Genomic DNA, 59,138 nt, shown 5'->3' with positions numbered 1-59,138 from the left:
CTGAAAGGAGCTCCCCTTGGCCAATTAATTAGAATGGGATATCATACAATGCCTAATTTCCCCTGTGGAACTGTAGTCTCTATTTGGGGAAAGCCCTTCAAACCACTTTTGACATGTCTTGAGAACATGTCTGCACCAACTGCAGAATGAAGAGAATCTACCAAGCCCCTTTGGCTTTTAGCTCAATGCAGTCAATACAGCTTGGAGATAACACAGATCCACCTTTTAACACCATGTTGGTTTTTAGATCCCAAATTCCTAATATATGTTAATGTGATCAAAGCTCCATTTTTCAAATGCAGAATTTCAAATCGCCTAGCTATGATGTTCTGGTTGTCTTCAGTCACCACAAGGGGGAGCTTATGGTATACTGTGTTATTACTGAGTTCAATGTATAACAGTGTGCAGTAAGCTCCTAAAGCACCTAAGGTGGACGGATTATTAGCCCCTTGCTGCAATTGCATGTAACTGTATATTCAGATTGCATGTAACTGTATATTCAGATTGCATGTAACTATATATTCAGATTGCATGTAACTATATATTCAGATTGCATGTAACTGTATATTCAGATTGCATGTAACTGTATATTTAGATTGCATGTAACTATATATTCAGATTGCATGTAACTGTATATTCAGATTGCATGTAACTGTATATTCAGATTGCATGTAACTGTATATTCAGATTGCATGTAACTGTATATTCAGTTTGCTTCTAACTTGCTGCAATCAGATGCACAGCTACGTCCAAATTAACCAGGGCTGTGACTCTGAAGTCTCCGATCTCACAGGGGCAGAGACAGGGGAGAAGCCAGCAAGGGACCAATCAGAGTGGTCGCCGTAAAGGGACAGACTAGCCAATCAGAGCGTAGGCAGTGTAAAAATGCTGGTTTCAGGCTTTGATCTCCACTCTGAAATCGGGTATGGCCTCCCTTCTGCCTCCGATGCACCTTATGCCCCCTGCAGCCTGGTTTCCCTCTGTGCCGCATTGTATGCTGCTGGCAGCGGCTCAAGTACGGAGACATCTCCATCAGCAGCTAGTATCAGCTGTAACATACAGCTGACACTCTGCTGCAATATCCAAGATCAGTGCTGGCTCCAATCACTACTGTTTAACCCCTTACATGCCGAGGTCGGTAACGACTAACAAAGGGAGGGAGCTTCCTCTCTCTTCAATCGGGCCACAGCACTGTGGTGGAAATGTCCCGATAGTTACCATAATAACCGGATGCCTGCAATCCAGCAGAAGTGCTCGTGCTTGCAAACTACAGGAAAAACCACCAGCCTATGTGCACTCCCACTGTCCCTGTCACCAGAAAGAACAGCACTCTCTGGTGTAGTGTGCAAGCACGGCCACCACTGCTGGATTGCAAGGTGGTCATAACCATTGAAACGAGCAGTGTATAATGTGATAGAAATATATATCCAGCCAGCGAAGGAAGCAATATGGACGATCACAATACATTAGTAAGTGCCTTGTATTAACTTGCTCTACATAATAACATAATAAATGCCACTTGCTGAAGTGAGACTGTCTGCACCATTACATGTTTATAGAGCATAAAAAACAAAGCATATTTGCCATTTATTTTGTGGGGAAAAATGATCCAGTGAAAAATGATGACATTTATTTACATAGCATAGCTAGGGCGGCCAGACGGGTGGCTTTAGTCCGGCGAGTCCAGTTTCCCGGCCCTGTCCTCAGTCTGGAGATGTCCTCCTTTTAGCTACAAACTAACTGACTGGGTACTTCTCTCCAGGCCCGGATGCAGATCCCCTCTGTTTTTTTTTTTATTTCTTGCCGGGCACCATTCCTCAGAGAGGGGCATGGCTTAGCAGAAATGTGGGCATGACTTACGGGTTGTGGTGTGGTCTCCAGTGTCCTACTTTTTAGGGTTTAGCAAGTGGCCACCCTAAGCATGTCACAAGTTCATAGTGTATAGTAATGTGCTTGTCCATCTTCTAAAAAGTGTGTGGGTGTTAGTGGGGCGTGGCCCGGTGTTATTATAAATGACATTAGACACTTGCATAAATTATGGTGCCAATCTATGCCAGCTCCCAGCTGATCTGCATATCTGGTGTACAGGCTGTTAGAAAATAATACCTGCACCTGCTAATACATTTGGTGCATCTTTCTGCAGTGCACCTATTTTTAAGACTGACATTTCATTAATAAATGCCACCCATTAAAGTGACACTTTAGTACAAGGTAATATGTATTCTTTAGTATAGTATCACCCAAGGCCTCCTCTCTTTAATGCAACCTCCATTCGGGTCCCCCTTTGGTCAGGAGATAAGCACACTAACTTGCCCATTCACTGTGTAGACCAGAAGTTTCCTTTTCTATGCAGGTTTATGAAATATCCTTGCTGCAACAAGTCGCACACGATTTGTATTGTTATTATATTTTTTTTACTTTTGCGTCGCATGTCGTATCTCGACCCTATTGATAATAATTGGATGCAACGTCACAATGTGTAACCCCAGGCCTATGGTCTTCTGTACCAAGCATAGAGTGCATGATGCAATGTCGTTGGGTGCATTGTCTGTGCCATAGACAGACATCTACTGTATATGTGGGAGTATCTAATCAAGAAAATGATGTATCTTATGTGTGATAAACTCTTTGCAAATGCGGAAATAAAAAAAATACCACTTTAAGAGTGGACATGTGCGCACCATTCTTGTATACTGCACAACTTACCGTGGCGAAGCCTTCTAAAACATTCATTGACAGGCCTGAATACAAATTATACACATTGCCTTGGTCATGCACCTTCTGGTTTCACTCACACGAAAGTGCATGGTAATAATAAAAAACAGAAACAACTGAAATGTTCCAGAAACTTGAGAAATTCGGTAACTGCGTCCACACTGTAAGAAACCTTCAAGACGTTCTCCAGAAGTATGAGATGGATGAAATTTTGTGTCGTATGACACACGAAGATAAAAAATAAGACCGCTGTGCAATTATGAAGATTTAGAGAGGACCTTTCATCTGTTTAGCCCTAGTCTAATTAGGGTCTTACCTTATAGGGCGGCCCCCACTGATGTCATCGCACTTTTTATTTTTTTCAAATGAGAATGAGCTCCTCCCTGGCTATGAGCGGTGCGCTCTGATTGGATGCACTCACAGCCAGGGAGAAGAGAACCACTCCAGTCTCCGCCTAGTATAACCAAGTCGGCTAATTAGCTAATATAAGGCGCCGAAATCAACGGGGGACAATCAACGGGGGAAAAAAAAAAAAAAGTCTGATGAAATCAGTGGGGGCAACCCTATAAGGTAAGGCCCAAATTAGACTAGGGTTTTAGAGATGAAAGGTTCTCTTTAAGGTGTTTTACAGGGTTGATCCAGAAGAAGGCAAAACAACCCTCTAATATAGTTGGCAAAATTCCTTTCTAACTCCCAAAATGGCAATCTGAATATATTTTTGGTTCTCAGCAGTCTAAGGCCTCTTTCACAAGACCATTTTTTTTTCCGTTTACGGGCTGTTTTTTGCGTTTCGTATACGGTCCGTATATTAAACCATTCATTTCAATGGTTCCGCAAAAAAAAAAGGAATGTACTCCGTATGCATTCCGTTTTCGTATTTCTGTTCCATTGACAGATAGAACATGTCCTATTATTGCCTGCAAATCACGTTCCGTGGCTCCATTAAAGTCAATGGCTCCGCAAAAAAAAACGAACACATACGGAAATGCATCCATATGTCTTCCGTATCCGTTCCGTTTTTGCGGAACCATCTACTGAAAATTTTATGCCCAGCCCAATTTTTTCTATGTTATTACTGTATACTGTATATGCCATACGGGAAAAAACGGAATGGAGAAACGAAACGGAAACACAATGGAAACAAAAAACGAAACAATGGATACATGAAAAACGGACCACAAAACACTGAAAAAAGCCATACGGTCGTGTGAAAGAGGCCCAACACAGATACCCATATTGTTATGTCTTCTAATAAAACATCCAGACCCCTTGATTCTATGGACTAACTCACAGCATCCTGTGGCATCGAGTTCCATGGTCTCACTGTACTTATAGCAAATAAGCCCCAACTAGGCCTATGGTGAAACTCTCTTTTATCTAGACCATAGGTAGTCATAGCATACAAATTCCATGCATACCTCACAAAAGTCCTGGATCCAGCGGAACAGTCCTGGATTTCGGCGGCAGTTCCGGTAGGGCTTAGGAATGTTCCCCTTTCAACTGTCTCTGCGTCCCAAGGACACAAAGACAGTTATGTGCAATGGTGAAGCAGGGAGCCTTTCCGCTATCCCCCATAAGGCCCCGATACAGTATAATCACATTTTCAAAGCTGACCCATAACAACCCATAACACATGTTGAGACACAACAATATAATTTATTTACAAATGGTCACATGGACCAATAATTGTCTCCTAGTTTCCATGTGGTAATTCCATACTGGTATAAAACATAACAGTTATTTCCTTTATTAAAATATTCTATTGACTATTAACGTTTAAAATTCTCAGCTGTGTCTGTGAGCTTATTATTCTGATCCCTGGTATTGCACTGTTGTGTCACATGGGGCTAACTAACTAACGATACTGCCCGATACCCCTGAGGACGCCAAGTGTTTGGTGAAACATGTCGGGGGCAGAATGTGTTAGTGGGAATTTTAGACAGTGTGTGCCTGTGAGAAGTGATACGACGGAGAGGGCATAGAACAGGGAGGTTCAACAAGAGGGAAGGCATCACCCAACTCTAGTGCACTGTGAGTATATAACGGTAGCAGACGTATACAGCAGGGGAGCCCGTGAGGCAGGAAACAATGTGCGCCTCTTAGATAGCCCCATGTGGCACAACAGTGCAATACCAGCGATTAGAAATGTTACTCCAGTTTTTGTATGCTATCTCCAAAGTGGAGTAAGATTGCTCCTTTTTTGCAGTTTTTTGTTCATGATAATGCAAACGGATACGTTTTGACTTACCTTCAAAGTCAATGGGAGGCGGATCCGTTTTCAATTGCACAATATTGTGTCAGTGAAAAACGGATCCGTCCCCATTGACTTACATTGTAAATCAGGACCAATCTGTTTGGCTCCGCATCGTCAGGCGGACATCAAAACGCTGCAAGCAGGTGTCCGGTGTCCGCCTCCAGAGCGGAATGGTGACTGAACGGAGGCAAACTGATGCATTCTGAGCGGATCCTTATCCATTCAGGATGCATTGGGTCTGAACTGATCCGTTTTGGGCCGCTTGTGGGAGCCCTGAAACGGATCTCACAAGCGGACCCAGAGACACCAGTGTGAAAGTACCCTTTGGAGGGGGGGGCCTGGTTCAGTAATTAAGACTCCAGACTACAGCAATAAAATAAAAAAATCAGAGCTTAGACCAGTCGCCTCCACTAAGTTATGCTCCTAAGTTCTTTGTCTCCAGGCGCTGCTGTACAGAAGCTGGCAGCACCAAGAAGAGGAACCTAGAAATGAGGAACCTGGAAATGAGGAAGATGCATTATCTTTTGAATGAAAAACAGTTTGGATTGCCTGCGTTACTCTCACCCCTCAAAATCCACCCTCGGAAAGGAGGTTATACAGCTCCATACTATACCGTAAAGACTCCTAATAGGTTCTTGAGCCCTTGGTGTCACTTCAGGGGTGGTGTCACTTCAGCAAATTACATTTATCATGTAGAGAAAGTTAATACAACTTACTAATGTACTGTGATTGTCCATATTGCCTCCTTTGCTGGCTAGATACATTATACACTGTTCGTTTCCATGGTTACGACCACCCTGCAATCCATCAGCGGTGACCGTGCTTGCACACTAGAGAACAAAAAAACAGCCTATGTGAGCTCCCACGGTCTTGGCCACCAGAGAGGCCAGCACTTTCTCCTATAGTGTGTAGGCATGTCCACCGCTGATGGATTGCAGGGTGGTCGTAACCAGGCCTGTATTATATCAGTCAGCTCTGGGTGGGACTCACAGCCTCCTCCCTCCTCCCATTGCATGTGTGGTTTCACACTGGAGGCAACTGGGAGCTGTTTGCTGTGAGTCGGACCTTACACTTCTGTAATTTTCCCACTGGCCCCTGGTACTGCCCATATGGCACAGGTAGGTTAGCGTTAGGTCCCGTGCCACCTGAGATACCTTGACGTGGTGCGCGGGCTCCGGTATGTCCTTCATATAAAGATATATTGGCTAAAGTCTCATTTTAACATCAGTGTGAGGGTTTAGTCATATTTTGTTAATTGCATCCACCACAATAGTGCACCTATTCTTCTAAATGTTTATTTAATATAGTCAATTACATCCACACATTTTGCTATCTGGTGTAGGATGTCTATGTGGCACTTGTGGTCCACTGCGGGCATCCTCCATTGTACGCATTTCTTGCTGGGGATCGCCATTAGCAACGGACCACATGTGCAGGATTTGCTCCCCTAGTTAGAAATGCACAACTGCATATGGGGTTCAGTATTTCCTGCTTTTTGAGACCACGTTATATTATGTAATTTATAACGACCACAGTTTAGCAACACTTTGATGGTTGTACAATGCAGTTCCATACGGATGGGTTCAGGGGATGGCCACTTGCATGACAGCAATAATTGGGTATGAACAATCAGTTTTTATTAATGATACAGGGTAATAATACACATATCTACATAATAATTGCTACATGTAAAGAAGCATTAATAGGTAAAATAGACTAATTACTAATTACTATGCCTGGAATGCAAGCATGTGATAAAACCCGGCATGTTTGTTTGTTCTACAGAAGGCTCCTCTGTTTTTCAGGATGTTGCAGGCAGGCGGCAGCTGCAGGCAATTCCCTGCAGAGAATATTTTGCAAACTGGTCATTCAGCAAAAAAATTAAACGCCCTCTTGTTACACATGAGAACGGCACACAAACCTCTGCAAACTGATAACAGCCTAGAGTGGCCTCCATTAGGAGATCACATCTGATGCCAGGGTGATTCTTAGAAGGTGAGAACTTAGCAGGGGGCACATGAATTCACTAGGACAAACCTACTTTACAGAGGACCTGTCATCAGTTTGTACTTTCTAAAATCAATACCTCAGGCTGTAGCTCATGATTAGGAGATGTCACCTCTGTATTTTATTTGATGATTCACTCCTCCATTGCGGCGATGCGCGCCCGTTCTCTTTTAGCGCCCTGTATTCCTGAAAAGTAAAAAAAGTGAAAAAAATGTTTTTTATGATAAAAAAGAAAAGTAGACATATTAAGTATTGCCACGTCCGTATCGACCGGCTCTATAAAAAATATCACAACACCAAGCGATCAAAAAGGCGTATGCCCCCCAAAATAGTACCAATCTAACGTCACCTCATCCCGCAAAAAATGAGTCCCTACCAAAGAAAATTGCCTAAAAAATAAAAAAAACTTTGGCTCAGACTATGGAGACACTAAAACATGATTTGTTTTTGTTTCAAAAATGCTTTTATTCTGTTAAATGTGAAAAAAAATGAAAAAGTAGACATTAGGTATTGCCACGTCCGTCACGTGCTCTATAAAAATACCACATGACCTAACCACTCAGGTGAACACCATAAAAAAATAAAACTAAAAACGGTGTCAAAAAAGCTATTTTTTGTCACCTTACATCACAAAAAGTGTAATAGCAAGCAATCAAAAAATCATACGCACCCCAAAATAGTGCCAATCAAACCGTCATCTCATCCCACAAAAATGATACCCTACCTAAGACAATTGTCCAAAAAATAATAAAAACTATGGCTCTCAGACTATGGAGACACTAAAACATTATTTTTTTTGTTTCAAAAATTATATTATTGTGTAAAACTTAAATAAATAAAATAAATCATGCATATTAGGTATTGCCACGTTTGCAACGACCGGATCTATAAAAATATCACATGACCTAACCCCTCAGATGAACACCGTAAAAAAAAAAAAAAAAAAAAAAGGGGGTAAAAAAAAGCAATTTGTTTGTCACCTTACATCACAAAAAGTGTAATACTAAGCGATCAAAAAGTCATACGCACCCCAAAATAGTACTAATCAAACTGTCATCTCATCCCTCAAAAAATGAGACCCTGCTTAAGACAGTCGCCCAGTTAATAAAAGAAACTAGGGCTCTCCGAATATGGAGACACTGACACTTTTTATTTAATTCAAAAATGCTGTGATTGTGTAAAACATAAATAAATAAGAAAAGTATACATATTAGGTATCGCTACGTCCGTAAGAATCTGCTGTATAAAAATATCACATGAACTAACCCCTCAGGTGAACACCATAAAAAAAAGCCACCTTACATTACAAAAAGTGTAATACCAAGCGATCACAAAAAGGCATACACACCCTAAGATAGTACCAATCAAACCGTCATCCCATCCCGCAAAAAATTAGACCCTACCTAAGACAATCGCATAAAAAAAAAAAAAAAAATAGGGTTCTCAGAATATGAAGGCGCTAAGGCCCCTTTCACATGGGTGAGTATTCCACACGGATGCGATGCGTGAGTTGAACGCATTGCACTCGCACTGAATCATGACCCATTCATTTCTATGGGGCTGTTCACATGAGCGGTGATTTTCACGCATCACTTATGCATTGCGTGAAAATCGCAGCATGCTCTATTTTGTGCATTTTTCACGTAACGCAGGCCCCATAGAAATGAATGGGGTTGCTTGAAAATCGCAAGCATCCGTAAGCAAGTGCGGATGCCGTGCGATTTTCATGCACGGTTGCTAGGAGATGATCGGGATGGAGACCCGATCATTAATATTTTCCCTTATAACATGGTTATAAGGGAAAATAATAGCATTCTGAATACAGAATGCATAGTACAATAGCGCTGGAGGGGTTAAAAAATAATAATAATTTAACTCACCTTAATCCACTTGATCGCGCAGCCGGCATCTCCTTCTGTCTTCATCTTAGCTGTGTGGAGGAACAGGACCTGGGGTGATGTCACTCCGGTCATCACATGATCCATCACCGTGGTAAAAGATCATGTGATGGATCATGTGATTTTTCCAACAGTAGCCATAAAGTGGCCACCCCTTTAAATAAATTAAAAAAGTATACATATTAGATATGGCCGCGTCCATAAGAACGTGCTATCTAAAAATATCACATGACCTAACCCCTCAGGTGAACACCGTAAAAAAAAATAAAAAAAAGTGGCCAAAAATTTTTGGGGTCACCTTACATTACAAAAAGTGTAGTACCAAGTGATCAAAAAGTAATGCGCACCCTAAAATAGTACCAATCAAACCGTCATCTCATAACATAACAGACCCTACGTAAGACATTTGCCCAAAAGAATTAAAAAAAAACTATGGCTTTCAGAATATCACTGCGCATACGCCGAATACAGCCGCGCACGGCGCATGCGCGTGAAGTCGTCCGTTTGATCGCATTCCGAAGCAGATGGGCGGGCTGGAGGGAGGCGCTGAGCGGCAGCATCTTGAGAAGGTAGACCGTTCCTCTAGGTGCTAATGACGCCCCCATAGCACCTAGAGGGTCATTAACATATCAATATAAGTTCTTTTTTTAGGTAAACGGCTGCCCCAAAAGCTATTATAGCAGGATAGTTTGGCAGAGCAGACGCTAGCGGAGCGCTAGTGTCTGACACCTAATTATGTGAAAACGAAGTGGTAGAAACCCTTTAAGACTACCACTAATATTATTTAGAGTCCATTTACACGTCCGTAATTTGGGTCCGCATCTGTTCCGCAATTTGCGGAACAGGTGCGGACCCATTCACTTTCAATGGGGCTGGAACGGATGCAGATCCGCATTTCCGGGCTTCGCATCCGCATTTCCGGGCTCCGCATCCGCATTTCTGGGATCCGTATTTTCGGGATCCGCAATTCTGTTCCCGAAAAAAAATAGAACATATCCTATTCTTGTCCACAATTGCGGACCAGAAAAGGCATTTTCTATTATAGTGTCAGCGATGTGCGGTCCGCAAATTGCAGATCGCACATTGCCGGTGTCTCTGTTTTGCGGATCCGCAAAACACTTAAGGACGTGTGAATGGACCCTAAACCTTTCCTGGTTTTGGTCAATTAGGATTACCATAATAAATATTATTTGCTAAATGGACAGTTAGAGTGAAATAACACACGATAAGATAAGATTAGGTTGTGCCAACCGGACAATACTTTGCCAGAATTAAATTATAATCCACCAAAAAGCGGCACGGGACCACTCAACAGGAGACCCACATATAGACACGTCGTCTAGTAAGGACAATAGCTTCGCTGGCACTGGGTGAACCATTTATTCACACAATATGGCCATAAACGAGTAATCATTTATAATAATCATTATATCTATGGTACCAAAAGAGAATCATCAATACAAAACCAATGTCAGAGACTATGGGTGAGAAAATGTCACAAACATTCTACCGAAAAGCCATGACAGGTAAACAAAAGCTACTAAAATGACTTCCATGGAAGTTCATACAGTCATATATTAGCACTGTATTACAGTATGATTTGAGCATTGTATGGCGGTATTCAGTGGCGTACATAGAGAAGTAAGGGCCCCATAGCAAGGATCAGATCCCCCACACAGGACAGAAGGGTTTCCGCCTAAGTGCCTTTCAATGACCCTTGGGCCATTTTTTCCACTGCCTCATTTGCTAAAAGTTGCTACTTTAGAGGGCAGAGTCCTGACCAAGTTTTTACCCCCAGTAGAAGAGGAGGTGATCCCAACTGGGCCCCCTCTTGCCCTGGGCCCCATAGCAGTCGCATGGTCTGCCGCTATGGTAGTTACGCCCCTGGAGCTATTGTTGATGTATGATGCTGGAACTCTATGGCAGTGCCATCTGAACATGGTATGGCAGTACGGTATATGCACTATGTATTATGTCTGCACTGTATGGCACTGTCGCCCAGTGTGGTTTATGGATTATTTTACCACTGAATTCTAGCACTGTTTGATCACTGCATACTGGTATTATGTGGCCACTGTCGGGTATTATTTTTAGCACCATATGTCAGCTTTGTTTGGGTATTATATAACATGTCGTAACAAGTATCCATGGGGCGCCATAGCAAAACGTGTAATGGGGCCACACTCCAACATATCCACCTGCAGTAGCAAGTTCTGTCTTACTTATGCAGTTGTAATGCACACAGTCATGTCACAGTGTACATAGTGATGTCACAGAACTGACACTATTTATTTTCATGGTCAATAAGAATAATGATGTCACAATATTAGAATAGTGGGCACTGAGATGTCACACTACATGCATACCCTTCTCTGTGACATTACAGCACAGGGATAATGCACACAGTGATGTCACACTACACGCATAACCTTCTCTGTGACATTACAGCACAGGGATACTGCACACAGCGATGTCACACTACACGCATAACCTTCTCTGTGACATTACAGCACAGGGATACTGCACACAGTGATGTCACACTACACGCATAACCTTCTCTGTGACATTACAGCACAGGGATACTGCACACAGCGATGTCACACTACACGCATAACCTTCTCTGTGACATTACAGCACAGGGATACTGCACACAGCGATGTCACACTACACGCATAACCTTCTCTGTGACATTACAGCACAGGGATACTGCACACAGTGAGATCGTAGTTGTGGGATAATGCACACAGGGTTGTCACTGTACTTAGGTACTGCATACAGTGATGGACACATTGTCACAGTACAGAGATAATGCATGCAGAAATATCACAGTACAGAGATACTGCACACAGTGATATCACAATACAGAGATACAGCTTGCCGTGAAGTCACAGAACTGGTATAATAATCTTTATATAGCGTCACCATATTCCGCAGCACTTTACTCAGTTCATGGGGGTATATGGTCAATAAGCATAACAAAGTCACAGTATAAGGATAGTGCACACAGCGATGTCACACTACATGCATAACCTTCTCTGTGACATTACAGCACAGGAATACTGCACACAGTGATGTCACACTACGTGCATAACCTTCTCTGTGACATTACAGCACAGGAATACTGCACACAGTGATGTCACACTACGTGCATAACCTTCTCTGTGACATTACAGCACAGGGATACTGCACACAGCGATGTCACAATACTTTCATACCCGTCTCTGTGACATTACAGCACAGGGATACTGCACACATTGATGTCACACTACATGCATAACCTTCTCTGTGACATTACAGCACAGGGATACTGCACACAGTGATGTCACAATACATGCATACCCTTCTCTGTGACATTACAGCACAGGGATACTGCACACAGTGATGTCACACTATATGCATACCCTTCTCTGTGACATTACAGCACAGGGATACTGCACACAGTGATGTCACACTACGTGCATAACCTTCTCTGTGACATTACAGCACAGGGATACTGCACACAGTGATGTCACACTACATGCATACCCTTCTCTGTGACATTACAGCACAGGGATACTGCACACAGCGATGTCACACTACATGCATACCCTTCTCTGTGACATTACAGCACAGGGATACTGCACACAGTGATGTCACACTACATGCATAACCTTCTCTGTGACATTACAGCACAGGGATACTGCACACAGCGATGTCACACTACATGCATAACCTTCTCTGTGACATTACAGCACAGGGATACTGCACACAGTGATGTCACACCACATGCATAACCTTCTCTGTGACATTACAGAACAGGGATACTGCACACAGCGATGTCACACTACATGCATACCCTTCTCTGTGACATTACAGCACAGGGATACTGCACACAGTGATGTCACACTACATGCATAACCTTCTCTGTGACATTACAGCACAGGGATACTGCACACAGCGATGTCACACTACATGCATACCCTTCTCTGTGATATTACAGCACAGGGATACTGCACACAGTGATGTCACACTACATGCATACCCTTCTCTGTGACATTACAGAACAGGGATACTGCACATAGCGATGTCACACTACATGCATACCCTTCTCTGTGACATTACAGCACAGGGATACTGCACACAGCGATGTCACACTACATGCATACCCTTCTCTGTGACATTACAGCACAGGGATACTGCACACAGCGATGTCACACTACATGCATAACCTTCTCTGTGACATTACAGCACAGGGATACTGCACACAGCGATGTCACACTACATGCATAACCTTCTCTGTGACATTACAGCACAGGGATACTGCACACAGTGATGTCACACCACATGCATAACCTTCTCTGTGACATTACAGAACAGGGATACTGCACACAGCGATGTCACACTACATGCATAACCTTCTCTGTGACATTACAGCACAGGGATACTGCACACAGCGATGTCACACTACATGCATACCCTTCTCTGTGATATTACAGAACAGGGATACTGCACACAGCGATGTCACACTACATGCATACCCTTCTCTGTGACATTACAGCACAGGGATACTGCACACAGTGATGTCACACTACATGCATAACCTTCTCTGTGACATTACAGCACAGGGATACTGCACACAGCGATGTCACACTACATGCATACCCTTCTCTGTGATATTACAGCACAGGGATACTGCACACAGTGATGTCACACCACATGCATACCCTTCTCTGTGACATTATAGCACAGGGATATTGCAAACTAAGGCCAAACACAGATGAGCCAGTTCAATGTGAGAAACTTGCTGCGTGTGGCAGTGTGAGTTCCCGTTGTGACCTCTGCTCCTCTGCCAGGATTACACAGCATTATAAATCATTGTACTGTCAGATTAGACATCATCATGGTAAGAGGTCTCTCTCTATGTAGAAGGTGACCGCACGATATAAGAAAAAAGCATAGCATGCTGTTACATGAGGCATCTTAATGTCCACATAGAGGGGTAGTCTATGTCACCTTCTGGGTATGCTCACATGGCAGATTCTGCCGCTGTCAGAATCCGCCCCATATACTGCGGCAGAAACGGCTATGGTTTCTGCCAGGGTTGTTGACTTTAGATGCCGCCAATCTGTTTGCCGTTAAACCTCGAGCAGACACTTGCCGCAGCCTCGTATGGTATCTGTCAGCCCACCATGTGAAGAGGGGACGTGGGCCTTCTCGTTGCCGTCATAGTTGGACTATATCGCTGCCTGCCACTGGAAAGAATAGGAGGCAGACAACATGTGGCCTCTGCTGGAATTTCGGAACAGAGTCCACGCCAAAATTCCAGCGGCGTAAACCACAACGTGAATGTTCTCTTTGATGCTCTGTGCTGATTCCAACTGCTAAGGGAGGGCATGCATATTGGTACCCAGGGGCATAGCTATAAGCTCATAGGCCCTGGTGCAAGAGTTCAGCTTGGGCCCCGTCCCTCAGTGCTTGTTGGCAAGGGGCAGGGGAGCACATAGCCTTCCTGCTGCCTGGGGCAAACATTGAAAGGGCACCCCCTCATGCCAAATTCATAATCTAACCCCTTCCCTCCAGCCAGAGGGGTAAATTGACCAGTATGCACTTTCTATAATGCCAGTGTCTTATGTGGCACAAGGGTCTTTGGGCCCCCTCTGGCTCCTGGGCCCAGTAGCGACTGCTACCTCTGCACCCCCTATAGCTACGCCCCTGTTGGTACCCTGAATGGTACAGCGTTACAGTCTTTGATGCCAGAGGAGCATATTATGAAGGTACCAATATTTTGGCGCTATGGTCCTCCATCAAGCAGGAGGATGGCGGTAAATGGAGCCGGCGAGGCTCCTGGAGGAGAGGTTTATTGGCCCTTACAGTAACCCTTCAGGGAGGAGAAGCACTGTATAATCCGGTGTTACTACAGAGGAGACCCCTAAGGGTATGAGGACCAGTAGTAAATAAAGTATGATAGGTGGGGGGGTCCTATTAATGATTTCTCATTAGACCCCAGAGCTACTAGTTACACTTCTGGTATTAAAGCTTGGTCACTGGCATTATGTGGGCACTGTATTGAAGCACTATGCGATGACTATGGCTCTATAGATACACATATAGATGATAGGCATGTGTCGTGGGCGTGGTCTATACACGAGGGGCGTGGCCAGGGTGCCGCCTCCAGTCCCCCCAGCCCCATAGTAGTGTATGGGGGCTGCGCGGTGCACACGGGGCCTGTCAGGCCGCCGCTGGGTGTTCCCTCCCCTCCTCCTCCCTGCACCAACCGCTAAACCCCCTCCCACCACAGCTGAGGAGACACACCGCCGCCCTCCCCCACCTCACACATCAGCAGCTCTGTGCTCCACACACCGGCGGGCGGAGAGCGCAGGACGGGGGACGCTGAGGAGACGAGCCGGGGGATGACAGCAGACGGCCCGAGGACCTGACACAGCCGCCGCCGTGTCCGAGAGGAGCTGTGAGTGCCCATTGTGTGGGGTAGCCTCCGGTCACACTGCTGGGGCTGGCAGCAGGTCCACAGACCGCTGCTGACCATAGATGGAGTGGATTTGGGCAGGAGGTGACCCATAGGGACAGCCACTAATAATAATTGTAAGGGGATTATACCAGGATGGTCAGACCTGTGAAATGTTGGGGGTGGTAGTCTTTACAGAAAATTAAAGGGGTTGTATAAACAAAAGAAAAAAAACAACTTTATATTTTACCTGGTGACATCACATGATGTCACTATACGTGAAACGTCACCGCATCTGACTAGGCGGGCATCACTATGGATGGCGCCAGATTTCTGAATAGACGAGCTAGTGGGACGATTGGGGGGCTGATGTAATAGATTCTGGGGGCTTCAGAGTATGAGGCGGCAGTAATCACTGACACGTTCTTCGTGTTAGTGCTGCCCGCTCTGGTATAGTACCCACCAGCGATGAGGTCGCGCCCTTTATAGCAATGTGCCCATTATGAATGACCCTTCCGGTAATAATTAATCTGACGGCGGCGCCCATGGCTGTCCTGGACGTGTCCTTGCCCTTTATAAACGGCCGCCCAGTCTAAAACTAGTGATATTCCCCAGACGTTCCCTTATCCCCACCCTGGAGGTTACTGCTCTTATATTAACCTTACGTGACTCGGATTCCGTAAAACGAGCTTAAAGGCGCAGTACGCTTGCCTCTTGTCTGGATCTCAGTTTTTTGGGGAGTTGCTATTCATGCCCGTACAATGGGAAGGATTCTTCAGTACGCCGGGATGTCACAGGCAGGAGGACCGCAGCGAGCTCAGACAGACGTTGCATCTATTATTCATGCTGCTGAGTATCCGAGGAAAAGAAGGCGCCGCTTCTCCTTGAATGCACCTATTGAGCTGCATGGAAATCCATGGAAGTCAGTGGAAGGACCAGCAATCGGGTTATTATGTATACAGCCTGCAGGGCGGGGCAGGAGATGGCACAAATCCAGCCTGATGTGAGGTGCTATCAGGGTCGAACTGGCCCACCGGAGCATCCTCCGGTGGTCCCATGCTCTGATATCATGGTGGCCCCTAAAGGTCTAGGACAAAGAAATCTATTTGGGGCCAATTACTTGTTACTAGGGTCTATTTCAGGAATCGGCAACCAAAACTACAACTCTCAGAATCCTACGTTCACAGAAGTGTGCATGCTGGGAGTTGTAGTTTCACAGCAGCTAGAGTGCTAAACGTTGCTGATCCACGGTCTATTTCTTTTATTCAAACCCTGTTAGACTTTATTAGTGATACAGGGGTCGGGCCCAAGGAACCCCAGTCCGACACTGGGAGGAAAATGACTGATCATCCACCTTGGGAGCCGTAGTGATGCTGACCTTTGTGACAGCTGCAAGTCGGGGCTTTTAAAGGGGTCTTCCCGCGAAAAATATTCTACTTTTCTAACCAGCACCTTTTGTAATTGCATGCAATTAAACATCTATCCACTGATATCCATCTGTATAGCGCCACCTGCTGTTTGCTCTTTTTCGAATTTTTCTGTCCTGCGTACTGAGATGGAAGCACGTGACGTGCTCTGTTCCATCCTTCCGCTGCAGCAGAAAGGACACCCCCTCCTGAGCTGCCAGTCTGAAATAAATCCAGCAGAGCAATAATGTTTTTCTATTGCACTCAGGGCTCTGAGCCGTCGGTGACATTGGCGCGGCGATGGTGATGACGTCAGTGGTCAGCTGAGCCCTTCAGAAATGTGCTGCATGTCATTTTAGACAGAGACTGGCAGATGACTGACGTTACCCCCTACAGAAGGGAAATGAGAAGCAGTTTAGATTTGGTGTCTGGCGGCTGCTTATCTCCCTCTCCCCCTGTAATAACATGTATGTGGAATTGGGGAGGGTTGGCATACTCTTGCTCCGTTAACGCTGCCCAAAGACACAGCTATTTTTAGGAAATTGAGCTACATCCAAAAACAACATACTTTATGAAGCAAGGAGCCTAAACGGCATATGGCACCCGTCTGCCTTCCTGGAATGCATACGTTGTACCGTACTGTCTGTGCGTAAGCGTGACCACGAGATATATAGTCTACAGCAATGTCCTCTGGAGGTACAACGTTGGGAGTGATCCAACACCAAGCGTCTCTGGTCCGTCCAGACAGAGCGGGAAAAAAACCACAGTGAAGTCCGTATATTTCACCCGATGCATTGTAAAGGGTGACATCCGCTCTAACAATTCGCACCCTAATTTGACATGCTGCAGATTTAGAGTCCGCACCACGGGTCAGTCTGTGTGGGTTCTGGGATGGATGAGATTTGCCACCACTGAAACGCACTGCTAGATCCAGATGGAAAATGTGACTGCCCCATGTGAGCATAAAATATCTATCCTCAAACAATCCCTAGGTGAAAGCGTTAGGATACTTCTGACCTATCCTCAGGGCAGGGGGTCTGACTCCCAGAACGCCCACGATCAGCTGGTTGTGCCCTTCAGTGTGTACCTGCATGCTGGTGAATGGGACAGTTGTAGTTGCCCTGCACCTCTGCTACAAGGAAGACGGCAGGTAAACACTAAAGATAGTCCTCTTCAAGCGGCTAATCGTCCGGGAGTCGGACACCCACCTATATGATATTGATGACCTATCCTGACACCGCACAACCCCTTTAAGGCTGGCTGTACATGAGATGCCTGTCAGTCAGACAGCAGCGATCTGACACTTGTGTTGAGGTCGAGTAGAGGAGAGTAAGCTCCTGCTGTGATACACCTCTAGCAGCGGCTTATGTACTCAAGACACAAAAGGATCAGGCATGCTGAAATCCAACTGTCTTATCTTTAGTCCACCGAGAGTGAAGCAGCTGCCAGCGGTACTGTTCATGAGATAAGGATCTGTTTGGAACGAGGCACCACAAGGACTGTGCCCGACAACTATGAGAAAAAATCAGTCTAATTTACCCTAACGCTAAAATCCTCCAGCAGAGGAACGGTCAACCAGAGTTCATCACCTCCAGCATAGCCCGACACTACCTTTCCCCACTGGAGCCCATTGACCATAATCCGGCCTGTTTCCGGCATTCGGCCAGACAAGAACCACTGCAAGCACTGTTTTTTGTCCTGCCAAATCCCAGCACTAATTCCGGAAACAGGCCGGATCCCAGCCAGGTCCCATTCTAGTCAATGGGCCTGGCCAGATACCATAAACTCCGGCAGGCTGTTCCTTTGCTAGAAGATTTTAGCGCTAGGGTGAAACTAGCCTAACCTGGTAGATTAAGCTCTCCTTGGGTTTCTGTCTATAACGCTGGCTTGTGTCTTTCTAAGACCGTGTCTTCTCAGTCATGCTAAATCTCTAGATGCCCATCGTGACCAGCTGTAGAAGCTCATTCATCCTGATTCCTGAGTGCCGGCGGTGGTGACCATCCCTATAATCTTCCCAGTTATTACATGGCTGTGCAGTACTACAGCTTTCTTATGCTCTTTTCACATCTATATTACCTTGTGACCATGATGTACCTTCAATGCATCTAATATTTTTCCAATGTCTGATTTTTTTTTAGGAGGAAGATTTGGCTCCGTTCCTGCTGTCATCAGTGATGAGTGGGTCCCACACAGCTGTTGCTCCGTTGACCCCTTGCATGGAGGGATTGCCTCCTCTGCCAAAGAGCCTTAGTGGTCTGCTAAACTCAAGTGGAGGGTCAGGCTGGCGAGACCTGGAGAGAGTCTACGCGCAGAAGTCTCGCATTCAAGATGACCTAAGCCGGGGAGGGTCAAGTGGCAGCTCTCAAGCTCACCCAAAGCCGCCAAACTTAGACGCAGCTCTGGCTTTACTTCGGAAAGAAATGGTGAGTTAACCCATTACTGCCTACATGCAGGCAGATACATGTCCTCTGTGATAATAACCAAGCATTTAGGGTTAATGCCCTACACACTTGATTATGTATGAGATGGTTTCAGTGCAAGTGTTTAGTAATCTCATTAGATTTCTGCTCTGAAGTGACCCTATAGTGAGGGACACTGCCGAATCTCCACAAGAATGTCTCCACCGTCGATCCAAACTTTTGGGGACAGTAAGGATGGAGCTACACCCAAACAGCTGCTCAGCGGGGTGTCGGAGGATAGGCCATCACTTACAGTAGTAAAAGCTGGACAGCCTCTTTAAACCCGCAGCATGTCAATTTATGTTGTAGATATCTGCTTTGGATTTCACCTTTGCAACACATTGGGTGAAATCTGCAGCAAAATCCACACAATTAGTTCTGGGTGTTGCTGCTGTGGATTTCGGCGTGGTCGACCTTCAGGGGCGTATTCCGAAGCGGCAGTTTTGTTGCAGAACTTTCTGCGGCTGCCCTATGTGTCTAAAGAACTGAAATCCAAGCACATACTGCATTCTGGAATGGGTTTTTTAGTCGCAGACATTTCTACGACAAATCTGCTGCTCATGAACTTGGCCTGACGATAATTTCACAGGTTGTAGGCAGAACATGGTTTTCTCACAATTTTTGCAAAACTGCCACAAAATGATGCAGGTTTCCTGCAGTTTTACACAACTCATGTCAGAAAGCTTTATTTTACCTAGTCGACAAACTCGCCCTAAGGCCTCATGCACATGACCGTTGTTGTGTCCGTTGTTCCGTTTTCCGTGATTTTCTGCAGACCCATTGACTTTCAATGGGTCCGTGGAAAACTCGGCTAATTCACCGTTTGTCGGCCGTGTTTCCAGTCCGTGAAAAAAAATAGGACCTGTCCTATTTTTTTTTTTCACGGACAATGGTTCGTGGACCCATTCAAATCAATGGATTCCATGAAAAAAACACGGATGCACACATGTCATCCGCATCAGTTATTTTTTTTTCCCTATCATTTGCATGGCAAACTAAATTTAGATTTTTTTTTTTTTTACTTTCCTTCATGTTTGGAGATCCTCCAAAAATAAAGGAAGACACACGGAAACAAAAACGGACACGGATCGCTAAAAAATACTGTCGTGTGCATGAGGCCTTAGATTACTGGGACGCCTCACTGGATTGTAAATGTCTGGAAGATGGACTACAGAGACTATGAGAGGACTTTTATCAAGACTAGCCTTTCTAATGTATTTTGTGGTGGCATAAGATGTGCCCAAGAAGCTCATGGCCCCTTAAAGGGGTTGTCTCGCTTCAGCAAATGGAGTTTATAATCTAGACAAAGTTAATACAAGGCACATACTAATGTATTATGGGTGTCCATATTTCCTCCTTTGCTGGCTTGATTCATTATACACTACTCATTTCCATGGTTACCACCACCCTGTAATCCAGCAGCAGTGGCCGTGCTTGCACACTATAGGAAAAAGTGTCGGCCTCTCGGGTAGTCAGGATCGTGGGAGCTCACATAGACTGGTACTTCTTTCTATAGTGTGCCAGCACGGCCACCACTCATTGATTGCAGGGTGGTCATAACCATGAAAACGAGCAGTGTATAATGTAATGGAAAAATGAATCTAGCCAGCAAAGGAAGCAATATGGACAATAACAATACATTAGTAAGTGCCCTGTATTCATTTTATCTACATTATAAATGCCATTAGCTGAAGTGAGACAGCCCTTTAATAATTTTGCCTCCTCTTGGCAGGTCTGTGCACCCTAATCCAAAATTTACACCAGCTGGGAGCTGGAGTAGATTTCCAATGTGACATACAGCAGAAGACTACTGTTAGGGTCCATTCACACGTCCGTAGTGTATTGCGGACAAGAATAGGACACGTTTTATTGGTTTCCGGAGCCGCGGACCGTAAGATCGGGGTCGCGCTCCGGAAATACGGATGCAGACAGCACACTGTGTGCTGTCCAAATCCATTCCTGCCCCATAGAGAGTGAATGGGACCGCACCCATTCCGCAAATTTGCGGAACAGATGCAGACCTATTCTGCGGACATGTGAATGGAGCCTTAGTAGTCTTAAATTGGCTTTTTCCACATGGTGGCGAGCGTGGCAGGCAAAAAGTTGCACATTTTTTAACAAATCTTGGCTTGCTCAAAAATGAGCAGCCCTTTGAGGCTACTACTCTGGCTCAGGGGGCCTAAAGGGGTTGTCCAGGAAAGATTGATGACCTATCCACAGGTCATCGGCGGGGACCTGAGTTCCGGCACTCCTGCCGATCAGCTGTTTCTGGTCGTATAGTGGCAGTGCTTGGTATTGCAGCTCAACCTCATTGACTTGAATGGGGCTGAGCTGTAACTATAGGCCATGTGACCGATGTACGGCGACGTCACAGGGGCCAGGAAGAGGCTGCAGCGCTCCTCTTCATCGTGGACTCCCACCTATCTGATATACAGTCATGTGAAAAAATTAGGACACCCTTTGAAAGCATGTGGTTTTTTGTAACATTTTTAATAAAAGGTTATTTCATCTCCGTTTCAACAATACAGAGAGATTAAAGTAATCCAACTAAACAAAGAAAACTGAAGAAAAGTCTTTTCAAGATCTTCTGTAAATGTCATTCTACAAAAATGCCTATTCTAACTGAGGAAAAAGATAGGACACCCTTGCCCCTAATAGCGAGTGTTACCTCCTTTGGCTGAAATAACTGCAGTGAGACGGTTCTTGTAGCCATCTACCAGTCTTCGACATCGGTCTGAGGAAATTTTACCCCACTCCTCAATGCAGAACTTTTTCAGCTGTGAGATGTTTGAGGGGTTTCTTGCACGTACAGCCCTTTTCAAGTCACCCCACAGCATCTCAATGGGATTCAAATCTGGACTTTGACTTGGCCATTCCAGGACTCTCCATTTCTTCTTTTTCAGCCAATCTTTGGTTGATTTACTAGTATGTTTTGGGTCATTGTCATGTTGCATGGTCCAGTTCCGCTTCAGCTTTAATTTTCCAACTGATGGTCTCACATGTTCTTCAAGCACCTTCTGATACACAGTAGAATTCATCGTGGATTCTATGATGGTGAGCTGACCAGGTCCTGCTGCAGCAAAGCAGCCCCAAACCATGACACTTCCACCTCCATGCTTCACAGTTGGTATGAGGTTCTTTTCTTGGAATGCTGTGTTTGGTTTACGCCAAACATGTCCTCTGCTGTTGTGTCCAAATAATTCAATTTTGGACTCATCTGTCCAAAGAACATTATTCCAGAAGTCCTGGTCTTTGTCAACTTTATCTCTGGCAAATGTCAGTCTGGCCTCGATGTTTCTCTTGGAAAGCAAAGGTTTCCTCCTTGCACACCTCCCATGCAAGTTAAACTTGTACAGTCTCTTTCTGATTGTAGAGGCATGTACTTCTACATCAACAGTAGCCAGAGCCTGCTGTAGTTCTCGAGATGACACTTTAGGGTTTTTGGAGACCTCTTTTAGCATCTTGCGGTCTGCTCTTGGGGTGAACTTGCTGGGGCGACCAGTCCTGGGCATGTTGGCAGTTGTTTTGAAAGCCCTCCACTTGTAGACTATCTTCCGGACAGTGGAATGGCTGATTTCAAAATCTTTTGAGATCTTTTTAAATCCCTTCCCAGACTCATAGGCTGCTACAATCTTTTTTCTGAAGTCCTCTGACAGCTCTTTTGCTCTCACCATGGTGCTCACTCTCACTTCAACAGTCAGGAGCACACCAAACTAAATGTCTGAGGTTTAAATAGGGCAAGCCTCATTCAACATGCAGAGTAACGATCTACTAATTATGTGCACCTGGTGTGATATACCTGTGTGAGATCTGAGCCAATTTAAGAGGGAATACATGTGAGGGTGTCCTATCTTTTTCCTCAGTTAGAATAGGCATTTTTGTAGAATGACATTTACAGAAGATCTTGAAAAGACTTTTCTTCAGTTTTCTTTGTTTAGTTGGATTACTTTAATCTCTCTGTATTGTTGAAACGGAGATGAAATAACCTTTTATTAAAAATGTTACAAAAAACCACATGCTTTCAAAGGGTGTCCTAATTTTTTCACATGACTGTAGGTCGTCAATATAAATTCCTGGATAATCTCTATAATCTCCACGTTTCTGCATTTTTGCATTGGTGTCATCCCATGAAGTACAGAATGTTTCTTTGTGCTACTCTCAATAAACCTGTGTCTCTTGCTTCTCAGATTGAGTGGTTACTACCAAGTAATTTAGTGGGATGAAGGTCTTAGCCTGGAATAGTAAACCCTATAAGGCCGAGTCCCTTGTATTACGGATCACGAGACGCATGAATCATTTCAGTAAAGTGAAGGTAGAGCTATTGTTCACAGACGGCTGTCAAGCCCAGTGCCAGAGACTTAGGTAGAGTAAGAAGATTGAGAAACAGGATCTGCTATTTTTATCCACGGGCTCTTATGAGGAACATATGTGCCAGGTCGTTAACGGCTCAAGATAGCCAAGTGCCACCCATATAATTGGGAGATGAGAATGACGCATCCATTGCAAAGGCTTATTAAAATCCCAATAGTTAATTAAGAGCATGATTAACAATCTGCTTATATCCTGGTGTCACGCTGTGAAATCTCTGTCAGGACCACCGTGGCACAGGTCGGCAGCACAGTGTTATGATGGGTGGGTGACAGGGCGGTGAAGGGTCCACACTTGTATCCTGTGCATTGCATTGACAGGATTTGCACATTTTCTCCCCGAGTTCCTGCACAGATGCATTGTGAGAGTCAAGTGAGCCACTTTCAGTAAAACGATGGGATATCCGTAGTATACGTGACCTAATTGTTTTACCATTCAGTAGGATATGTCCTGCTATTGTCAATTTTTTTAGCTTTTTAGTGTATTGTGTTGAGACAATGTGCAGAACTGCCCATATATCGTGCCTGCATGCAAGCTGTTTGCTATTTAGTATGGGTGGGGGAACATTTTTGTAAAAAGGACCAGGATGGGTTAAAAATGAAAAACAATTATACTCTCCTAACCGATCTGCTACCATGCCGTCTCTGCTCTGGTGCCTGATGCTCTCCAGTTCCTGAACAGGAAAGGAAATCGGATGCCACAGCGGTGGCCCACCTCGGCAGGTGATTTTACTAAGTGCCAGCCACTTTCCCCACTGGCCTAAGGTTTCATACTTGCCTGCTCCCTGTAGCTCCAGTCCTCTGCCCTGCCTTCAGTGTCTCCATGTTGTGGACCAGCATGGTCATGGTCACATGCTCAGCTGCAACCAGTAACTGACTTCAGCGGGGATGTGCTGCTTGTAGCCACATCACTGCTGAAGCCTGTGACCTAGACCATGCTGACCACTGCGGGGACCGGATCATGAAGACACAGAGGCAGTGCGGAGGACCGGAATGGCAGGTCGCAGGTAAGTATGAATCCTTAGCTTAGTAGGGCAGGCTGCCCCTACATAGGAAATGTTATTACTGGAGAACCCCTTCTTATTGACCGCTCAGTCTTTTGTCGTGGCTGTTTAAGATGGAGAGGAGCACTTCGGTGAGCACCCGTCCTCTACAAACCAATTGTAACTAACAGCAGCTTTTTGCTCTATCAGAGGTAGCTCTGAATCCAGCCGTTAACCCTTTATTGCTTAAGTCTGTCTCTGCGGCATGATCAAAGGGCATTTCCCCCTCTAATTGGATCCCAGTGATCTGATCAGAGGCTGGGCAAGCCTGATGGGGCACAGTAGTATTACCCTAACCACTGCCTGTGCTGTACAGAACATAGTGTATTGGCTTACAGGAGTATGCTAATACATTAGAAGTATGAAATAATTTTCAGATAGGAGTTTCTTAATGGAATTTAAAAATATGCAGAAGAAAAATGCTTGCAAAAATAATAAGCACTTATTTTACATAAGATACAGTTTATTGCAGATAAATTACGTAAAAGTAAAAAAAAAAAAAAAAAAAAAATACATTTATTAGATATCCACATGACCAAAGTAACCTGAACAACTATCCTAACAGGTTATTCTGGGTAAAATATGCACAGTGTGAAAAAAGCAATATTGTCAAAAATTGCACTTTCTATATTTGCAGTGCAAAAAAATATGTAGATTACAAAGTAATCACGATGTACTCTCAAACAGCGCCAAAAATGCAATTTCTCCTGCATAAAACTAGTCCTTATACTGCGATTTTAATCCAAAAATAGTTATGGCTGCATAAACATGGAACACCCTTAAAACTTAACTTTTAGTATCTACAACAATAGCTACAAACCCTCCAACACAAACCACATAACAGTAAAATAGGAAAACAAGATGGAAGAGATACTCTGCCATTCCCGGGTACTCTGCCATTCCCTGCCTGTGCAAAAGCGGCCTGATCTAGTTAGGGGGAGCTCACATCACCATGATCTTTCCATTTTTCTGATCCGACAGAAAAACAAAGGGAGAGAATGGATCCCGCAGTACTTTTTTTTTTTTTTTTTTTTTTTTAAAGTACTGCGGGATCCGTTCTCTCTCTTTTTGTTTTTCTGTCTGATCAGAAAAATGGAAAAATCATGGTGATGTGAGCTCCCCCTAACTAGATCAGGCCGCTTTTGCACAGGCAGGGAATGGCAGAGTACCCGGGAATGGCAGAGTATCTCTTCCATCTTGTTTTCCTATTTTACTGTTATGTGGTTTGTGTTGGAGGGTTTGTAGCTATTGTTGTAGATACTAAAAGTTAAGTTTTAAGGGTGTTCCATGTTTATGCAGCCATAACTATTTTTGGATTAAAATCGCAGTATAAGGACTAGTTTTATGCAGGAGAAATTGCATTTTTGGCGCTGTTTGAGAGTACATCTTGATTACTTTGTAATCTACATATTTTTTTGCACTGCAAATATAGAAAGTGCAATTTTTGACAATATTGCTTTTTTCACACTGTGCATATTTTACCCAGAATAACCTGTTAGGATAGTTGTTCAGGTTACTTTGGTCATGTGGATATCTAATAAATGTATTATATTTTTTTTTTTTTTTTTTTTTTTTAAATGGGTGGGGGGAGAGATCTCAGGCAGAAATTGCTCATGCCAAATGTGCATGGATCCCTTTTTTGATAGAATTTTTTTTATTTTTTATGTTCTTCTCACAAGAATGGAAAAATCCCGGAGATGTGAACTCCCCCTTCCATGTAAACCTGCATTTGATGGGTAGTTTGAGTTCTGCAATCCCAGTTATGGATCCCTTCTGGTAAAGAATTTATTAGAGAAGTGGTAATCATGCAATTCCCTAATCTGTCACAGGGGGGTGGCTGGTCCCTGTATTCTCACTCATCCCGTTCATGTGTAACACTTTGAAGTAAAATAAAGGCGCTCCCCTACAAAGAAAATCTTTTCCCAGCCTGGCTTCCTGTAGTGCAGTCATGCCGCACACCCCTCACCCAGCTGGCAGTGCACATATCGGAATCTGTCATCTGGAACGCCAGGGCTTTATGAGCCTTTCACATAAGGGTCATTAGGCTTTGGGACTTGTAGGTTTTATTCTTTTCAAGGGGCCTATGGGTAATTCCCCTCCCATCATTGGGCTTTAAAGGGGTGTCCAAATTAAGGTGAAACTTGCTAAACGGCTGGGAAGCTGTTAAAATAATAAAAGAAGGTATACTTACTGGTTCAAACCCACTCCAGCGCCACCACTCTGATGCTCCCTGCTACTGCAGCCATGGCATAATTCCCTTTCTGCAGTGTTGAGGTCCCATAGACCACATGTGACCGCTGCAGCCAGTCACCAGCCTCAGTAGTATATGACACGACGCCACTGATGGCAGAGAGTGCTCACAGTGATCATGTGAGATATATGAGAACACCACCACTGCAGCCATGGCATAATTCCCTTTCTGCAGTGTTGAGGTCCCATAGACCACATGTGACCGCTGCAGCCAGTCACCAGCCTCAGTAGTATATGACACGACGCCACTGATGGCAGAGAGTGCTCACAGTGATCATGTGAGATATATGAGAACACCACCACTGCAGCCATGACATAATTTCCTTTTTCCAGTGATGAGGTCCCATACAACACGTGTGACTGCTGCAGCCAGTCACTGGCACAAGACCACTGATGGTGGTGTTCGCTTGCAGTGGTCACGTACTATTCTATTGGAACACTACCACGGAAGCCATGTAACCAAAGCCTAGCCAGGAGAATTGGAGCAGCGGTGCTGGAGCAAAAGCGGCTTGAACCCATAACTTGTTTTATTATTTCTAAACCCTTTCCTGCCATTAAAGCAATTTTTGTTTCACTCAGACGACCCCTTTTAAGTTACTTTATTATTATATTACTGAAATAGCGCCTCCACCAAACTCCCTAATTAGCCCTCTTCATGATTCTACTTTACCCAATTACATTTTAACCTGATTACCTCTATGCCGAAGTAAAAAAAAAAAAAGAGCAAGAAATGAGCCTTTTCTTCAGTGACCGGACGCAATGTGACGGTGTCCTTGTGAGAAAGCATTGTAAGCGGCCTGTCACTGGGTGAGGGACAGGTAAAATTGGGGCATATAAGCCCCGCCCAGAAACACACAATTTTCGGACCAGGACAGCGCAATTTTGCCTGGACTGTTTTTGAAAATCGGGGAGAGTCCCGGCAAATTTGGGACAGTTGGCAGCCATGGGACTGATATAACTGAAAACGTGCAGCCATGGATGACAGGTGCCAGGAGAATCTCTCAATGGCAGCTTGATGGCGATCTGCTGTTGTCACCCAATGCACACCTGAGCCGCTACTAGGGGTTATTTTATTATGCACACTGCCAGACAAAATAGCAGTGCCCTCAAATGGTCTGAATTCATGTGGTAACACAGAGGGAGTCGGTCAACACCAAACTCCCTTTTAAACTGCCCCGCGGTGCCTGGTCGGGCTAGTCTTTTTGTAGAAAACACAATGGAGGTTCACAATGCAAATGTGAACACAGCTGTATATGTCCATAGGCTTCACATTGCTAAGCAATAGAAGTTACCATTGGACATTAAAAATGTATCTCCATCCGAATTTATTTGACATTACTAAATAGTCATCTGTCACAATTGATTAGATCTTGTATCTTTTTCTTTAGCGTTTATTGCAGACCAAACCAGAAGTCAATATGTGAATTACTGATGTAATTGTCTGGGTAGTAAGTGGATACCAGGGTAAAAGCGTTCCATGGGCAAAAAATCAATATGCATATGCAACAGCATTTCTTTAACCTCTTCAAGACCGGGTATTTTTTTTTTTTTGTTTATTTTTATTTTTTTACTCGCAGCCTTTAGAAAGCCATAACCCCCCCATTTATATAGCCTTATGATGGCTTACAATGTAGTGGGAAGCGGGAAAAAATAATTCCAAATAGGGTGGAATGATACAAAATCGATAAAAACTATTATTTTTTTATATACAGCTTTCCCTAGATGGTAAAACTGACCCGTTTCTTTCATTCTGTGTTTAGTAAGATTACAACAATGCCACATATGTATAGTTCATCATCCTCCATGACGGCATACCATGAGAGATGACCCGCCTCCATCCAGGTAGGGACAGGAAGAAAAAATTTGACCCTCCTCCGGCTCCTCCTCAGTGTCTTCCTGTCCCTCCAGATGGGAGTGAGGAGAGGAAGACAATTCAAGAAAAAAAGTGTTAGTCAGGGAACTTCCTGAAAAGAAGCCAGGGATGTTTAGAGAATAACCGCAGGGCGCTAGAAGAAGGAAGGACAATGTTGAGAGGGTGAGGGAGGAGAAGGCTGCCGGTCATGGCTGTATATGTGGAGTGCACTCCTATATATGTTTTTGCGATATCGGAGAGTGACTGCTCCTGATGAAGTGGGATGAAATAATACCCTGAAACGCGTTGAGCCTGTGATATCAATAAAGGATTACACCAGAGGTACAAGATGTGGAACTGCCGTTCTTCCTAAGACACTACGAGCGATCCAGGCGAGGGAGGTTCGTTTTTGTGGGTGTCTTGAGCTTATCCCACAAAGCACCTCCCTGGTGAAGTGAGTCCTTGGTTCACAATTTTTATTATAATGATTTTACTTTTAATACTGGATTTCAGGTGGTAACACCTTTCTTTTGATATACAACCGTTAAGAGATATATAAATATATACTTGTTTATATCACCATTGTCGGTCCCTACCTGTCCTCACTTTACACTGTACACATTAGTGGGGTGGCGCCTACATCTGGTTTCTCCTTTTTTCCCCTCCAGATGGGAGATGGGTTATTCCTCATGGCAGTTTCTATGGGTCCGCTTGTGTGAAGGCAGGCAGAGGCAGCTGGATTTATTTCTTCTATGCCTTAACCACATCAGGGAAGCAGGCAGCACCCGTTCCCTATTTGAGTTTCTGAGGTGCTGGGCAGTCTGTTGGTAGGGGACCCTGCTCCTTATCTCCCGCTCTGCGTGCTAGGCGTGGAGGTCCATGTGCTAACCGGACACTCAGAGTTCTTTCGCTCTTGTGAGCGCTCCTCATCGCAACTCGATACATTCGTCGCTTGCGATGACGTCACAGGAAGTTGGATGCGTTCTAGCAAGAACTTTCTGCATGTGTGATGAACGTAGAGGGGGCGGAGCTTAATTTGGCATGCAGATCAAGCAGGAAATGGCCCTCTGATCTGAGGTCTGCAGGTAAGAGATATTTAAAGGGGACGGAGGTTCAGAGGCCGGACGATTATATTCAGACGATAACGATATTAAGAAATGTATTGCGTTAACGATATATCGCGATAAATACCCGTTTTAAAAGAAAAAATTACAAGGAGATGTTATACTGTATGGGGGGGCAGCCACAAGGAGACGTTATACTGTATAATAATTATACCATAAACTTTAGGTTATGGGTGACTACCTACCAACCAAAATCCAGTACGGTGGCCCAGATTTGTTAATCCTATTGATAGTGTAAATTTAGGGTGCCTGATTTATAGGCAGTGCAGGTGCCGATAGACCTGTACCAGATTTATTGCAGTGGTGCAGGAATAGACACTTTTGTCTGACTCTATCAACTATTGAGTGGCTTACTCTCAGACAGATTTTTACACCAGAATTTTAGTGCAGAATGGCATATCTTAGACACTGCCCCTTTCATGTGAAGCCTCTCTTGTCGAGCTTGTCAGCAAGAAGGGTAGAAACCCCAGATGCGCCAAATTGTGCCAGTTTTTAGACAGATTTTGGGCACATTGAGGGAGATTTATCAAAATTGGTGCAAGGGAAAACCAGCTTTGAATTTCACCTTTTTATTTTCCAAAGGAACGCTGAAAAATTTAAGGTGGAGTCTGGTTGCTATGGGCTGGGCACCAATTTTCCTTTGCACCAGTTTTGCTAAATCCTTTCCAATGTGTAAGATATATTTGCAGTTACCTACTACCTTGGATTTACCGTATCTTGTGTATGGCCAACGTTACTATATTAAAAGGAAAAAAACCTCTGTGATAGAAGTGAGATTTTGTGCGTTTCCCATATCTAATACAGGTTTTCTGTTGCATTGTGTCTTCTCAGGTTGGGTTGAGACAGCTTGACATGTCTCTCCTCTGTCAGTTGTATTCACTCTATGAATCCATCCAGGAATATAAAGGTGCTTGCCAGGCTGCCTCCAGTGCAGAATGCACGTACGCCATGGAAAATGGATTTTTTGATGAAGAGGAAGAGTATTATCAAGAAGCTGGTGCCCTCCATAAAGGTGCCAGGGAAGACTCTGAAGGAAACCTCACTCTCTCAGTACCTCCTCTTTCTAACGATGACTGGATATTGGAGAATATTTAATTTGCCATGCATCAGGAAGGCATCTCCTGAATTTTTCTAAGCATGCTTCCCAGGAGTTTTTTTCTCTTGGGAAGTGTTTTCTTATCATTTAAACATTTTCTTTTACGTTTATAAGGACTGTTCTGTTCTGGCCCACCATTGCTGGTGGTGATAATGCTGTAAGCAACGTGGAACATTGTCCAAGTGCCTTTAACATCCAAAAGCACTTATAAGAGAGGAAATCATTTTTATAAAAGCATATGCTATGAGTAGCGCTGGAGACTACATAGTAATAGGACATGAATTATACAGGCTTCCATCATCTGCCTTAAATCATTCATTGACAAATGACTTATACTATCAGTTTTACAGGAAGTGCCGAGGAGAAGTTCCTGCATTTCTGAGAATGAGTGGTGAGCTCATCTTTGAATGTCTGAATGTGCCTCAGACAGACTAGAAGGAATTCACAACTAACTTTCTTCACATGGGTTTAATTGACGGGCTTGGTTCATTTTTAATTTGTCACAGGATACACTCAATTTCAGGAGCTTTGCGTGTGTAGAATTTGTAGCAATAACCAGTCAGTGGAGACAGTCAATAGGTTGTGGCCTTGAATGGGTTGTCCGGCCTGTAAAATGTATTTGAAAGCTGACCTAAAAAAAGTGATCCTTGCCTCAGATTCCCTGCTACTCCTTGGCTGATGATTTCCAGCTAATCTCTACATCTTGGTTCCTCTCAACACCCAGAATGTGACTGCTCAGCCAGTCACCAGCTGATGTGGATCATCGCTGTGGCCAGTGATTGGACAAGAAGAGTTTTCCTGTGTGTTGAGAGGTATCAAGAGTGAGGAACCTGGGGGGTGTCCAAGGATTTTTTTAAATATTTTACTGGTCTGACAACCTTTCTAATCCATGTCGATAGAATGCACCATGAGACCTGGTTCACATTTCCGTGTCCATTTGACGTCCATGGAAAATCCATCTGTGAAGATGTCCGTGAAGGATTTGTGTTTGGTACGTGTGTCATCGATTTCGCACGGAATCTTCTAGGCTGAAAATTTAATTTCCAGAGCGTCTCCCACTAATGGTCTGTAGGAACACAGATGCTATCCATGTTGTCAGTGTTTTTTTTTTTTTCACGGAACGATACACTTCATGGGCTGTTTGGTCTGCATCAGAGATGCATTAAAATCAATGGGTACAGCAAACGTTCTTGATTCACTGAAGTATGAATGAGGCCTAATACATACTCCACAGAGCTGTTTTGGTTGTGTGATCACAAAACCAAAATTGCTCCCCTCTAAGATGTTCATATCCCCTAAGGCCAGACACACAAGCGAATTGAATGTGGGGAACTCAACAAAGGGTGTGTCAGTGAGAGGTCCTGGTCTGGTCTCCTCTCCTCTGACAGGATTGCACAGCATTAGGCCCTTATGCACACAGACTTTGCCCGGCCATGGCCGTATTGCGGCCCACAAACAGTGGGTCCGCAATATGCGGGCTCCGTCCATGTGCTCCCAATCCGGAGCTACGGTGCAGAACGGAAGCACTACGAAAGTACTCCGTGATGCGGAATGGCCACGGAATGGTGCTCGTGTATTGCAGATCCGCAAATGCGGTCCGCCCTTACACAGCATTATAAATCAGAGGAGGGGAGGCCAGAATGGGACCTCTCACTGACATGCTGCGAGTTCCTCGCATTCAACTAGTTTGTGTATGTTTGACCTAATACTGTAGTGCATATGGGCATGGCCCTTCCTAATTGAAGGACCCCCTTAGGCCACCTTCACATAGCTGTATTTTAGTCAGTATTTTTCATCAGTAAGCCGAAACTAGGAGTGGATCCTACAGAGAGAAAAACTATAACAGACTGATACGCATGTCTTCCATGTTTCGGATCCAGTCCTGGTTTTGGGTTTACAAACACGAATGAAAAATACTAACCAAAATCTAAAGGCCTAAATTCAGGGGACTGTGTAGGGGTGTTTTTGCTACCATAAACTGTCTGAGTAGTGCCTACCTGTTATTGGCAACCAAAAATGTAAAATCTTCTGCAATTTCAGTCACAACTTTCAGATCAGTCACGCTCCTAGAGATCTGCTGTTCCTGCATGTCTTTGTTGGTGACGGGGCACAGAAAGGCTTTCACTATTATTCTTCAATTCACCTATAGAAGGAATTCACATGCGAGTTACCAGAAAATATTTATGGCAGGATCTCGGTAAATATATTTTTAAGGACATAGATTAGAAAGTTATTGTAAAGCAGAATATAATGTTGCTCCATCCGCGACATTCTTTGGGTGCGTAACCCAGAAATGTCCCATTTAATTGCCTTTTGAAGTGAACTGTTAAGCGCACATACATATAGCAGGGTCTATTCACACGAATTGCACCATATCTGATATTGTATTTTCAGTGGATTTGTGTTCCAGGTCTTTGTTTCTTCATGTGTTAGGCATCTAATTAGCACCTGTATAATGCTGTGGAGGATTCGGTGGGCCTCCTGTATAGAAACAAATACAAAGAGACGTTGGAGATTTTACAACCGATCTGATCACTCCATCCAACCGTATCTGGACAGCGGTAGACGTGGAGAACGGCTCCACTTTTTGCCTGCTCCTATACGTATTTTTAGAGGCCCGCTCATCTTCAGTTCATTTTCTTGTGCATCCTCCAAGCAGTGTTTAATGTTCTGTTGTAGGACACTTTAACTCATATGCTGCTTGCTGTATTCTTGTGTCTCTCTTATTTTCCTCACGCACTTTCCTGTAACGTGTGCTGGTTCCGTTATGCGCTTGTTCCGCACACGTCCATATCACAATGATCCACTCCATCTGTGTTATAGACAAACACATAATTGCACAAAGTCTGCACATTGAGCCTGGCTCATAGAAATATCCATTTGTTTTTAGGACCTCAACATTTCTGCAATCGGCTGAGCAAAAAAAAAAAAAAAAAAAATTGACATTTTGTTACATTGCATTTATTTTATGTATATTTATTTAGAAATGTTAATCGTACATTTTCTCTAATAAAGTAAAGTCATAGTTCATTGTTTGCCATAATTTGTTTCAATGTTAAGTCATTCGTAGGGGCTGTAAAGTAGGTGACATTACAACTCCTGATGAAGAATTCTTCAAACCTTCACTTCAATTCCATGTTTTCTCTACCCACCTCCCATGTTTTAGACACCCGATCTGGTTTGATACTGAAACCCCTCGGCATTTTCTTGTAGGCCTCTAATGTGCAGCAACATAGAAATGTACGTATTTCAAAGCCCTTTTACATGGGTGGATGTACAGGCAATTACCAGGGACAAACTGAACATTCCTGATACTTGCCTGATTGTGAGCAGAGGTGAGAGGAGCATTCACCTGTAGCAATCATCTTCCCTCTGGAGATGAGTGATCACTACAGCTGGTCCCCAGACAGATTGCTTTCTGGCAGTACATCCATGTTTACATAGGGTGATGTGCTGTCAGCAAACCATAATTTTATCTGCCATGTAATAGATCATCATGTGATTGGTGGCATATTTTAAATGGGAAAATTACCAGGTATGAGCAATTGTACAATACTGATAACTACCACGTGGGTACGGTGCCTCAGTGGTTAGCACTGGTGTCTTGCAGCGCTGGTGGCCTAGGTTCGAATCCGACCAAGGACAACATCTTCATGGAGTTTGTATGTTGTCCGCGTGGGTTTTCTCCCATACCCCAAAGACCTACAGATAGGGGACATAAATTGTGAGCCCCATTGGGGACAGCGTGATGCTAAAGCGCTGTGGAATATAAGAGCGCCATATAGGTGTATAAAATAAATAAACTACAACAACCCTTGGGCCTTATCTGTCCAGGGTCTTGGGTAGTCCGTGATAGGAGCAAATGGATAAGGCAGGCTTCATCAATGGCCTGACAGAAGGTTTTGGGAGATCTCAGATAAGCGTACATTCTGACATCAGCTGCATGATGTTAAAGGCCCTTTTACATGGACAGACTGTTATCTGTTGATAACCTAGAAAGTCATTTTATATGTTTTATTAAAGTTCTAGTTTGCACAATCGCTTGTCTTTCTCCCTCTCGTGCCCTTTGTATTATCAATGTCAGATACCTATTTACGCGATGGGATGTACTGCTGACGAATGATTTCTGTGTCTGCGCATAAAAGACACGACAGATTAGCAAGTTCTTTGCCGTTTGCTTCCTACACAGGTTTACGCTGGTCAATGAATGTACGCGATCCTTCCAACAACTGATCGTTATGATCCAGTGCAAAATGCCCTTTACATATCAAAAGTATCATGTTTGATTTACACACAATGTTTTTTCTTTATATGCGTTTTCCTAATAGTATGAATGCTCCATGTCACAGCAGAGTGACTTTTGTATTGGTTTCTTTGAGGTGGGGGGGTTGTATCTGCATCTTGTAGTGAGGTAGGTAGTGTGAACAGTAACTTTTTCCAACTTGTTATGCGGTTGCACAATGTCCCCACGTAGAGAAAACACTGCAGATTTGCGTGAAATTGTCCGCACCGGAATCTGCACATGACTTGAGTGGTTTTGGAAATATCCAAATGGATGTGGATATGGAAAATCTGTGTCCTACTCCCAACGTGGGAACATATCCTAAGGGGATTCTCATCGCAGGCAGTGTGTTTCAGGTTGGAGATGTGGCCAGCCAGGTACTTGCCCTGTACCCAGGAAAATGTGGCGTTACAAGGCGACCATTCCGCAGCTCTTTGCTCCAGCCCTGTGATGGCTAACCTCCGCCACTCCAGCTGTGGTAAAACTACGACTCCCAAGATGCACACTTGCTTGGCTGTTCTCAGAACCCCATATAAATGAATGGAGCATGCTGGGAGTCGTAGTTTCACCACAGCTGGAGTGCCGGAGGTTAGCCATTACTGCCCTAGCCTGTAGAGGCGGAAATCCCTCCCTCCATGATGTCCACTTACCCTAATAATGCATAACGGCTGCACAAATCGGTACCCACATGGAGGCAAAAATGACACATTTTTTCCACTCTGAGATTATTCTTGTGTCATCTGACTAGTGATTTGTGAAGAGGCACAAATAGGCCTGTACCACAAGCGTCTGCCTCTTTTGCTGCACCCAATGACCTTGTTTGCCCTGGCAGCAGCTGCCTGTCTCTGATCCGCAAAGTTAAGTTTACTAATATACAAGTCTTGTTCGTTGGCAGTTTTACCCAGTGTTTTTACTATGCAATACATAATTGTACAATGTGTTCCCTCAGCCTAAGTGCATAACCACATTTATAAACGTTCAACTCTAATTGCCATTTTTCTGCCCAAGCTTCAGGCTTTTTCAAATCCCTCTGTAATAAGTCTCCTCCACTCAGTGGAAAAAAATAGTTTCCAGTAAGTAATGTAACATTAAGGTCTATTGGTTTCCTAAGGGAGACTGGCTTAAAATGTGTTAACCCCTTAGCTAAATGTGTGCAGTAGGTGCCGGCTGTGATTTATTTACCCTATGAGCGCCTTTCATTTTTGCTGTATGAGCCTTATCAGGAACTAGGCTAATATAATAGCTCTGAGATACAGCAGTTCTAGGTCTTTACTCCTGACATAATCATCCATTGGCTTGACGACAAGAAGCCCCTCTAAGCATGGACTACTGCTACCACCAACTTCAACAGGGTCAAAAACGGACACAACTATGGATGAGTGCTACAAATGTAGATCCATATCCCGCAAGGTCCACAAATGAAGGTAGACGCGGTATCGACAGGGGTCCAAGGAGCTGTTGAACATGTTTTGCCATCCAAAGACCATGTTAAAGGAAGAAATCCAATGTCCTCTTGATTAGATACTTTTAGAAGTGTATTTAAAAGAACAGCTTAGTTCCAAGAGGCCTCAGACCAAGGTTCAAGAGCGCTTTTAAAAATGACATTGAGTTCTCAAGCAAATGGGATAAATATACAGTGCCTTGCAAAAGTATTCACCCCTTTGACTCTTTTTTTTCGTGTTTTGGAGCCTCACAACCTGGAATTAACATGGATTGCTTTATGTAATTTACAGAACATGCCGACAACTTCGAAGAGGTTTGTTTTTTATTGCGAAGCAAACAACAAAAGGGACAAAATAACAAACAGTCAATGTGCATAACTATTCACCCCCCTAAAGTCAATACTTTGTAGAGCCACCTTTTGCGGCAATCACAGCTCCAAGTCGCTTTGGATAAGTGTCTATGAGCTTGCCACATCTTACCACTGGGATTTTTGCCCATTCCTCCTTGCAAAACTGCTCCAGCTCCTTCAAGTTGGATGGTTTGCGCTTGTGAACAGCAATCTAAGTCTGATCACAGATTTTCTATTGGATTGAGATATGGGCTTTGACTACTGCTGGAAGGTGAACCTCCGTCCTAGCCTCAAATCACGCACAGAGTGGTTCAGGTTTTGTTCAAGAATATCCCTGTATTTAGCACCATCCATTTTTCCCTCAACTCTGACCAGTTTCCCAGTCCCGGCTGCTGAAAAACATCTCCACAGCATGATGCTGCCACCACCATGTTTCACTGCGGGGATGGTGTTCTTTGGGTGACATAGCGTTTTCTTTGATGGTCGAATAGTTTCATTTTAGTCTCATCAGACCAGAGCACCTTCCTCCATACGTTTTGGGAGTCTCCCACATGCCTTTTCGCAAACTCACAAAGTGCCTTTTTGTTTTTAGCTGAAAGTAATGGCTTTCTTCTGGCCACTCTGCCATAAAGCCCAACTCTATGGAGCGTACGGCTTATTGTCGTCCTATGTAGAGATACTCCAGTCTCAGCTGTGGAGCTCTGCAGCTCCTCCAGGCTTACCTTAGGTCTCTGTGCTGCCTCTCGGATGAATGCCCTCCTTGTCCGGTCCGTGAGTTTTGGTGGGCGACCGCCTCTTGGCAGGTTTGCTGTTGTGCCATGTTCTTTCCATTTGATTATGATAGATTTGATGGTGCTACTTGGCATCATTAAAGATTTGGATATTTTTTTTTTTTATAACCTAACCCTGACTTGTACTTCTCAACAACATTGTCCCTTACTTGTTTGGAGATTTCCTTGGTCTTCATGGCAGTGTTTGGTTAGTGATGCCTCTTGCTTAGGTGTTGCAGCCTCTGGGGCCTTTAAAAAAGGTGTGTATATGTAATGACAGATCATGTGACACTTAGATTCCACACAGGTGGACATCATTTCACTAATTATGTGACTTCTGAAGGCAATTGGCTGCACCAGAGCTTTTTATGGGCTTCCTAACAAAGGGGGTGAATACATATGCATATGACAATTTTCTATTTCTAAACAATAGTTTTATTTATATATTTTTCTCATTTCACTTCACCAACTTAGACTATTGTGTTCTGATCTATAACATAAAATTCAGATTACCAAAACATTCAACTTGTAATGTAACAAAATACAAAAAAAGTCAAGGGGGTGAATACTTTTGCAAGTCACTGTATGTTACCCGCCTCCCGACCGCTGTACGCACGGATGCGTCCGGGAGGCGGTTGATTTATTCCTCCTGGACGCATCCGTGAGTCATCTCGCGAGAGGCAAGATTTCCTGTGAACGCGCGCACACAGGAACGGAAGGTAAGCGAGTGGATCTCCAGCCTGCCAGCGGCGATCGTTCGCTGGCAGGCTGGAGATGCGATTTTTTTAACCCCTAACAGGTATATTGGACGCTGTTTTGATAACAGCGTCTTATATACCTGCTACCTGGTCCTCTGGTGGTCCCTTTTGCTTGGATCGACCACCAGAGGACACAGGTAGCTGTGTAAAGTAGCACCAAACACCACTACACTACACTCCACCCCCCTGTCACTTATTAACCCCTTATGAACCCTTGATCACCCATGATCACCCCATATAGACTCCCTGATCACCCCCTGACATTGATCACCCCCCTGTCATTGATCAACCCCCTGTAAGGCTCCATTCAGACGTCCGTATGATTTTTACGGATACATGGATCGGATCCGCAAAACACATACGGACGTCTGAATGGAGCCTTACAGGGGGGTGATCAATGACAGGGGGGTGATCACCCATATAGACTCCCTGATCACCCCCCTGTCATTGATCACCCCCCTGTAAGGCTCCATTCAGACGTCCGTATGATTTTTACGGATACATGGATCAGATCCGCAAAACACATACGGACGTCTGAATGGAGCCTGACAGGGGGGTGATCACCCATATAGACTCCCTGATCACCCCCTGTCATTGATCACCCCCCTGTAAGGCTCCATTCAGACTTTTTTTGGCCCAAGTTAGCGGAAATGTTATTACATTTTTTTTCTTACAGAGTCTCATATTCCACTAACTTGTGTCAAAAAATAAAATCTCACATGAACTCACCATACCCCTCACGGAATCCAAATGCGTAAAATTTTTTAGACATTTATATTCCAGACTTCTTCTCACGCTTTAGGGCCCCTAAAATGCCAGGGCAGTATAAATACCCACATGTGACCCCATTTCGGAAAGAAGACACCCCAAGGTATTCCGCGAGGGGCATATTGAGTCCATGAAAGATTAAAATTTCTGTCCCAAGTTAGCGGAAAGGGAGACTTTGTGAGGAAAAAAAAAAAAAACAATTTCCGCTAACTAAAAAATAATTTCTATGAACTCGCCATGCCCCTCATTGAATACCTTGGGGTGTCTTCTTTCCAAAATGGGGTCACATGTGGGGTATTTATACTGCCCTGGAATTTTAGGGGCCCTAAAGCGTGAGAAGAAGTCTGGGGTCCAAATGTCTAAAAATGCCCTCCTAAAAGGAATTTGGGCCGCTTTGCACATCTAGGCTGCAAAAAAGTGTCACACATGTGGTATCGCCGTACTCAGGAGAAGTTGGGGAATGTGTTTTGGGGTGTCATTTTACATATACCCATGCTGGATGAGAGACATATCTTGGTCAAGTGCCAACTTTGTATAAACAAAATGGGAAAAGTTGTCTTTTGCCAAGATATTTCTCTCACCCAGCATGGGTATATGTAAAATGACACCCCAAAACACATTGCCCAACTTTTCCTGAGTACGGTGATACCAGATGTGTGACACTTTTTTGCAGCCTAGGTGGGCAAAGGGGCACACATTCCAAAGAGCATCTTTTAAGATTTCACAGGTCAATTTTTTACACATTTTGATTTCAAACTACTTACCACACATTAGGGCCCCTAGAATGCTAGGGCAGTATAACTACCCCACAAGTGACCCCATTTTGGAAAGAAGACACCCCAAGGTATTCCGTGAGGGGCATGGCGAGTTCCTAGAATTTTTTTATTTTTTGTCACAAGTTAGCGGAAAATTATTATTATTATTATTATTATTTTTTTCTTACAAAGTCTCATATTCCACTAACTTGTGACAAAAAATAAAAAATTCTAGGAACTCGCCATGCCCCTCACGAAATACCTTGGGGTGTCTTCTTTCCAAAATGGGGTCACTTGTGGGGTAGTTATACTGCCGTGGCATTTTAGGGGCCCATATGCGTGAGAAGTAGTTTGCAATCAAAATGTGTAAAAAAATGGCCTGTGAAATCAGAAAGGTGCTCTTTGGAATGTGTGCCCCTTTGCCCACCTTGGCTGCAAAAAAGTGTCACACATGTGGTATTGCTGTACTCAGGAGAAGTTGGGGAATGTGTTTTGGGGTGTCATTTTACATATACCCATGCTGGGTGAGATACATATCTTGGTCAAATGCCAACTGTGTATAAAAAAAATGGGAAATGTTGTCTTTTGCCAAGATATTTCTCTCACCCAGCATGGGTATATGTAAAATGACACCCCAAAACACATTCCCCAACTTCTCCTGAGTACGGCGATACCAGATGTGTGACACTTTTTTGCAGCCTAGGTGGGCAAATGGGCCCACATTCCAAAGAGCACCTTTCGGATTTCACCGGTCATTTTTTACAGATTTTGATTGCAAACTACTTCTCACGCATCTGGGCCCCTAAAATGCCAGGGCAGTATAACTACCCCACAAGTGACCCCATTTTGGAAAGAAGACACCCCAAGGTATTTTGTGATGGGCATAGTGAGTTCATGGAAGTTTTTATTTTTTGTCACAAGTTAGTGGAATATGAGACTTTGTAAGAATAAAAATAAAAAATAAATTATCATTTTCCGCTAACTTGTGACAAAAAATAAAAAGTTCTATGAACTCACTATGCCCATCAGCGAATACCTTAGGGCAGTGATGGCGAACCTTTTGGAGACCGAGTGCCCAAACTGCAACCTAAAACCCACTTATTTATCGTAAAGTGGCAACACGGCAATGTAACCTGAATACTACAGTCTAATGTAGTATATCTTCCATGTACTTTACCATGTAGCTATAATAGCCAGCATACATTCAATGCGCTGCCTGTGCTGTTCATAGTACGCCCTGCGCTGATGATGGTAGAAAACATCTAAGGCAATTTGGTACACCATAGACTTTTTCCAGGGTGCGGGTGCCCACAGAGAGGGCTCCGAGTGCCGCCTCTGGCACCCGTGCCATAGGTTCGCCATCACTGCCTTAGGGTGTCTACTTTCCGAAATGGCGTCATTTGTGGGGTGTTTGTACTGTCTGGGCATTGTAGAACCTCAGGAAACATGACAGGTGCTCAGAAAGTCAGAGCTGCTTCAAAAAGTTTCACATTTTTGTACCATAGTTTGTAAACGCTATAACTTTTACCCAAACCATTTTTTATTTATTTTTTGCCCAAACATTTTTTTTTTATCAAAGACATGTAGAACAATAAATTTAGCGAAAAATTTATATATGGATGTCGTTTTTTTTTTTTTTGCAAAATTTTACAACTGAAAGTGAAAAATGTCATTTTTTTGCAAAAAAAATCATTAAATTTCGATTAATAACAAAAAAAGTAAAAATGTCAGCAGCAATGAAATACAACCTAATGAAAGCTCTAGTAGTGAGAAGAAAAGGAGGGAAAATTCATTTGGGTGGTAAGTTGCATGACCGAGCAATAAACGGAGAAAGTAGTGTAGTGCAGAAGTGTAAAAAGTGGCCTGGTCATTAAGGGTGTTTCAGCTAGGGGCGTTGAAGTGGTTAATATATGTTATGCGCTAAGGGCATGGTAGAAAGATTATGTGCTAAAAGGGATTATCAATGAGTATGTCCTCTCTCACAACATCAGACTCATGTAAATTTTACCAAATTCGATCGGTTAATTACTCGGAGGATTTTATTTTAAAAAATGCCAAATTAAAGAGTACCTTTTACCACTTCTGACATGCCTGTTTTAACATGTATTCCCCATGTAGTAACAATTCTGAAACATCTTTTCTTATGTCTCTATGGGTACTTTCACACTAGCGGCACGGACCTCCGGCGAGTGAACAGCCTGACGAATCCATCCTGCCTCTAGTGCACACGTGCCCCCAAATTACCGCTCCGGCCCCATTGACTATAATGGGGGAAGAGTTACGGCAACGCACACTGAGGGGCCGCCGGAAAAAAAAAAAAAAGACATGTAGTACTTTTATTCTGGCAGCCTCTCGGCGTGCACTAGTGGCAGGACGGATCCGACAGGCTGTTTACCCGCCGGAACAGCCTGCCGGAGTCCCTTGCCGCTAGTGTGAAACTAGCCTATGTTGTGCCGTTCCTTTATTATTTGCACTAGAAGTTATGCATGAATTGCTATTAGCCTTCAGTAAGGGTACAGAGGGAGGTAACAAGTTGGGTGTGTGTACCAGCACAGTCTGAAGCTATCCAGTCAGTGCTGTCATTTTCAGACTGTGCAGGTACACACCCCCCAACTGGTTACCCCCCTCTGCACCCTTACTGCAGACTGCTAGCAATTCATTCATAACTTATAGTGCAAATATTAAAGGAACAGCACAACATAGAGTTATAAGAATAGATGCTCCAGAATTGTTATTACTTGGGGAATGCATGAAGCTATAAAAACAGGCATGTCAGGAGAGGTGAAAGGTCCTCTCTAAATAGAGATAGGTCTGACTGAATTTCACTGCTAATGTGAAATTTTGGCTTAAAAAAATAAAATCCAACTTGCATACCAATCATTCCTTCCCATATACCCAATCCACACAGATTAGGAATAACATGAACAGATGTGACTCTGTTCCTCCTGGTCCCACCCACACAGCAACTACCATTTCCAAACCCATACGGAACCAGTCCAACTACCATACTAATAAATGCAGCAAAGTCACGTCAGCCAACCTGCAACCCATCCACCTAGACAAAAAACATTTTACAACAGCAATAGAATAGGCACAAGCGCAAACAAAGTGCACCTCCTCTCCAAGCCACATATGCATTACGTATTGCTGTCAGAACTGAAGATCAAACCCTGGTACATCAACTCATCTGGAACAACACAACACTCTGAAAGACTTGTTCTCTGCCAACTTTTTCACTCCACCAACCCAGGCTCCACTCTACAACCCCAGTTCAGCTTCCCCACTACTTCTCTCCCTAGGCCAGGGATGGGCGAACTGCGGCTCATCAGCTGTTGTAAAACTACAATTCCGAGTATGCCCCGTCTGACTACAGCAGGGCATGATGGGATTTGTAGTTTTACAACAGCTGGAGAGCCGCAGGTTGAGCATGCCTGTCCTAAGGCAACCTTCAGGGACCATAGGTTTCTTCAAATCATCCATCAAAAAGAACCAGAAGGGAATAAAAATATATAGTGCCGTAGAGAAAGAAGAGTTGTAGAGCTCAGAAGTAGGGCTGAAACAATTACTCAAGTAATTCGACACAAATTACCGCACTGCACTGGATCCTGACACATCATCAGGTCATAGTGCACGTAAGCGTGCACTATGACCCGCCACTGCGTGACGTCAGGATCCAGTGCAGTGCGCGGAGAAGAGGAAGGAGCTGTGGAGCAGCACCCCTACAGGAAAGGTATTTTATTTCACTGGTGCTGGGGACATGACACTGAAGGTGGACAGCCAGCAATGGATGACATGGAGGGGCTGACTGATGGCAGTGGAGGACATGGAGGGGCTAATCTGATGGCACTGGGGACATGGAGGGGCTGATCTGATGGCAGGGGATGACATGGAGGGGCTAATCTGATGGCACTGGGGACATGGAGGGGTTAATCTGATGGCACTGGGGACATGAAAGAGCTGATCTGATGGCACTGGGGGACATGGAGGGGCTGATCTGATGGCACTGGGGACATGGAGGGGTTAATCTGATGGCACTGGGGACATGAAAGAGCTGATCTGATGGCACTGGGGGACATGGAGGGGCTGATCTGATGGCAGGGGAGGACATGGAGGGGCTAATCTGATGGCACTGGGGACATGGAGGGGTTAATCTGATGGCACTGGGGGACATGAAAGAGCTGATCTGATGGCACTGGGGGCCATGGAGGGCCTGATCTGATGGCAGGGGAGGACATGGAGGGGCTAATCTGATGGCACTGGGGACATGGAGGGGTTAATCTGATGGCACTGGGGGGCATGGAGGGGCTGATCTGATGGAACTGGGTGACTTGGACGGGCTGATCTGATGGCACTGGAGGACATGGAGGGGCTGATCTGATGGCACTGGAGGACATGGAGAGGCTGATCTGATGGCACTGGGGGACATGGAGGGGCTGATCTGATGGCAGCGGGGGACATGAAGGGGCTGATCTGATGGCACTGCGGGACATGGAGGGGCTGATCTGATGGCATGGAAGGGCTGATGGCACTGGATTGTGCAGCTGAAGGCACTGGTGTAGGGGAAAGCTGAAGGCACTGGGGGAACGGAGCTAATGGCACTGGGGAATAGTGGAGCTGATGGCACTGGGGGAACTGATGCACTTGGGCTGATTGCACAGGGGGGAATGAAGGGTGTTGGGGACTGATGGCAGGGGGTTTGATGAGTTTTTATAAAGGAAAACAGTCTATTAATTAATTTTTCCTTATTAGAGTACTCGATTAATCGTAAAAAATAATCGATAGAATACTCGATTACTGAAATAATCGTTTACTGCAGCCCTACTCATAAGAGTCAACAAATTGAACAGAAGAAATGGAACATGCACAAACAAGTTCACCAAACGGAACAAGGCAACATGGCCGTAAAAATATTCAACTTTTCTAAACATATTCTGACAACTTCTGAAGAATCACTATTACAGAAATGTTTGCCTTTCTGTTCTTTTTGTTTTTTTAGATTTGAATGCCTTAATTAGAAAGATAACAGTACAGAGATACTTTTCCATCATTTCCAATAAAGAATCATCCAGAGAAGTGAGGGAAACATCAGAAGGAACTGACTAACACATTCAGTCCTGTCTACCACAAGGGGAGTCATATTGCCATTTTCTTTTCCTTGGTAGATAAAGAATTGAGATATAAACAGAGGCCTCCTCATTTCTGACAACCTCACAAAAACAGAAAAATCAATGGGTGACTTAATAAAAAATGATCGAATAGTCATCAGAAATGCGGACAAAGATGGAGGGATTGTGTTACAAAATAAAGAAGATTACATTAAAGAGGCTGAGAGGATCCTAAATGATATACAAACCGGATTCCCAAAAAGTTGGGACACTAAACAAATTGTGACTAAAAACTGAATGCAATGATGTGGAGATGGCAAATGTCAATATTTTATTTGTAATAGAACGTAGATGACAGATCAAACGTTTAATCCGAGTAAATGTATTGTTTTAAAGGAAAAATACGTTGATTCAAATTTTCACGGTGTCAACAAATCCCCAAAAAGTTGGGACAAGTAGCAATAAGAGGCTGGGAAAAGTAAATTTGAGCATAACGAAGAGCTGGAAGACCAATTAACACTAATTAGGTCAATTGGCAACATGATTGGGTATAAAAAGAGCTTCTCAGAGTGGCAGTGTCTCTCAGAAGCCAAGATGGGTAGAGGATCACACAATGTTGCGCAGAAAGATAGTGGAGCAATATCAGAAAGGTGTTACCCAGCGAAAAATTGCAAAGACTTTGCATCTATCATCATCAACTGTGCATAACATCATCCGAAGATTCAGAGAATCTGGAACAATCTCTGTGCGTAAGGGTCAAGGCCGTAAAACCATACTGGATGCCCGTGATCTCCGGGCCCTTAAACGACACTGCACAACAAACAGGAATGCTACTGTAAAGGAAATCACAGAATGGGCTCAGGAATACTTCCAGAAATCATTGTCACTGAACACAATCCACTGTGCCATCCGCCGTTGCCAGCTGAAACTCTACAGTGCAAAGAAGAAGCCATTTCTAAGCAAGATCCACAAGCTCAGGCGGTTTCACTGGGCCAGGGATCATTTAAAATGGAGTGTGGCAAAATGGAAGACTGTTCTGTGGTCAGACGAGTCACGATTCAAAGTTCTTTTTGGAAATCTGGGACGCCATGTCATCCGGACCAAAGAGGACAAGGACAACCCAAGTTGTTATCAATGCTCAGTTCAGAAGCCTGCATCTCTGATGGTATGGGGTTGCATGAGTGCGTGTGGCATGGGCAGCTTGCATGTCTGGAAAGGCACCATCAATGCAGAAAAATATATACTCCCATCCAGACGTCATCTCTTTCAGGGAAGACCCTGCATTTTTCAACAAGATAATGCCAGACCACATTCTGCATCAATCACAACATCATGGCTGCGTAGGAGAAGGATCCGGGTACTGAAATTGCCAGTCTGCAGTCCAGATCTTTCACCTATAGAGAACATTTGGCGCATCATAAAGAGGAAGGTGCAACTAGGAAGGCCCAAGACGATTGAACAGTTAGAGGCCTGTATTAGACAAGAATGGGAGAGCATTCCTATTTCTAAACTTGAGAAACTGGTCTCCTCGGTTCCCAGACGTCTGTTGAGAGTTGTAAGAAGAAGGGGAGATGCCACACAGTGGTGAAAATGGCCTTGTCCCAACTTTTTGGGGATTTGTTGACACCATGAAATTCTGATTCAACATATTTTTCCCTGAAAATGGTACATTTTCTCAGTTTAAACTTTTGTTCCGTGATTTATGTTCTATTCTGAATAAAATATTAGAAGTTGGCACCTCCACATCATTGCATTCAGTTTATATTCACGATTTGTATAGTGTCCCAACTTTTTTGGAATCCGGTTTGTAGAACACTGTGAGGTTCTTATAAAACATCCATTACCCGTGGACATCTGAAATCTACTTATTCTATTAGAGAAAGAGGGAGAGCATATGATATTAACTGAGAAAGAGAGTGAGTACATCATCATCAATCACCCCATCACAGCACTATTTTATTGCTTACCCAAGAATGCAGAGAACCCATCTGAAAGACCAAACATTTCAGGGATATACTCTCTTACCTGCAATGTGCAACATCATCCATTTACATTCCTACCTAAGGGACTCCTCCAGTGTGATACTTCTCCTTAATTAAATAAATTGGCAGAATATTTATGTTTGGTTAACACTTGATGTAGCAGCCCTCTACACATACATCCCCTATCAAGCTGGCACAGATGCAATTCACAATTTTTTCAAGAGATAGCAGCATGGCTGTCGAGACAGAGGACTTTCATTGTGGAGGCCTTCCATTTCATTTTGAGTAAAAATGAGTTCACCTTTGACAAGAAACAATACTGAAAAAAGAAAGGAACTGTGAGGGGGACGTGTTTCATGCAGAGCTTTATTTATTTATGGGTCTCTTCAAAAGAGTATTCCATATGGAAATCACTCTTGGCTTGAAAATATCATGTTTAACAAAAACTATATAGATGACTTGATACTTGAAGGGAATGAGGAACATACTTATGAAGCACTGGTCCATTCTACTGGAAGATCCCTTTCTAAGAAACCACATTCCGGAAAGACACAAAATTACCTTCAAAACACCCCAGACTTTAAAAAATCTTATTGCTCCAAGTAGACTGCGTGGGAAATGTAAAAATCTACCAAAAATGACAAATCTCCATCCACACTCATATACTCCATAGGCACCATCGCCTCCCATTCGGCCATTTTCAGTTCATATACACAGGTACTCTAATGAATTTATCATCTTATGTATGCTTATATCAATAAACTCATTCCCTCTCCCTCAGCTCACTCCCCACATCCAACTGCTTCCATTTGTCTCAACCACGACCCTTCAGTTAGTCCCGAAGTTTAATTCCTCCTTCTGAACATGTCTGTCACTAGATCTGCCCTGTAAACGTTAAAGCAGCGCTTCACCAAGGCCCCACAGTGTTTCATCTTCCTTACACCCAGGTGGTCTTTGGGGATTCATTCCAGCATGTCTAGATATTTCATATCTGCTCTCCTTTGATTTTACACTCACGAATAGTTAGTACCTACACATTGTCCATATGACGCACACTGAGTAGGCTCTTAAATCCTCCATGAGATACTAATCATGAATATATTTACATTTGCTGCCCAATATACTTACCTTGCATGTAATTCACACTTGTAGCTAGTCTCACCAAGGGCTTTCCATATACTGACCATCCTCTGTTACTTGTGTGTGTAATATCATGAATGTATATCAAGTGAACACTTTTCTATTTACAGTGCTGCCCATAATTATTCATACCTCTGGCAAATTTTGACTTAAAGTTAATTTTATTCAACCAGCAAGTAATTTTTTGACGGGAAATGACATAGGTGTCTCCCAAGAGATAATAAGACGATGTACAAGAGGCATTATTGTGGGAAAAAAAAAACATTTCTCAGCTTTTATTTACATTTGAGCAAAAAATACAAAATGTTCCGCACTGTGGAAAATCTCAGAGGACGTGGTCGGAAGCCAAAAGTGACACCTGTGCTGGCCAGGAGGATAGTTAGAGAGGTGAAAAAGAATCCAGATGTGTATTTCATTTAGCAGGCTGAGTGACATGTCAGCCTGCCTATCATTTGGATTATGGTGTTCTGATTCAGGAACTTGGCGCCCCTATTTAAATCCCTTGCCCGGGTTGCGTTTTTTGTGGATTTGGATTGCTTGTTATTATTTTGACTTCTGCTTGCCTCTTGTGGTTCTGTACCGTGATACCCATCTGGTTCTGACTTTGGCTTGGCTATTTTGACTACCCTCCGTCCTCCGATTTTGTAACGTATTGTCCTCCCAGCTTTTGACCTTATTCCGTATGACCCTTCTCTGTCTGGTTGCATTCCGTGTCTGTCTGTCTTGCACTTAGAAAAAAACTAAGAGGGGCAGTGAACTAAGTAAAACATGAAACTTTATTGATTATAGGGAGATAAAACCAGCCCCTACAGACAAACAACATGTACACCATACACAGAGGTACACTGATAGGATGGCTGGTACACAGAGGCGCCAATCCCGTCTAGGTGTACTGTATGTGGTGGGCAAGACCACTGGTGGTAGGTCGGGTATGGCTATGTTGAGGAAGGTAAACTAGCCCTGTTGCCTCCCTACTTGGCCTGGTCCGACCCTACTAGGTAATCCACGGGACGGGGTCCAAAAAAGCCCCGCAAGGGGTGGCCCCGACTGGAACTCTCGTCCTGTGTAAATGACCCTAATGAGGCCCTAGACACAGGGAGAGTGCAGGCAGTCCGAATGCTGACAGCCTGAGCCGTAGAAAAATAGACTATACACAATGTTAAACACAACATATAACCCCGCCACCAAAAACCTGATTGAGGAGTAGAGTGACGGTGGTGCTAATGCGTCCCGACGCGTTTCCTCCCAGGAAAACCCAGGATTCATCAGGGGACACTGCAGGCAGGTTGACTGAGTATATGCGTGGCAACGGTCGGCGTATGGCTCTGAAGGCCACCAGCAAGCTAAGATCCAGGGTGATGGTATCCGCTGATGAATCCTGGGTTTTCCTGGGAGGAAACGCGTCGGGACGCATTAGCACCACCGTCACTCTACTCCTCAATCAGGTTTTTGGTGGCGGGGTTATATGTTGTGTTTAACATTGTGTATAGTCTATTTTTCTACGGCTCAGGCTGTCAGCATTCGGACTGCCTGCACTCTCCCTGTGTCTAGGGCCTCATTAGGGTCATTTACACAGGACGAGAGTTCCAGTCGGGGCCACCCCTTGCGGGGCTTTTTTGGACCCCGTCCCGTGGATTACCTAGTAGGGTCGGACCAGGCCAAGTAGGGAGGCAACAGGGCTAGTTTACCTTCCTCAACATAGCCATACCCGACCTACCACCAGTGGTCTTGCCCACCACACACAGTACACCTAGACGGGATTGGCGCCTCTGTGTACCCGCCATCCTATCAGTGTACCTCTGTGTATGGTGTACATGTTGTTTGTCTGTAGGGGCTGGTTTTATCTCCCTATAATCAATAAAGTTTCATGTTTTACTTAGTTCACTGCCCCTCTTAGTTTTTTTCTGATTGTCATTTGAGCAGTATTCAGGGAGGCACTATTGCCTGCCCCTGTCTGACCATCGCCATTTCTGTCTTGCACTTAAACAGTACAGGGAACGTCGACCAGATGCAGACTTGCTGCTTAGGGCTTGCACTGTAAGTAGGCAGGGAAAGCAGGTTAGGTTCAGTCAGGGCTCACTGTGCGTGTGCGTTTCCCTGCCTACTGTGCTGACACAAACAGTGAAAGTTATTGATCTCAGAATATGGCAGTTTTTATTGTTTTTTATTTTGTAAGTAGTAAAACAAAAACTATATAAATTTGGTATCACTGTATAATTATACTGAAACTGACCACAGACTACATGGAGTTGCTGTTTTTATTCTGTTTCAACTCAAATTTTTTTAAAGTTTTGTAGTGCATTTTGGTGCTATTGTGGTACAAATGGTGCTATTAAAAAAGCAAAACCCATCCTTCAAAAAACAAGCCTCATACAGCTACAGTATGTCGACAGAAAAAAAAGCTAGAAAGTTAAAGATCATATGGTTATAGGGGTATTTCTGCACATCTATCTATCTATGCTATCCATCATCTATCCTATCTATCTATCTATCCTCTTGTATCTCTCATATCGATCTATTTATCTACACAAAATGAATTTCAAACTGGATGTGTCTTTAAATGGAAGGACAATTCCCAAGCAAAGTTTAAATGTGATGCAACGCTGACTACTCCCAATGTTAGTCAGGGGTTTATGGAGTCGCATTCATTTATTCCATGACTTGGTGACTCAGGATCAGACTGACACATTTCATTAGTACATTAACTTTAAAAAAAACTTTCTTGTACACCTTGTCCAGGCAGGATTGTAGGCACAGATAACATCTAAGCAATGATTGGAGTACAAACATATGCAAACAGCAATGGAGTGGATCCAATGAATTAGGTGCTGATATGGTGGATGGTCCTCATTAACTAGATCAGTTCTAGGAGTAGTTGTCTTGAAGGGTTGTCTGAGATATTTAGAAATCTTGGACAAGCCATCTAGTAGTCTAAAATAAAACAGGATGTTATACTCGCCCCTTTCTCCAACACCGTTCTCTGTGGCGCTTGTTTGGACAGTGACTGGCTGCAGCAGTCACATACTGATACCAGAACATCAGCACTGCAGTTTGTAACCAGGGTCAGGAGGACCAGACTAGCCCTACAGAGAACAGCACTGGAAAAACAGGTAAGTGTAACATCGTTTTATTATTTTAGGGTATTGACTAGCTTTTCTAAGATTTTTATTTTTCTCAGACAACCTCTTTTTTAATAACAACATTTTTAGTGTTCTATGCACATAATGGCAGCAATGCATCTCAACATTGCTCTGATGTCTTCATCAGGCTGAATACATACACTCACCTAAAGAATTATTAGGAACACCATACTAATACGGTATTGGACCCCCTTTTGCCTTCAGAACTGCCTTAATTCTACGTGGCATTGATTCAACAAGGTGCTGATAGCATTCTTTAGAAATGTTGGCCCATATTGATAGGATAGCATCTTGCAGTTGATGGAGATTTGAGGGATGCACATCTAGGGCACGAAGCTCCCGTTCCACCACATCCCAAAGATGCTCTATTGGGTTGAGATCTGGTCTCATTGTCATGTTCCAGAAACTATTTTTCCAGTCTTCAACAGTCCAATTTTGGTGAGCTCGTGCAAATTGTAGCTTTTTTTTACCTATTTGTAGTGGAGATGAGTGTTACCGGGTGGGGTCTTCTGCTGTTGTAGCCCATCCGCCTCAAGGTTGTGCATGTTGTGGCTTCACAAATGCTTTGCTGCATACCTCGGTTGTAGCGAGTGGTTATTTCAGTCAACGTTGCTCTTCTATCAGCTTGAATCAGTCGGCCCATTCTCCTCTGACCTCTAGCATCAACAAGGCATTTTCGCCCACAGGACTGCCGCATACTGGATGTTTTTCCCTTTTCACACCATTCTTTGTAAACCCTAGAGATGGTTGTGCATGAAAATCCCAGTAACTGAGCAGATTGTGAAATACTCAGACCAGCCCGTCTGGCACCAACAACCATGCCACGCTCAAAATTGCTTAAATCACCTTTCTTTCCCATTCTGACATTCACTTTGGAGTTCAGGAGATTGTCTTGACCAGGACCACAACCCTACATGCATTGAAGCAAATGCCATGTGATTGGTTGACTAGATAATCGCATTAATGAGAAATAGAACAGGTGTTCCTAATAATTCTTTAGGTGAGTGTATATTAAAACGCAAACTAATTATATACTTTGAGTTCCAAATCTGAGGTCGGATTTAAGCTGGAAATCATTAAAAGGGTTGGCCAGGATCTATTACTAGCGGCACATGTGCTGGGACAGCTAGTAATAAGCGTTATTGAACCATCAGCAGTAATATCCGATGGTTGAATAAGTCAGGTTTACATTTAGGTCTGCTCACCTGCTTGCCGAAGCTGCGGGCCAGAAATGGCTGCTTATGGAGAGTTCCATCCATCAGCGGCCTCCATTCACTTATACTGGGGACAGACAGGGAAACTAGCGCAAGTGCAGTCTATCCCCAGTGTAAATGAATGGTGGCCACTGATAGACGGTAACCTCCATCAGCGGCCATTTCCGCATGACAGTGCCGGCGTGCAGGTTTGTGGACCTCCATGTAAATATGAATTATTCATATTAAACCATCAGACATTGGTGCCAATAGTTTTATAATGCTTATTACTTGATGCATGTATGTGTTACTCCCAGCAGATGTGCAGCTTGTAATAGATAGTAGCCAATCCCTTTAAAGGAGTTATGACATCATATAGTACATGACAATATCTTTTAACAAATCTAGAACCAGTCTTGTAACTTAAATGGAACCAGAGATCTCCCCATTCATTCTTCCAATTGCTTTGCTAGATATATTTCAGGCTGACTGCACAGGGGAGGTTCTTCCTCAGGGGTTGTGTCCTTTCTGCTGTAGCTCTTTCTATGTAACTGCCACAGCTTCTAACTGTAGATAGGGCTGCTGGCTGTTGAGTTAGGCCCCCTGCACACGAATGTGTGCTTCCTGTTGCCGTATTGCGGACCGCATTTGCGGATCTGCAATACACGAGTGCCGTTAGTGGGCATTCCGCATCACGGATGCGGACTCATTCACTTGAATGGGTCTGCAAATCTGGAGATGCGGAATGGTGCGGAAAGGAAGCACTACGGAATGCTTCCGTGGGGTTTCGTCCGTACTTCCGTTCCGCAAAAAGATAGAACATGTCCTATCTTTTTACGGAACGGCCAGATCGCGGACCCATTAAGTCGGCTGCCCCACGGACTGTGTTCGTGCATTGCGGCCCGCATTTTGTGGGCTGCAGCACGACCACGGGGTTCGTGTGCCGGAGGCCTTAGGCCTCATGCACACGACCGTTTTTTTTTAAGGTCCGCAAAAACGGGGTCCGTAGGTCCGTGATCCGTTACCGTTTTTTCGTCCGTGGGTCTTCCTTGTTTATTGGAGGATCCACGGACATGAAAAATGAAAAAAAAATCGAAGTCAAGCTTGCCATTGAAATGATAGGAAAAAACGGACACGGATCACGGACACGGATGACAATCTTGTGTGCATCCGTGATTTTTCACGGACCCATTGACTTGAATGGGTCCGTGAACCGTTGGCCGTGAAAAAAATAGGACAGGTTTTTTTTTCACGGCCAGGAAACGCGGATCACGGATGCGGCTGCCAAATGGTGCATTTTCCGATTTTTACACGGACCCATTGAAAGTCAATGGGTCCGTGAAAAAAAACGGAAAGCGGAACAACGGCCACGGATGCACACAACGGTCGTGTGCATGAGGCCTTACACTGAGTGTGTACAACCAGCTCTGTGAGGTGGACAGAGAAATAAGAAAATAGCAAACAGCAGGTGGCGCTATACAGATACATTTTAGTGAAAGGGCTATGCTAAATACATGCAATTAAAAAAAGTATTTACATCTAGGTGCTGGCTTGAAAAATGTAGAATATTTTTCATGGCACAACCCTTTTAAGCCTTAATAAGTCCCAAATTTTAAACTCAATTAAATGTTTGATCATAAATAATAATTTTTCAATATATATATTTTTGTGATTGACATGTTTTGTCCCATAGAGATCACTGGCAGGGGGAAGCTGGGAGCTCATGAGTATGAATATGAGGACTCGCTGTGTACTGAACTACTCCAATGCTGGAGCTGCTCAATACAAGATTGTCGAAAAATGGCTGGGTCAATTCAAGTAAGTTAGGGAACCATAAAAGTGGTGACAGATTCCCTTTTAAGGCGTAAAGGAGCAACGAAAGGGTTAAAGGGCCCATTTTCTGCTTATTCTCAAAACGGGAGGCAGGTCTAGATGTACACTCCTGTTTTCACTTGCAACATCCCTGTTATAATTAACTGTGTTAATTGTATTCTGCTTCCCAGCCGACATGTTGCTCATTATGACATAGCCTTTTATTTGTTAGGTGCGGCGTTGATCTATTTACAGCAATGATGATGAACATTACTGAACGCTATGTGCTATATCATTACATTCTTTAATTGCACATCCTGTTTTCTATTCATCTGCTTGTCACGTCTTTCAGCGCACATTGTTATGTGCTGGACGCACTACAAAGAGCTCCTGGTAGGGCTGACCATCTAATGTACATGAGGGCCTTCTAACTGCTCCCCAGTGGCGGAGACACAAGGATTGGACATGCTGATTCAGCCCATTAACTCGCATTTACTGAAATAAACGTAGGCTAGGTGATGTCAAGAGACACAGTTGACGGACAATATTATAGGCTGCATGGCACGAAAAAGGGCCATTAAAAACTGAAACACTGTCAGTTTTTTATGTCCATTTTGCATCATTTTGTGCATCCATTTTTTGTCCGTGTATCAGTTTTTGGTGGCCGTTTTGCATCCATTTTTAACAATAAAAAAAGGTGCGAAGTGAGCACTAAAACCAGATACACAGACAGAAAATGGATGTACACAGTGATCCAAAATTTAAATGGGGTTTTAGATAAAACCCCAACACCTGCAGTGCCCTTAGTATATATATTATGCCCCCAGTATAAATAGTGCACCCCTTTGTGCCCCCAGTAGTTATAATGGCCTCTTGAATAGATAAAGGCACCTTCCCCCCGGTAGTTATAATAACCGCCAAGTTGTGCCCCAGTATAGATATTAGCCCCAGTTGTGCCCCATAGATATACAAAAAATCCTAGTTCCGCCCCACATATATAATGTCTCCACCTTCACCATTTCCCTGCTAGTCCTGACATTGGAAAAATAATAAAATACTGACCTCTTCCACTTTCACACCATCATACACATTAGGTGGGTGGCTGGTCCCGACAAAACCAGCAGTTTTGTCCAATGTGTATGGTCACCCTAATCTAATAGTGGGTGTGATGCCTCTGCTGCACCCATCCTCATTTTCTATTTTGGAGCTGATAATATGTGTGGTTGGTTGTGTTTTTTTCCACGTGCCCTAGATTTTATTCCGGGGAGCATCATGTCACAGCAGAAGGGCAGCCAATCGGTACAAAAGAAGAGTAAAACTAATGTTGACTTCAACACAGATATAGACAAAGCCTCAAAACTAGTCAGTATGTCTGGCTTTGGCATGGTGCACCATTGTCTCTCCTCCTCAGTCTCAACATTCGTATTAGAAGTAGAGGAGAAGGATGGACCATAGCTACTGCCGCTGTCCGCCCAACTGGACAAAAAAAGACTGGAAATCTATCAGTATATGCCCTAGGAATAATTTCCTCTTTTGGGAGTGAAATAAAGGTACATCAATCCGACACTCACAAAAATGTTTCTAATTTCTGGTGCACAATGTCAAGTACAATGACAAGAGTGTCCAGCCATGCATCCATTCCTCGTACTCATATACCAGCAACCTATTCCACAGCGCTGTACAAAGATTGTCATAATTCACCTCAGTCCCTGTCTCCAATGGTGCTCACAAAGTACAATCCCATTTCCCAAAAAGTTGGGACTCTGTAAAATGTAAATAAAAACAGAATGCAATGATTTGCAAATATCATAGAAATATTTTATTCACAATAGACCATAGAACACATCAGATGTTGAAAGTGAGACATTTTACCATTTCATAAAAAAATGGCAACAATGCATCTCAGAAAGTTGGGACAGAGCCATGTCATTGTGTAGCATTCCCTCTTCTTTTAATAATCTGTAAAATTCTGGGAAGTGAGGAAACCAGTTGCTGGAGTTTTTGGTAGAAATGTTGTCCTACTCTTGTCTGATGTAGGATTCTATTCTAGCTTCTCAACAGTTCTGGGTTGTTTTTGTCAGATTTTTCATTTCATGATGCGCCAAATGTTTTGTATTGGTTAAAGAGGTTATCTGAGAGTAAGGCAGACAGGGGCAGACTGGGAACTTAAACCTAAAAGTGTCACAATGTAATAGGCGGATCCAGATTGCCAGAAAGCAAGGCAGCACAAGTAGGCAGGGGCATCAGAACTAGGGGGGATGGCAGCAGTACCTTAGTGCAGCACAAAATACCACCCCAGCAGAACAAAATACTACAGTGCAGCACAAAATACTGCCACCTGCATCACAGTACTTGACTGTCATTCACTTAACCTTTTCTTCTCCATCTGGCCCAGACCGCCAGAAAGACTTCTTCCACTACGACCTGTGCCTGCAGAAGGTATGCAGGATTTCTGATGATAAGTGTGGAGAAAAGCAAAAGCAAGCAAAGGTCTGGAAGGGTAGTCTATCATAGTCATGGTAATGGCGGGCAGCAAACTATCATAGTCTTAAAACAAACTGTGGTCATAGCTGGCAGCAAACAATCAAAGTCAAAAGCAGGTCGGGGTCAAGGAGGGCAGCAAACAACTGTTGTCCAAAAAAAGGTTTGAGGTCAGGGTAGGCAGAACCTATGTCAAAAAAAGTCTGTTAGTCAAGCCGCGGTCAAAACTGAGAAAATAAATTCAAATAGCGTTGTGCACTAAGATAGTACTCGCACACTGTAGGAGGCACCATCGCTACATTATTGGGCAACAGAAAGATTTTTACAAATATTCTCTCAGAAGGAGGATGAGATCACAGGTAAAGGTGTACATGACATGTTGTCTTCCTCAACCTTCATATTGATATGTCTCTGGGGCTAGATTTTCCTCCAGCCCCTGTAGCAGCCATTTGGGTGACTCTTCCGGCACAGACCAACGAATATGTGTGCAGTTTGAAGGTGTTAAAAAAAAAGAAAACACTTGCTCAAAGTGTTCAGCCTCTTCTCCCCACAATCCTGACCTCACAGTGATCGTTCTCACCAAGTATTCCAGGGCTCAAGGGCAATGCTTCTGTGATGTCATAAAGCCGTGCTCAGCAATAGGTTCCTAATGCAAGGAAGCAATGGTGCCACCTACAGCAACCAAACCCATACTAGCTGTGTAGGTCATAAAACAGAAATTTGTGTGTAGTGGCTTGGACTATGGTGACGATTTTAAGCAGCATTAAACCCAATGTGTGTTTCTTACATCTTCTCTGTTCCATGAGGAGACAGTGGAAATGTTATGTTTTAAACGTTTCGAGCTGCCGAATTTGCAGGGGCTGTCCTCAATTTTCCAAGACAATCCCAGCAAATTTGGGTCGAAAACTACATGAGCCCCACCCAGAAGGTGTGGGTGTTCATGGACAGGTTTGGGACGTTCCCAGGGGTGGAGGTTAAATACCACTAATTCAACAGCAAAAAAACATTGAGATGTATGAAAGTCTAAATCTATACATGTCATTTAGGGCCTTCTGACAGTACACGAGCATGCTGGGAGTTGTAGTGGCCTATGAGTGACTGAGGAAATGGGAAATAAACCGTTGACTGCTATCGAAAGGAATATACACACATACACACACATAATATACAGGGTTCCACAAGTGTACACATACTGTACTCATGCCACTCACTCATGCGTGGCATGTGAATGCCAATTGTACATAGGACACTTGTCACATTCACCACTAAGAGATAGCACTAATGCTGTACACAAGCCACCTACACACCTCTCACATATAGGATACATGACACGCGCATGCCACTTATGCATAGGACACATGTCACACACACACCACTTATACATAAGATCATAGGACCAATTTTACATGTGATAAAAAGCATATTTGTAATATACTTAATTTTTTTTACCTTTCCTACCAAAATAAGCACCTTAAGTTCAGGGGCCTGTCGTGCTTTGCAATCCGTACACCTGTGTACCGCTGTGTACTGGTGTATCGATTCGCCTGCTGCCACGTTGAGCACTGTACAAGCTGGAGCACACATTGCCCCTCCTGACTGTACCAGTGCTGCCCTTCTCAAGCCTGACATTGATGTGCCTGGAACCTCTGAGGTGTTTGACCCGTCACCTCTGCCGGCTACCGGGTGAAATCCTTAGCATTAGAAACGTTAGCAGAAGGGACACAAGCGGGATCGTGATGTGCTATGAAGCCTGCATACCACATCGGTACAGATTATTAGCAGAGCGTAGGGCAAGAGCTTCATAGTGCCCTCAGTAGTAGTAATGCCCCTAATGTGCCCCCAGTAATAATAATGCTCTTATACTGCCCACAGTAATAATAATGCCACTATAGTGCCTATAGCAATGAGCATTTTCCCTATTGTGGTCCCAATAATAATGCCCTCATAGTGTCCCAGTATTAAAAATAACTAACAGTGCCCCCTATAGTAAACCTAGTAATTACCACTATAGTGCCACAGTAGTGTACGCCACAATTGGGCAAGGAAAGAGTAAAAAATAAAATACCTGAGTCACATGAGGCCTGCAGTCTGAGATACGTGCATCCATGTGCTGTTTGTGACCTATGATGGTTATCGACATAGCAAGGAGACATGGGCTCCCATGCCACGCCGCGGTAGTCAACTGTATAACCATCCTGAAAATGGCAATACAGTTGAATTTAAAAGGGCCCTTGCAGCCAGGTACAT

At 43.9% G+C, this 59,138-nt stretch overlaps 1 protein-coding gene across 1 annotated transcript; it reads left to right on the top strand.

Annotated features, from left to right (window-relative positions):
• Positions 1-15,052: 15,052 nt before the first annotated feature.
• On the top strand, positions 15,053-33,941 carry FAM89A (family with sequence similarity 89 member A). Its single transcript, XM_044290192.1, has 3 exons — positions 15,053-15,319; positions 18,861-19,145; positions 30,649-33,941. The coding sequence occupies exons 2-3, from the start codon at positions 18,897-18,899 to the stop codon at positions 30,910-30,912; spliced, it is 513 nt and encodes a 170-aa protein (XP_044146127.1). The 5' UTR covers positions 15,053-15,319; positions 18,861-18,896; the 3' UTR covers positions 30,913-33,941.
• Positions 33,942-59,138: the final 25,197 nt, after the last annotated feature.

The sequence above is a fragment of the Bufo gargarizans genome, chromosome 4 (assembly GCF_014858855.1).
Source record: "Bufo gargarizans isolate SCDJY-AF-19 chromosome 4, ASM1485885v1, whole genome shotgun sequence".
NCBI classification, from domain to species: domain Eukaryota; kingdom Metazoa; phylum Chordata; class Amphibia; order Anura; family Bufonidae; genus Bufo; species Bufo gargarizans.
This window is presented reverse-complemented; position numbering and strand designations above follow the sequence as displayed.

Bases quoted from the DNA above. Each gene is read 5' to 3' on its own strand.
- FAM89A (XM_044290192.1), top strand. From the start codon at position 18,897: ATGAGTGGGTCCCACACAGCTGTTGCTCCGTTGACCCCTTGCATGGAG. The intron at 19,146-30,648 runs GTGAGTTAACCC...GTGTCTTCTCAG, and splicing joins CTTTACTTCGGAAAGAAATG to GTTGGGTTGAGACAGCTTGA.